General features: G+C 40.7%; 6 protein-coding genes and 1 long non-coding RNA gene across 8 annotated transcripts in view; 1 reads left to right on the forward strand and 6 right to left on the reverse strand.

The window, feature by feature from the left end:
• Nucleotides 1-2441: 2441 nt before the first annotated feature.
• Nucleotides 2442-6557, reverse strand: LOC111221940 (uncharacterized family 31 glucosidase KIAA1161-like). The gene is made up of 2 exons (XM_022745535.1): nt 6192-6557; nt 2442-6032 (listed from the first exon to the last, which is right to left on the reverse strand). The coding sequence occupies exons 1-2, from the start codon at nt 6452-6454 to the stop codon at nt 4241-4243; spliced, it is 2055 nt and encodes a 684-aa protein (XP_022601256.1). The 5' UTR covers nt 6455-6557; the 3' UTR covers nt 2442-4240.
• Nucleotides 6558-10239: 3682 nt separating this feature from the next.
• Nucleotides 10240-11485, reverse strand: LOC111221965. The gene is made up of 3 exons (XR_002665105.1): nt 11472-11485; nt 10336-10649; nt 10240-10257 (listed from the first exon to the last, which is right to left on the reverse strand). It is a non-coding gene; the product is annotated as an uncharacterized LOC111221965 (long non-coding RNA).
• A 1154-nt stretch (nt 11486-12639) lies between these two features.
• On the reverse strand, nt 12640-18689 carry LOC111221857 (nicalin-1-like). Its single transcript, XM_022745442.1, has 16 exons — nt 18516-18689; nt 17948-18125; nt 16880-17070; nt 16509-16653; nt 16183-16280; nt 16023-16100; nt 15772-15875; nt 15055-15143; nt 14798-14937; nt 14539-14717; nt 14366-14453; nt 14090-14128; nt 13400-13572; nt 13241-13294; nt 13079-13157; nt 12640-12957 (listed from the first exon to the last, which is right to left on the reverse strand). Exons 2-16 carry the CDS (start codon nt 18096-18098, stop codon nt 12901-12903), a joined length of 1665 nt encoding a protein of 554 aa, XP_022601163.1. The 5' UTR covers nt 18099-18125; nt 18516-18689; the 3' UTR covers nt 12640-12900.
• A 3143-nt stretch (nt 18690-21832) lies between these two features.
• Nucleotides 21833-29913, reverse strand: LOC111221952 (protein FAM219A-like). Of its 2 annotated transcripts, none has more exons than XM_022745555.1 (6): nt 29706-29913; nt 25410-25506; nt 24632-24725; nt 23795-23875; nt 22475-22529; nt 21833-22003 (listed from the first exon to the last, which is right to left on the reverse strand). In XM_022745555.1, the coding sequence occupies exons 1-6, from the start codon at nt 29763-29765 to the stop codon at nt 21845-21847; spliced, it is 546 nt and encodes a 181-aa protein (XP_022601276.1). In that variant the 5' UTR covers nt 29766-29913; the 3' UTR covers nt 21833-21844. The 2 variants fall into 2 exon arrangements, with proteins under 2 accessions (XP_022601276.1, XP_022601275.1); XM_022745554.1 differs by having other exon boundaries at nt 22454-22529.
• Nucleotides 29914-30411: 498 nt separating this feature from the next.
• On the forward strand, nt 30412-50183 carry dnai1 (dynein axonemal intermediate chain 1). The gene is made up of 20 exons (XM_022745522.1): nt 30412-30602; nt 30851-30910; nt 31070-31168; nt 31401-31481; nt 31767-31893; nt 32157-32212; nt 32376-32498; nt 32669-32728; nt 32852-32974; nt 33292-33376; nt 33499-33616; nt 33779-33822; nt 33979-34226; nt 34502-34591; nt 34838-34925; nt 35112-35191; nt 38782-38930; nt 41404-41503; nt 44519-44704; nt 48421-50183. The coding sequence occupies exons 1-20, from the start codon at nt 30561-30563 to the stop codon at nt 48520-48522; spliced, it is 2061 nt and encodes a 686-aa protein (XP_022601243.1). The 5' UTR covers nt 30412-30560; the 3' UTR covers nt 48523-50183.
• Nucleotides 50184-64917: 14734 nt separating this feature from the next.
• tmem233 (transmembrane protein 233) lies at nt 64918-66559 on the reverse strand. Its single transcript, XM_022745050.1, has 3 exons — nt 66374-66559; nt 65595-65729; nt 64918-65047 (listed from the first exon to the last, which is right to left on the reverse strand). The coding sequence occupies exons 1-3, from the start codon at nt 66557-66559 to the stop codon at nt 65036-65038; spliced, it is 333 nt and encodes a 110-aa protein (XP_022600771.1). The 3' UTR covers nt 64918-65035.
• A 3129-nt stretch (nt 66560-69688) lies between these two features.
• Nucleotides 69689-70307, reverse strand: part of LOC111221920 (RNA-binding protein Musashi homolog 1-like) — a 23275-nt gene continuing 22656 nt past the window's right edge. Inside the window, exon 14 of the mRNA XM_022745514.1 lies at nt 69689-70307. This exon is cut by the window's right edge and continues 151 nt beyond it. The gene's annotated coding sequence lies outside the window, so the exon portion shown is untranslated.

Consider the following 70307-nt stretch of genomic DNA (forward strand, 5'->3'; position numbering starts at 1 on the left):
GGTCAACGCACAATAAATGTTCATTCCACATTTAGCTCCAAAAGGCTGGAAAGCTTTTTAATAAAACTTATTCATCATTGTTTGTCTCCTGTTCAGTTTTGGCTCTTTTTGTGATCTAACAACAACTCTAATGATGTATACGGTAGCTTTAAGGTTCGTCTGCTATTATTTCACTGAACAAGTGATCGTACTTATGTATGTAAAAAAAAAAAAAATCACGACCATGAATTAGTCTCTTTGTGGCAGTTATTAAGCTGCAAAGTTATAAGTTAGAAAAATCATTTGTTCAATGTAATGTCAAATCTCTGGCATGATAACCCACTTGTTACAGGAACATATACTACAATTCTGTACTTAAATAATTCCTTTTTTCACTAACTTGTCTGATATTATCAAAAACAGAATATCAACCACTGGTCTGAATGGAAAATGAAGTAGGAAATTGCATTTGACGCATCTCTTTTTCATTTTGAACTCTTTTTGATTCAGCTGTCTTTTTATGGTTGTTCTTCATAGCGCCACTTCTCTCTCTGTATAATATATATGCCTTAGAGGGCTGGACAGACTGCAGCAGACAGACCCATGGAAGGAGGATATGGGAAGGTACTTGAGACACACTGGCTCCTAACCAGAACAACTGGTGTCTCTCCTCTGCAGATGGACACACAGGTGGGCTCACAGGTGGGGAAGGAAGGGGGGGTAGTGCTCTGCCAGTTTTGTGTCCTGCTTGGCGCGCGTGTGTGTGTGTGTGTGTGTGTGTGTACGTGCGTGTGTGTGTGCGCATAACATCTGGACCATGGTCCACTGACATGTCAGAGATAGAATTCATCAATGAAGCTACACTGCACCCTTCTGGATGTCTGCAGCACCACATGGCCCAAAACAACTATAGATTTCATAGGTCTCATTATTTAGTTTTCAATATCTGTGAAAATTTTAATGTCAGCTGTTTGACAGATAAACCTGCAAGTTTCCAATAATGACAACAGTAAAGCATGAGCCTCCGCACACTGAACTAGGCACAAATATAATTAATCAAGCCTCTACGGCCTTAATATGAAAGTCTTTTTCTAATTCTTTTCTCTTTTCAACCCTAGAAATCTCCCAGTTTCTCCCAAAGCTCCTACACAAATTATTTGTCCAGTCTATGAAAAGATGGGCAGGACCAAACAATATGATTGCAGAAAGCAAACCAACAAATAATATTGATCCCAGCAACACAGAGACAGCTAATCAATGAATGTATGTCCTCCCCGCACAGGCTGCAAGTCGAGATCAATTTTGAAGAAAGATGAGGCATTGGCAAATAAAGTGAAGTAGTTCTGAAGCATATCCCGCTGCTGTGAAATGGAATAAATTCCCCAAACATATGAAAGATCGACTAAAGCTGTGAGAAATGCTCCAGACAGGCTATTTGAACTCAGAAAGAACAATCATGTTTAATGCTATAATTCTAATAAATATTGTTGCCATTATCACCGACTGCAGTAAGTTTATCTTTCTTATTCTCGGTATCTAGTCATACACTTTTATATCAGTTGTTCTCTTGTCTCACATCATGAACCACCAGATGATTTATTGATCTGAACACAGCCTCCAAATAACCTGCACAATTGTTTCATCACCTTGTCATTATTGCCCATGATGAGCCAGGCGTCAAAAAGTTACAAAAGTCCCTCAGGGGTGCCTCTTTCAATATCGAACTGATGGCCACATTAGTTTTCATGTATTGCAGACTCATAAGAGGTTACAGGTTGCTATTGGCTAACTGATTGCACGGTCAACTTACTGACCTGAATTTCATGTCCTGATTTTTTCTTCTTGTATTTTATTTGTTGGTGTGCGTGTAAAATGTATAAGTTGGCCACATATTGATCACTGTTCTTAGAGGATTTAAAATCAGTAATCTGGTAATGGTCATGGTCTGTAGCAACCACATGCAACCATATGATGTTTAAAATGTGAAAAATTATCAGGACAAAATTCAAGACAAAACGTGAATAGTGAATCCTTTTAATACATTCATACAAAAGGACATCAAATGCGCACTCTTGCTGAAATTAATGCTGCCTTTTAGTCACATGCAAATGTTGCCAACCTTCAGTTACAATAACCTGAAGCAAACAGGACACACTGGGTCACAAGAGCCACAAGAAACGAAGCATTCAGTCCAGGAGACAGCCTCTCAGTCTTGTCATAAAGCAAGACCGGCTGAGACAGAAATAGCCTTAGAGATTGGCCTGGCCCAGATGCTGAGTGAAAACTGCTATAAATAGGTCATGCTGTTATGATGAAACTACGTCAAAAGACATAAACAAAGTGCAGCAAGGTCAACATGTAAGACACATGTCAATGCACGGGGGCAAGATAAGGGTAAAAGGCAGACAGCATTAAAACACAAAAACAAGCAAACACTGACAAATGGGAAAATTGCACCATAAGAAAGTGGACATTTCATTTCTTTTACTTCCCAAAAACACAATGAAAATTGCAGCTTAAAAACTCCTCAGAATCCATCTCATCAAATTAAAAAAAAAAAAGTACCTGGAACTACAGGAAGTCAGAAACAGAGATCATTAAATGCAATAATTTTCATTTTGGTCTGGGATTCAGAAAAAGTGAAAAAAAATCATTGAAGACATTGAAGATATAATTCTTGCTGTTTTACCCCGAGTTTGATTAGATCAACTAATTAATCATCAGTATGGACTCTAGATACCAAGTTAGATTTTACCAATGTACTTGTACTTTTTTTCTAGAACTATGAAAAAATGCCTTTTAGACATTTTCAGGTACATAGTGGAACTTTAAAGAAAAGGTTAAGAGGTAAGGTTCTGTGGTACACTGTTGACCATGCTACTGCCCATGAAGGGTTAACTCACCGATTATATTACATAATAAATGTGCAATATGTAACAATATGACAATAATCAAGGTAGAGCAAAACAACAAATCACATATTATGTGGCAGTAATTATTAACACATGGCACTGTGGTTACAAAATACTCACATTAACAAAACACAAGGTGTGATAACGCACTGTACCATTTAATTTGATAATTAAATGTTGCTAAATTCACAACATCTGTGAAATCCCATACTGCATACCAAGTAGGAATAAAGAGAACAAACCAGTATTATTTAGGTTATTGTGTTTCAGAATTCCAAAAATCAAAACACCTTATAAAAGAGATGCTCATTACCTCGGATGTGGTAGTCAATGTTATAGACATTATAGTAGCTGCATTCAGAGTAAACAAAGCACATTAAAGATAGTTAGCAGACACTTCAAACACACTACAGCCTGAGAAAACTGTTACCTGAGGAAGAGCATAAAATATTTAGTGTCTAATAAAAGGCATCTTCTTCTGGGCCAAGAGAAGTTACATGACACTGTGTTACACAAATGAGAGCACATGCAATTTGTAGTGATTAAACTTCAAGCAAAACTTCAAGCATTCATCCCGATAAGTGGAGCATAAAAGCGGACTTCCTGAGAAGTATCTCGGAGCAGAGGAGTAGAGGAGTCATTAGTGTCAAAGGAAAAGTGGGATATCTCAGTCAAACTGAGATTTCTTTATAGATGTAGAAGGTTTTATGTAGCCTGCTATCTGTCTTGTGACAATAATAACACCCCTTCTATAAATCTCCCATCATACAATTTGTTTGGCTTACATTAACCTAAAAGTACTGTGACACTCAACAACTTTATGTCCTACCATGGCAATTATGCACTAATCAATTCACAGTTTGAATATTCCCTTTTTGACAAATGTTTCATATACGTGACTTGTACAGCCTTTAAAATGAAACTATGTAACTTTTGAAAGATTATATAACACATTCTTCCTTGTACAAATGAAAAGCTGAATTCATAAGCATTAAACACACCCTTACTCACTTTAATACATGCTGGGGTTTTGCTGTTACAGCCATATTTGGTTTGGTATGACCAGCAGAAACCACAAAAACTAAACCACAAAACTAATGCTAAATGTCGCATTTATTAGCTAAAATGAAATGAACTTTAAAAACTAAGATGAGGTTTTCAGAATTTTTGAGTGGTCACATTTGTAATATGTTACTTAAATTTATATTCATTTAAGAAGTCTTCATATTTTGATCCAGGAAACCTTTTCATCCAATGTCTTAAGCATAAAAGCTCAATTAATGAAGCTTGTCTCACAAGCAAATCGAAGCATGGATTAATCAAATGTTCAGCTTTACCTTTCCTTTTTGCTACACCCAAACAAAGTAAGCAATTTCATCCAGGTCTACAGGGTAGTCTGTGAGGTGCAGTGGCTCCTTGATATCAAATCTCTCTCCCTTGTAGCTTCTCCAACGGCCAGCAGGGAGGTAAATGTCACGCTCTTGCTTTCCAGGCTCTAAAACTGGGGCTACCATGAGGTCATCCCCAATCAGGAACTGGGAGTCGATTTTATAGGCTGTCTCATCACCTGTGGCAATCCACCACAGGGGCCGTATGATTGGGTCCCCGGTATCCAGCACCTCGCCAGCCAGCTCCAGGACCCGTGGCGCAACAATACTCTCGTGGAGAGCTGTGTATTTCCGAGCAATTTCAACCACCTCATTGTCGTATTCCCATGGCGGAATAGAAAACTGCATGGAGGGCATGAAGGCTGACAGCTCCAGCCAGCGGATATAGAGTTCTCGATCAGGTAATGCATGATTTCCATCTGTGCGGTTCAGATAGGCATTCCCTCCGATCATGTCTGGTAGAATGAACTGATAGCCAAGAATGCTAATAGTGAGCACTGTGGGGATAAGGGATTTGAGACCCAACTCATAGCCCCACACAGAGTCTCTGTCAATTGGTCTGAAGAAGCAGGATATGTTCTGGGACTGGTAGCCACTTCGCAGCTCAGCTCGATCATTGTAGGGAATAGCCATTTCCGTGTAACGTCTTGTGAAAAAACTTGGGTCTCGAATGGGAGTTCTTGTGCTAAATTTCCATGGTAAATAGTTGGTCTCCCCTGCATCAAATTTAAAAGATGACACCCCATACCTGGAGCGCAGTGAACGTAGCTGGGAGGAAAACCAATCACGGGCTTCAGGATTTGTGAAATCCAAAATGCCACCAATGCCATTCCACCAGCGCACCAGTGCCGGTAGCCGTCCTGTAGGCTCCCTGACAAACAGGCCCCTCTCAACACAAGTATGGAAGTTTTCTGAGTCATAGTTAACAAAAGGGTGAATCCAGAGTGACACCAGAAATCCATCTGATTTCAGCTTTTGGAACATGGCCGAAGCATTGGGAAACTTTGTTTGGTCAAACTCAAATTCTCCATAGCGGCTGGTGTAGCGGTCATCTATTTCCAGGGGACTACAGTTGAAGTAATGCTTACGGATGTTGGCAGCATACGCCAAGAGTTTCTCTTGGTCAATGTCAGTCTTATGTAATGCCCAAGTCGACCAAATAGGATGCCGAAACATGACTTTAGCTGGCACTTTGTTTGGTTTGTTGAAGTATCTGCGGACCATGTACTTGTGTATGGATGTCACATCCAAGCCCACGCAGACTCTGTAGCTGAGTTCAGCACATGGAGCCTCCCCTGGGTTTGGCTTGAAGGGACTGTCATTGTATCGCGCCTGGAAGTACATGGTCTTCTCTGTGTCATTCCAGCCCAGGTGGAAGGGCACAGAATTATTGATCTTGATGGCCGTAGCATTAGATGAAAGCCAATAACTCTCCAAAATTCCACCAAATTCATTGCGGTTTGAGTAGATGTCACTAGTAACAAAGGGTTTGGGAGCCTGCTGGCCAGAAATAGAAATAGGCCAGTGCTGAATTGCTGACACTGCACCGCCATACCAATGTGCGAACTTGTATGTCATGGCATGCTCAACCGGAATGTCAGGAACCAGTTCCTCCCAACGCACTCGATAGCACTGCACTGTGTCCTTAGGTCGAACTGTCTCAATGAAGAAGTTGAGTTTCCTATCAGTGGTGCGTCCACAGCTCAGCATCTCCCCTTCTTTAGTGCAGGAATCCAAATCCAGAGTCCCTGACCTGTCAAGATTTAAAAAATAATTACATCCTCATGCAGTCTCTCGTTTGACATGTTTAAAATAAGTATTTGTACATTTACATTTTATTTTAATTTTCTGATGTGTCTGATATATGTATCTTGTACACAATAAATACATCACACAACTTAATTACACCAACCTGAAATCCATTCTGAAAACAATAGACCCTCCCTGGTTGCGGATAATGTAGCCATCTTTATTCAGATCCAGCAGCTGAGTCTTAAGCAGCTCAGCTTTGCGTAGAGAGGCTATGTAATAACACCACGCAGTCACTGCTGCAATTACCAGCACCAGGCCGATCACTCCAGCTCCAACTAAGGGTCGAGTGTCCTTGCTGTGTTTCTGCTTGGGGATAACATCTGTAATTGTGCCCCCTGCTCCTCCCGGCACCACTTGGTACATGGCTTGTGCTGATCAGTGGGTAAATTGAAGAGTTAACTACAGTTCATGGAAATGTTTCCCAGGGAACCTTTTTTGTTGAACTTTGTCCCCGCCTTTATGTCTGTTTGCCTGAGTGTCCATAGAGAGAGAGAAAAAAAGTCGGTGTCAAGGTTTTCATGCAATATTTGCTCTTCTTACATCATCATTGTTTTATTTTATGGAAAATGTGTTCAAAATAAAATGCTTTTCTATAAAATGTTTCCTGTTGCTGTAGCCTTTGTACAGTGCATTCACCTAATATTACTTACCAGATGTGAATAGTCAGAATATATTAACTTACCTATCAGAGACATGCAGGAAAACAGCCAGAACAACACACATTCAAAATGTCAACCTTTTTCTCAGTCTATTTTGTTTCCCTGTCAGTTCAAAGCCTCCATGACATCTCTAGCATTGTCTTACATGCCCTGCTTTGCTGCACAGCAAGTGATTTCACAGCAGTTAGAGGTATTACACTGTCAAGATGTAAACTTTAAAGATGTGTTTGGGATTTAACAAAACAAATCTACTGCCAGTTACCCATAAGAAGATAAAGTGGACGTCCCCAGCAGTAATTCTAACATATGAGTTCAACTGAAAGAAGACTCATTTGTATGTAAGGAAGTAGAGAAGCAGAAAAGGGGATTTTGGCCTTAAAGCTCTGCCAATGCCGGGGAGGAGAGGAAAGCATACTAAACTTTGTGCTCCATCAAACCAGACTAACCAAAACTGGAAGTTATCTGGTTCATTTTAGGCAAAAAAAAACATTTTGAAACAAGAACAGAAGAAATATGTCAATTTCCTTCACATGCAGGCCTTACTGTCCCTCCCATCAGAGATACAGGAGAAATTCTTAGAGGCAATTAACTGGTTGATGTTCGTTTTCCTGGCCTTAGCTAATCAGAATAGATTAAATTAGAATGCACAGCAGACCGAGGGGAGTTCAGTCCTCTCCAGCTTCCCTGTTTGCTGACTAGTCCTAACTGCAATTGACCCTCATGCTCTGGCCCGGCAGCAGGGGTCGATAATAAAAAATGCTTGCTATTAATTAGCAATCTAATTGACTAATTCTGTGTTCAACCACCTCTTGTATAGATTTCCCTCAACAACAGGAGTGATAACATAAGACCATCATTAATTAACAGAGAACTAACTGTTGTTTCCTTGAAGATCCACTGAGGCTACTGGTAAACTGACCAGGAGAGTCAGGAGAAGACTCGCTGCAAATCAGGCCCATTCTATAAAAACTGTCTGAAAGTGTTTCTATTCCTTTTAATGGAACAGTACAAGATGGACACCAGATGGAAAAAGTCACATGATTATTTATTTACATTGATGATTATTTTCTCAATTACTCATCTAATCTATAAATTGTCAGAAAGTTGTCCACCACTGTTTCCCAGAGTACAGGGTGACATCTGAAAGTTCATCAACAGCCAGAAACCTAAGAAATTCAATTTATTGTCATGGAGGATGAAGAAAACAAATATTCACAACTGGACTTGGAAACAAGCTGGGACCAGAAAATGCTTGCTTCAAATTAAGTTAAGGATTAAATCAATCGTCTATGTGTGTGTTTTTTTTCTTTTTTTGTACTTTTTTTTTTTTTTTTTTTTTTTTTTTTTTACAAAACACACACAAAAATCAAACAGTAATACAACAACTTAATAGACAATAAAAAAAACTTTGAAAAGTTACCAAAATTGTTGCCATGACTAATTTCATCTCTAATGATATTTCAAATATTATTTTTTTATAAAAAATAAAACATTGTTTTTGTCTGCTTTTCACTCATATGGCGAATTTTCTTTACAAAAAAACAACCTTGAACTACTGGTTTGACATGTTTGTTTCTCATTGAAAGAGGCTGAAAAGGCAGAAAACTTTCAGACTAGGACATTTGTTTGTTTATGGTGCGATCAGGTTGGTTTTTATATCTGCCTTTTCTGCTTTTTCTTATCTACTGTGGCATGGAGAAAAAACACAGAAGTGCTGATACAGTCACAGCAGAGTGTGAAAACGTCTCACTACCTCTAACAGTGTGCGTGTGCGTGTGCGTGCGTGTGTGTGTGTGTGTGTGTGTGTTGCAAAATGCTAATCATGCTTATGTCTTCTGTTAAAACACTTGAATAAATATGCACACATGAGAACTTTACAGAGCACAGTGACGGTCTTCACTCTGAATGTGTTGAGTTTCAGAGTTGAACTTTCTACAACTTCCATAGTGCAGTAGCCCACCCACAAGCCCGATATACAGAAAGCCGTTGTTGTGCGCCTTATTGGTGGGTAGTGCAAGAAAGTTAACGGAGGGAGAGTAACACTGAGTCCCTGACAGCAACGTGGCATATAAATATCGTTTCTGCTCATTCTGTTTTCTTTTCAGCTGTTATTAGTAGTTGTTTTTTTTTTCCTACCGGTCAGCAACAGCAGCCTCCACAGCGACTCCAGCCACAACTTGTTTTTCCACAGCTCACAGAAAAGGACAGAGAGAGGCATCGGTGCATGCTGTTGCGTATCCGCCTACTGTCTACGCCCTCTACAGCATGGGAAATGTAGTCCAGTAGATTTGAACAGGTCGCTTTATTTATTTATTCTTTCATTCTGCACAGATTCAACAGGTTGACATGATTTGAGCAAATATTACTGGATGGAAAATTTCAAACGTAGAGGAAAATATACCCAAAAAAAAGGTCTTCTCAAGAACTGGGGGAAAAAGCAATTAGCAAAGTTGGGGAGAAAAACTTATATTATTAGATATTTCTATGGGGATTTGAGGTCTGTCTGTGCAATGTTGCATAGTGTTTATAATGACCATATTTTATTTCCTGTACTATATGGTTTCACCAAAAAGTAACTATAATAATCATCATCATAATAAGTCTGGTACACCCCTGAGTAAAAGTTTATTGTTTGCAGTACTATTTCTGTTTAAACCCTCTAAACATGCAATGAAGAAAGTCTATACCATATGTACAAGAACGATCTCTCTAAAAGTAGAATAAAATTTTAATGTCATAAACAGATACACATTTGGGCTACAGTGCCTCATTCAGTGTGATCACCACAAGCCCCTTATGGGAAGATCTTTGTTGCTGATTTAGTGCGTAATTGTAAAAGTGTCCACATTGCATACAGGGAGATAATAGTGGTGAGAGTGCAACCTACATTACATTATTCATTCTTACACCTTGTCTCCCTGGGTTAATTAGTAAAGAATTAAACAATGGTGAAGTTAACAATCCCTCATTTTGCTGGGGGACACCCAGACACCCCCTCAAGGACCTCTCCAGGTCCCCCACTTTGTAAGCCGGTGGCTCTAATAGTCCTAACGAAGGCATTCAGACACAAACTCTGGGTGTATGATGTAGTGTCCAGCTTGGTAGGGCTTCACCACATGGAAGCAGCTGTAGCACCCGCTGTTCGAGAAAACATAGGAGCAGGAATTAGACCTAAGTGCTTACTATTTAAATGACGCTTTATATTATTACATGCAAGTGAATATGCACCTATAATCCAGAGTACTGTTAGAACGAGACTTGCGATATTGTGTCCGTTGAAAGTGGTGTTGAGCTGCAGGTGGGTTCCCAGTTTGGGGTCTTGTCCGAAGGTGAGCACCTGCATGTTGCCTGTGAGAAACAATGTTAGTTTAGGACTTGTAGAACCGCTCAGTCCTCACTCAGTCATGCTTTCAGAGTTCAAAGGCCTCGAGAAGAGGTCAGAGGTCATTTTCCTACCTGAGTTGCTGTGCTGAGAGTGGATGCACATTCCTCTGATAATCCATTCTCCTGTAAAGAAAATCAATCAGAATCAGTATTTTCTCTGGTGTTACCTTTGGCTCATACTATCAACTGATTAATCGCCACCATTGTGGGTTCTTCAAAGCTGTATGGAGCTGAATGCCAGTGCCAGCAGGAGGCTCAGTCAGCTGTAGTTTCTGCAGCCTGTCAGCAGAGGGCAGAGCTCGTTCTGCAACTGGCTTGACAGGAGGCATGTGTTGCTGTTTGCCTGCCTCTGCAGTTTTTAGATAGTTGTTAGGACAAGTCGTAACCGGACTGTGAAATGACAAATGTCTGACAGGAGGGAAGAGAGGACGGCCAATGTCCACAGGGGGCGAGGGGTGTGGTTGGGTGCGGGTTGACTTGTAGTTGGGCTGAAGGCTCCGGGGAAACAGAAAGTCCTGGAAAGGCAAAGAAAAAAAGGAATGTGGAATGTGGATGGAAATATAAGAAGGAGATGTAGAAAAGAACCTGGATATCACATCTCTTGCCCACTAGACTGAACATTCCTCTCTACATGTAACGACTGTATACTGAATTTCAACCGCCATATTAAGACAAGTGGTATTTGTACTTTATTAACAGACACCTCATTTCAATGCTTTCCTCATGAAATAAACCACAATTACTCCAAAATGATTCCTGATTTCTCTCTCAGTACAATTTAGTTATACGATAAGAATGTAAAAACTCAAAATGCCTGTGACTGTGCAAATATGAGACACCGTTGTGGCAAATGTAAGATTTCTATTTTGTTTTTTTGTTTTTTTTAATACATTATTGTCACCTCTCTTGTGCAGTCAATAGCTATTTTTTTCTTGACGGTAAAGTGCCTGCACACCCCTCTTAGCTCTGTTTACTCAATGTCTGGATAAATAAATAGACATGGAGGAAGTACTGAATAATAGATGGGATCCAGCTTTCACCAAGCTCAGGGAAGTGTAAACAACCAGCCACCAATTAGTGTAAGACACTTTAGTCAGGCCAAATGATGAACAATAGAGTGCCAGTAATAAGTGACACAATTAGTCTTGTCTCACCTTAAATCAATCTATGCATTTAATCTATGCATTTATTAAATTACATTGACTGAAGTCCAACAACGTCCATGAATTAACTGATCGTGGAGACATTTTCTCAAGAAATTCTACATCTCTTTGCGCAGTCATGAACAATCACTCTGTCCAGTCCATGTGTGTGGCACAGTGGGCTCAGCATCTTACCGGCCGAGGCTGGGGGTTGTTCCTGCGGTGGGCAGAGGTGGGTCGAAGCTGCTCTCTCTTCGCTCTGCCCGGAGAGGCGAACTGCTCTTTGTACACCGTGATGTAGAGCTGGGGAACCATCTTCACTTACTGTCTTACTTATTTTCCACTGCTTGTCTGCCAGCCTGCCTGAAATTCATGAACATCCTTCTCCTCCCATGTCACCTGGTGGCTCCTCCCTTTCCCTTATACCTGTGTACCTCTTGTTGTATTACTTACACCTTTTTTTTCTGCAAATTGGTCAAATATGTGAGGGTTTTTTCTACTTAAAATTCTTCCTGGGCTGTGCATGCCACCTATATTACTGTTATATTTGACTTTTTTTGTGTTTAATGAATCACAACATTGTGTTTCTCTTGTGCATGCATCAGTTGCTGTAAATCCTGCATGGATCCAAATCACCGACTCAAGAGATGGTGAAAACTTTTTGTTTAACCATGTAGCTACTGTGATGAATCTACTGTGTTGGAAGTAGAGACACGTTAAGAGCATCTTTGCTGAACCAGAACAACTCTTTGTGCTACCTGAGCACTCGGCCACTAATCCTCCTAAGCCCCAGGCCCCCTGCAGAGACACACATACCTGGGGTCAGTGTCCATGACCTACTTCCCTCCCAGGGACCCTCACAAACTAGCCAGCACTGATCTCAAACACGAAGGCTCAGCTTCTGGCTGTGTAACTGCCTTGTAGTTAAAACAGACTCAGTTTTATCAGATCTACAGAACCAGAACAAACCAAGGGAGCAATGGGATTTCTAAGAATCTCCACCACCATCCAGGGTCACCTCTATTCACTGTCAGCATGCCACATGAGCATCAATAATTCACCAAGTGCTGTAGGGTGCCTTTGTGTCTCCATCGCTCTCACTGAGTTATCTGTGACAGGAGCTGGCTGTTCATCTCACTGCAGTGGCTGGGCCTTGTTTGACAGCCATGTTAAGCCCAGTCAAATCCATGTCAACAGATGCAGAGCAGAGGACGCAGAGAATCATACTAATTATGTGGCAGGAACGTCTTTCACGGGGGCTCAAATCAGATCCAAGCTGTGGTATTTGTTCCCTACTTCAAGATATTTTGAGGCAAGAAAACTTCCCACCTTTGTCCTTTATTTATTTTGTTCAAGTCTCATTTCCTTCAAACACCAAAATTCAGTCTGTTCTTATAAGAAAGCATTCGCGTTACAGTGGATTTCTGTATAATGAAAGGTACAAACAAACATCTTCAAAACAATATTAGATTTCAAAGCAAATGCACACTGAAAGTTGTGCATGCATATGATCTTGTTGCATTGCTTTCATGTTCTGCACAGACAGTGAAGCAGAAGTTCAACATGTTCAGTGCAGACTTCAAAGCCGCTGTCATAGGCTCAGTATTCGTAGTCTTACAGGACTTTAATGGTGCTTGGATTTCACTGCTGCTTTCAGTTTTGTGTAGAGACAGCCAAAATTCTGTAATAGAGAACAGACACATGATGTAGGAAAACAACAAGCTAGGTGATATACGGTTTGCAAAGGAAGACATGCAACAATATAATATGAACGGGCATTGTAACAGAAAACATTGACGAACCTGGATTGCGTAGTAAACAATCCCCAAATAACCAGCAATGCAGCCACCAAGGAAGAGATCAAAAGCTGCAGGTTTCACTCTGGGAGAAAAAGTGTGTCATTATCATCCAAGTCATATTCAAAGTAATACATGCACCAAAAGAACTATAACACAGATATTTACCTGTACATCACTATTGGTTGGTCCATTTGATCAAAAAAGGTAATATCAGGGTCCCTGCATGAAGAGTATTGAATAGGCTATAGTTAACAAGGCAGGAAAGATGAGTGTCGGAAATATAATTTATACTGTATGTTTGCCACTTTTGCTATCATGTGATACCTCTTGTCCTGTCGAAAGTTGTGTCTATGGACTTGCTGTAGGTAGCGTTTAAATTCGTGCTCGAGTGAGTTGACCAACAGGATGTGACTGGGCTCCTTATCCAACAGCTGGGTTGCCCGGGGGACTGACGTCAGGAAGGACATCAGACTGGACATACGACCGTCGTGAAAGTCCTGCATCAAGGATTCAGACATGAATTCACACAGAAAAATTATAAAATACTAGTTACCATACGTCAAAGTGTTCTAATAGACTGTAATCTGGAACTTACATTATGTTGGTGATAACTACTGGAAATTATTCTCACATTATGCTGTGCCAAAAGTACAAAACGTTCTTCACTTTGGAGCATTTAAACCTCTTCATATATGGCAGTTGTTTCATTTGAAGTTCCCAATCTTCAACTGAATCAAATTAACAAGCTAAAGTCATTACATGAGCCTGGGCCTTTGATGATGCAAACACTGTGTAATGCCTAAAAAAACCACCAGAGGTCAGCAACTTCCTTTGCATAATGACTAAAATAACCAGAATCTTACCATTTGGCCTTTAAAAACTTGCACATCTTTTGGTGAACCCTGGTGAAAGATAACACACAGCAATCACACATTAACATGCTATAATGCCTAAAAAAACCACCAGAGGTCAGCAACTTCCTTTGCATAATGACTAAAATAACCAGAATCTTACCATTTGGCCTTTAAAAACTTGCACATCTTTTGGTGAACCCTGGTGAAAGATAACACACAGCAATCACACATTAACATGCTATAAAAAAAAAAGAAAAGCAGAACAAACTATGAAGACTCTGTTTCTATATTTGTTTGAGTGTACTCTGTTTTCATGAGTTTAATCACCTTGTCAGAGAGATTGTACATATAAAAAAAAAAAGAAAAGCAGAACAAACTATGAAGACTCTGTTTCTATATTTGTTTGAGTGTACTCTGTTTTCATGAGTTTAATCACCTTGTCAGAGAGATTGTACATATACTGGGCCAGAGCTTCTGCTATGATGATACCGTTACGCTTCAGTTTCCTGAAATCCACTTGCGACCTGTGAGAAGATATTCACATGTTCAGGAAACGGCCAATATGGTACGTGCTGCTCAAAATGATCATAAACATAATTTAGAGCCTACATTGTGTCAAGTATGGATCCACGGAGCTCAGATTTGGGGTCTTCCAGGTGAGACAGAGTGAAACCAGGGATCCTGCGCAGACTGTAGCGCTCATGCTCCCAGGCTACCGTGGACTCCACAAGATTGATCTTCTTATGGACCAAACCCACCTTCATCCAGGGAAATCTAGAGGAAACTACCTGAAGGAGATAACCAGAAACTTTAGAGCAAATGGTCATTGAGACCGATGAGACTTGCACCTAGCAGTAAAGTGTGTTACCTCCTCCAAGTGCTGAATGAAGGAGTGCATTGGAGTTCCAGGTTTAGGAGGGCGGGAAACATGCATGTGCAGTTCATCAGCGTTGGCCAGTGTATCCAAACACAGAACAAACGCCACATTGTCGTGGAGCAGGCTGGACTCTGTGGAGGGAACATGTTTGACTGAAATGAATCAAACTGGACAGTTCGTGTTTAAACTCATATGAGCACACGCAGTAGATATTCCACGTTTAACGGGTCACAAAGCCAGAAACTCACCTGCATGGTCCAGATTCTCTTCAATCCACCTCTTTGTGCCGAGGAAGTTGTACTTTCCTCCTCCAGTCAAGGAGAACATTAAATGATATCTAAAACAACGAAAGCAGTCAAACAAACAACCTTTTATCCATCACTGATGTAATGATAGAGTATTCTAACCCAATAACATGATATGCGCCACTCTGTCAGATCATTTCAAAAAATGAAATGTAATATGACTTGTAAATACATATATATTCACAATAGGTTTTCAGCCAGGGTGTTATTATCTGACCAGTGCTACTCATAATAAATACGTATGTTCTTGTAACATAAGCATAGCATTATTGGCATTTCTTTTTTGTTTAGATACAGAAGAAGAAGAAGAACTATTCAGATCCTTTATTTAATGTGAAATTAGTCCATTACAAGTAAAAGCCATGCATTCAAAACCTTACATAAGTGAAATTTACTATAGCTACATGTAGATAGATAGATAGATAGATAGATAGATAGATAGATAGATAGATAGATAGATAGATAGATAGATAGATAGATAGATAGATAGATAGATAGATAGATAGATAGATACTTTATTTATCCCCTAGGGGGAATTCAAGAGTTCATTAGCTCATTGTTGATAATAATAAAAACAGTATATAATGATACTAAAAGAATAAAAGTACTCATTATGTAGAAAAACTGTCCCTGCCAGTGTTTTGTAAAGCTGTAACTCACGGTGGTCTAGTGCGTGGACTACTATAAAGCTTCTGGAAGAGACGTGCCAATTCCAGCAGGATGGTGACCCCACTGCCATTAGAGTCTGCTCCATAAGACAACCACTGTGTTACACACAATCAGAAGCATATTCATGCATGAGAAGATTTTAAGTGCTTACATTTTAAGAGGGGAATGGATCAAACAATTTAACATGGTGGAGCTTTGGAAACACATCTCAACTGTGTTTTTATTATTTATATGTGACTCACCGGGGCCAGCCCGTATGAATCATAGTGGGCAGTGATGACAATAGTGGGTACATCTTCCCCTGCTCCTGGAAGCACTCCCTAAAATACACGTCACCAATTACACAGTGCAGAACAGAGAACAGAGCAATCACAAACCTAACCAATCAGGTTCGACACTCACCTCCAGTGTGACTATAGAGTTGTCAGTGATGGCCTTAATTGCGACGTTGTTGCTCACTAAGATCTGAAAGGCTGTAGCTGTGACCATACTTCGAAGGACTGCAAATATTAAAAACATACACATCGGAATATAATACAAATGCTCCCTTTTTCCCAGTCTGTCTGTATGCTATTTTATTATTATCTTGCTCCTTGTATCCATTCAGGAACTCTTTCTCTGTTCATACTGTCATGTTCACATGTAACCTATCTGTCTCTTTTATTGAAATAGCATTAGTCCATCCATCCAGTATACAATACATCCATATATCCTTTTGCTCCTCTTACCTCTGATTATTATAGATGAGGTTCGGGTGGCTGCGGCCTGTTTAACCTCCTCATACATGTAAAGCAGCTGTTCATCTTCAGGCACCACATACACCGGCATGAGGGTCTCCTTCAGCAAGGTCTCGCTCTCACTCACCATGAAGGACTGAGACAGCAAAGGGATTGTTAAAACAAATGGGTGAATAAGAACTACCTGATATCTTCCAGTCTGTCCTGTTCTCATTCCATTCCCATAGAAATTGTATGATGCTCCAAGATAATATTTCAGCAAGCTGTTACCTAATACCTTGGAGCACAGACATATTATCACGCTCAAAACCTGTATCCTAAACATTGTCTTGCATCACAGCCTATCCTGGGGCCCCTGTTACCTGGACAGTGTCATGGGGGACACTGGAGATATTTTTGGGCAGCAGGATCAGTATGGCAGCAGCATTTTGTTTCTGGGCTTCCTGGTATTTTTCTGTGGTGAAGTCCTGCACCTTCATGATGACACAGCGGCGGGTCAGCACCGGCTCATCAGCTGACCGTGCCTCTGCCACCACGATGGCTCCACGGCAACCTCGATGTAAAAGGCAAGGGCGAAAATTAACATAAATATCAACATGAAATTTCCATTTAGATTATACTTCTCTTCCACTAAAATTAAGAGGGAACTAACGCTATTTGACAGCTACTAGTTACTTTGCAGATTGAGATTGGCTCCGGTTCAGTCACCTCTGACAGGAGCCTTTCTGCATGATGCGTACTGCTACTTTCTATATTTTAAGTACATTTTAGTAGAACAGGGAGTTTTTTTGTAAGTGTACATTATCTTCCACCACTTCATCTGTTCTCCTCCCTATAAAATGCTAAAATGCTGCTAGTTAAAATCAGAAGCATTGTATCCACTAGTCAATAAACACAAATAAAGTCAAAACAATGTAATTTACTGTCACCTGTCAACTAAGACATTTTATGCACTTCTGTGCCCTGAAGATTACATTTCCATTACAGGATAATACAAATGTATTTAGCACATGGTGCTCATGTAGCACATGTTAATTCAATGAATTATGTTATTCATACTGACACATCAATGCAAAAGTGTAGCATTTTACTGTTGAAGCTGGTTGAGGTGGCACTATTTTATCTACTTTATATACACTTAGGTAGTTTCGTCCAGTGGCTCCCAACCCAAGGGGTCAAGCCCCATCCAAAAGGTCACAAGATATATGTCTGGGTTGAGTTGTGAGATGATTAGGAAGAAATAAAACAATGTTCTGTTCCACACATTTGCATACATCTTTTGACATATTTCTCCAATCTTTTTGGGGAAGTATGAGGTAGCAGTTATCTAGATTATACCATCAGCACAGAGGAATGCGAAAGTATGTGTACCCGCATTTTTGAGTTGCAGTTTGGTTTTTCTAATACTGGAGGTGACTCTCGGAACTCACCATGCTTCTGCTGTGCCAAGTTGTACTGCTGCATCCTGTAGGCAGTGAACTCATAGGAGGACACAGCAGGAAGAGCAGAGCCATGTAAGCACTGGACACAGAGCAGCAGCAGCAGCAGCGCAGCAGCTACACCCAGGTCTTTCAGCAACATGCTGTCACGTCCTGTTATGGTCTCAGTCTGTGAAGGAAGGTTGACATTAGGCTTTCAACAAGGCCAGACTACACACACTGAAGGGTAATTCCCTTTAATATTTAACATAGGTGAGTAAACCAGGATTGGCAGGACAGATAAGACGACACCAAGTTTACTCCAATCACTGTGCTATATGGTAAAGCAGCCAATAACATGAAGTCTCATTTTTGCAGCCCCCATTACAGATATCCTTGAGAATTTCATGAAGAATTGGTATCTGAAGAAGAATTCAACTTGGCTTGCACTAGATAGCAACATGGTCTCAGTCAACCTGACCCTGGATTAGGACATGCACGTTTTTTTTTTTTTTTACTTATAACCCTGAAATCAGCTATGTTCAACTTTCAGCATTTTGGGTATTGAATCGCTCCTCACCTGTCTCCCTGCTGTCCTGTCTCATGAGCCTTCTCACTACGTGTTCCTCACCTTCAGTGCTACTCCTTGCAAGCGTGGACTCACACTACTGTAGCTCCTGGGATTCAAGACGTCTAGGTAAGCCACCATTCACCATCTGCTCCCAAGGGATCAACTGGAAGCTAATCACAAACACCCAACCCCCTACCCCACACACTCACTACTCCTCTATCTGTGTACCCATCCCTCGTCTCCATCCTCCCTCTCCTGGCTGCAATGTTACTCTCATTCACTTCACTTCAGTGGGTAATAACACATCACCAGCAGAGACTCTGTGTGGGTGGCAGGCAAAGTGTTTCATACAGTAGCTATTTGTTTCATCTCCTGCAGGGACAACAGTTTGAAGCAGTCTGAAGACGTGTTGGACTGGAGCGCTTGAATCTGACTGAGGCTGCATGGAGGCTTCACTCTCTAATTATTCTGTCTTTCTACAAGTGGAACATGCAAGACACAATTTTAAAAAAAAGAAAGAAGAATTGGCTGTTTTATGGCATCAAGCAAAAAAAGGTGCAATTACAAAACATTACAGAAGCATGCGGCAACATCAAAATTCAGATATCTAATATTTATTTTTTTTTAATATGATGCACTATACACAGAACTTTAACACTGTTAAAATCTAAATGGAACCAGTTCACAATCATCATAATAAACATCTGACAAATAAAAAGCATTTGTTTGTATATGAATTATTTCCCATACATGAAAAATAAATTAAAACACACGCAATTGCAAATAAATAGCTTCTGTTACAAATGAATTACTTTAGATTCCAAACTCAGGAGGTTTAGTGAAGCTACGCCCCGAGAGAGACAACATTGGCCAGAAGTAGTGCACTCAATAGCAGAGGACTGCAACAACCTATGTGTGAGTCTATCAGGATAATGTTAATGATAAAAAAAAAATGAAGCACCATAGTCAGTCACACAGTCAGTCCTTTCAATGTTAATATTGTACTGTACTGTACACAGCTACTGGTCTAACACATTTCTCAGCTAGTAGATGCATCGGTGACATATTACCTGACCTACTGTACTTTTTGTGTCTTTTTTCTACTTAATACATTATCTACACACATGGTACCTTATTAGTTTTTTGTTTTTTTTTCTATGCTTGTTTACTTTTGTAAATCAAATGCTGTACCACTGAGGTTGTATCAGCGATTTCTCTCTTCACCACACATAATGCTTGCAGATCTGTCATTTTGGAGTCATACATTACACATTGTATCTCCACTCAATGTAATATTTCAACAAAAGCAGAACATCGGTTATGAAAGATGTGAGGTTCCCCGAAAACACCATCATATATCAAAAAATGATACTCAAAGTGAGATTGTTCTTTGTAGATGCACATTATTTAAAGTCCATTGCACACCAGTCAACAGAATATTCTGAACATTGCCATGAGAAAATAACTTAGACCACAGTGTAAAGTGCACACATACTTAGAACTGTAGTTATATTAACATCTATCTTTCCCATAAGCAGGATAAGAGCGTATCTAGGCTTAAGTTATTCTAAAGAGAGAATGTTTTTTTTCAGGTGTCATACTAGTTAAAATATGCATCGGGAAGTCATACATGTGTAAAAACTCTCATTGTTGAGGTGTTTTTGGGAAACCCTGCCTGATCTTCCACCGAGCAGATTCACATGCAACCCACTAGAAAATAGCTGATGTCTGCAGAGCTTTCGAAATGTCTTTAGACGGATGTAAACATGAAACAGAAACAGTATGCAATCAGTACTTCTATACAGCAAGGACTACTTCCTTTTCAACATCATGGAAAACATCCATTGGCATAAAGCATTGACCATACACAGCTGTGCCAGGTGCTACATATACAATCCTTGTCCTCAAATCGGACAAATTAGTTGTATTCAAACTGAAGGGAGAGTAAACGCAAATATACAACCATACAAAACAAATACACAAAACTAAAACAAAACTTTAAGAAAGGAAAGCATTTTATACTTCCCTTGATATGCAAAAAAAAAAGTGTTTTTTCTGCAAAAAAAAGAAGAAAAAAAAAAGAAGTCCCATTTAATTTCAATCCAGGCAATATGGAATCACTTTGTACACATTCTCAGGTAGGTTTCTATGTACCTGCACATATTCTAAGCCTTTTATCCATTCATCGAATCCCTCAAGTATGAATTATTTTGTAACCACATTCACTAGTGGTGACTGCCTCTGTTGATCATCTTAAACATCCACTCATGTGGGGGCTAGCATGAACAAACACAAAGGAAGGACACACTGACTCAAGAGCTGTTCTTGCCATTGTTTCTAAATCACTAGATCTGATATTACAGCAGGTGGATCTAAATATTACTAACTATGTTTTTAGAAACGCACCTCACGTAACGTGTCATCGGCACAAGGATGTGTTTCAGGGGTCAATAAGAAATTGATAAATTATCTGCACTGGCTGGTCATTAGACATTAGAGTGTTAACAGGCAACATGCAAAACTATTTGTTACCAGCTTCTTTTAACTGAATATGAAACAATTAAGCAGCACATCCTTTGTTTGACAGACAAACATTTAAATAAAAAATCTGAAGTTACTGTTTTAATGTTGTGAGTGTAAGCATTTATCAGAAACTTGGTGGTTTAGCACAACTTGCCTGGACATAATCAGACACACACACGTCATTTTTTATGTTTGACACATACTGTATATGCACAGGAAGACAAAACAGACTGGCTGAAAGAAATGATGAAAGAGAGAGAGAGAAACTAGAAAACGTCTAATCTCTTCTTGTCCATTGAATCTTACCATCAATGATACACAAGCAGAAAAAGTACTTTCCATGGGCGGTGGACTTGCCAATGATGACACCTCGTCGCCATTTGCACGCATTTGCTCAAGTTCCTGTCATCCCATTTTGTTGTTTCTGTTCTTCCACAACGTCGCACAATCGTTCACGGTCCTTGTAAACCAAAATATCCACAAGCATGAGATGGAGGTCAAACAAAGGAGAAGCAAAAGTGACATGTTTTCCTTGGAGGTAAAGTTTCTGCCATCAGTCTTGTCCCCACTGAACCAACAATGCAGAAGTAAGATGCACAGATCCTACCATAGGAGGAACGTACACAGATACTGTACATATCGACTCTTTTCTCAAGACTTGACCTATTTTCTTTTCTCATTTTTATCTTTTATAAACCCTTGTTTTCCCTTTGTGCCATTGCAAGCTGATAGTTTTTCCTCCTTGCTGCTACTCTGGTCAGTAGTTGGCCTCAGTGCAAATGCACAAAGGGGGGGGGGGGGGGGGCAAAATGGTGCTACTGGATTTGACAGGCCGTGGAGGGAGCAGCCTGGCAGCACATGCAGGTGGGGTTAACTGCTTTAGGGGGGATCAGATCCAGGTCCTCGTCATCCGGGATCTCATCGAGCCGGTACCCATCCTTTAGAAGCTGGATGTTCAGATCCTGGTTGATCTGCTGTAAAAGCCAAAGAAAGAGGATATCAGCAGAACTTCTGGACTTTTTTTTTCAGATTTTGAAGCTATGAATGACCTTTTTAGTCAAATTAGTCATTATGCTGATTGAAAAAATATTTTTTTATAGATGTTAAAACCAATGCTGATCCAAATTAATTACATTTTTGCAGAAACAGAAAGCAGCAACACAGAAAACAAACAGGTCTTAGGTGGTGATGGGAAAAGGCAAGAGGCAAAAAAACACGAACGAGAATCAACCTGTTTGGATGAGAAATGGTGATATATACTGTATCATCACAGACGACTGTTTAGTGAATGCTTGGCAGAGCCAGTACATATTTTTTTTCAATGGGTGCACATATACCTTGTGTGAGTATGGGACTGGGTGATCAGGCGGTGACACTGGTGGGGTGACACTGTATAAACTACAATATAACATGTGCATAGATACCTGGTCCCTCAGACATCTCACCTCGGCTGAGGAGTATCCTGATGAAGAGTATCTGGACATGTCGAAGTCATCATCACTGAAAGGCAGTTAGAAACAAAAGATGAGGGTCTGTATAACAGCAACGCAGGGTAAAATGATATCTGAATCTTTAAAAGGGGTAGTGCACCAAGTATAGCACTTTCATAACGATTTGCGAAAGTCCGATTTTTAAAAATTTTTAAAAATGAAGTAGTAGATCTTGACCTGACTTTTTAGTCCCAGTATGGATCAATCCTAAAAAATCCCTTTCCCTTGATGCTACTTAGTTTTTTAAACTCTATGACCCGTTTGTACTGAAGCCTTTCTGTCTCTGTCTCTATCAAATTCAAACTCTAAATAACCCTGATGACATCATCAGGGTTATTTTCTTAGACTTGAAAAACCTCCTCCAGAGCCACAACAGACATTATCCAACTGCTTTCATAGGCTGAATAGGACTCCTTGTGATGCGTAAACTAATCACTAATGTGTTAAAGCTGTAGAGTTCCCCTTTAAAAAACTGCTAATAGTAGAAAACAGTTGCAGCTTGTGTTTTTATTGGCAGATAGGGTGATTACAAAACAAAATGCTGACATCTCTCAAGTATTGATTTCACATAGAGACAATATGCTGCAGTCTCTCGATTTCTTTGGATATTACTGGCTCTCATAATGAAACTGAACGAACGGACATACTGCAGCCCACACAAGTTCAGGTCAACAGACAGACACCAACTGCCTTTTTTATATACAATTTCATCTGAGGAGCAGTAACATCGTGTTAACGCAGCTAACAGGCTTTTCTCCCCTGAGTAATCTGCCTTTCATACACTGTAAACAAACAGAACAGAGGGACATTGTGTGAAGGGTGTGCTGTGTTTCTGTGAGCCAGAAAGCTTGTCAGTGGGTCTATATGATGCAATACGTGATGTAAGCTTGGTTTGCTTCCAGAGCGCTCATTTCACATGAGAGAATTTCCCCTCATGTAGCTCCACACAGAGGGCACAAAGGGTGGGACTCATCTGTGTCAAATACAGACCTGCTGGTAAGGGGTGGAAGCGAGTGCTCCCTCTGAGCCGCTTTTCCCTGTCCAAATCCTCACCCCGCTATCCTCTAATCCTGAGCCCCTGGGAGAGGCTTTGCCCTTTTTTAGGTTCCCTTCTGTTAAGAACTCTCTCAAGTCGCTCTATGGATTAATGTGCCATCATGACAGAGTTAGACGTACAAAATAAGTTAGCCAATTTCTCATGTTCTCTCCTTTTAGGTCAGGCTGAAATGTTTGTTCTTTTACTGTTATAGAAATTCATCCGAAGAAATTACGTACCTGTCAGTGTCCAGTGCTACCAGGGGTTTCTCATCCGGGCTCTGGTCTAGAGAGGAGTAACCTTTGTTTGGCACCACCAACCTGAAGAAGAGCATCGACAACAAGACGGAACAAGACAAAACTCAAAAAACATGCAACATTCATCTTAAGTCGCATTTTTTCACAGAGATATACATCGTGTTACTCATGAAACACCCACGAAAAATATTTGCCGTGGAAGGGGTGCAATAGAGTAGTTGTTTTATCCAAACCAGTTCTATAGTGCTCTTCTTTCAGTCTGGAAAGACACAAAAATTGGGGCTAATCTGAAGCCTTCAGAATGCAGGCATTCCTAGATTATCTTTCTGCTTCAGAGACTCGGGGTTCAGACCAGTCTGTAGCCATTCTTATATTTGCACTAATCCATCAGGGAGTGGGATTAGACAGATGAGCCAGTTGTCGATACTGTGGGTTGTACTGGGTTTATGCTCAGTGCTTTGATTCTTTTTTCACGGCTCACACACACACACACACACACACACATGCACACACACACACACACACACACAAAAACATCAAATTCCCCTTCTCTAAAAAGCCTCGTTGTTTGCACTGTTTGTGTTTGGTCGTGTTGTGACATTAGGAAGTCTGATGGCGTTCGTAGACGGCTGGCAGCACACAAAGCTTTCCGTGGCGCGTCGCGCGGTCCACGTGTTTTGCATTTCAGTTAGTTGCAGTATTTTGCGGTGAATGGTGAACAGCAGATAGAAAAACATATTGCTTGAGATGCTAATTAATGCATTTGTGGCTGAGTTGGTCAACATAACAGAGAAACAAGCAGGAAGTGGAAGCTGTTACCTTGTCCTGGCGTTCTTCTTGGGTTGTTGATTGACAGGACTTCCCACGGTGCCATTCTTCACTGATCCCTTCCTGGCAAGGTCCCTCTGTTTCTCTGAGCAACCACAGGATGTGATGTCATCGGTAAATACGTCAATAAAACTAAGCTTAGTGACCATGAATGATTGATTTATATGATTTGGTGTCTTGTATATTAGTGTATGGTGTATGGATGTCACAGTCTCACATAGAAATCTTTCAGGATGTTTGAAACTTGAAAGTTGAAAAGCATTTGAGCATTTGAGATCACTATTTGAATATAAGTTATTCTTGAGATATTGAGTTTGAAAATAAACGTTTCTGAAGATAGAACAATTTTTAGCTTCTGAGATATTGACTGGTGAATTTGAGGAGGCAGTATTTTTCAGCAAGCTTTTTGGAACACAACCCTTAGGACTAAAAAGAGATGAATGCGACACAGGCGTTCAGTGCTGTGGTGGTACAGTAACAGAAGCAGCTAAAAAATGTTCTGACACTTCTGACAGTAGAAATAAATTGCAGAACTGGGGACTATAATTTCACTGACGTACAATAATCCTAATGAATATCATATGGTGCTGGATATAAACTGAGTGTTTGTGCTTATTTTGACCATGCGTTGATGCAGTAAAACAATATTGCAGTAGCCCGTGGCAAATTTGCTGTGCTAGATGCTTTCCACTCTTTGCTAATGCTCACTGGTTAAACCTTAGTGTGAAGTCACGTTCTGCGCTGATTTGCACTGTGTCTGTTGTGATACCTATTTGGACTTGTAGTGGTGAGGGCTTGTAGTTCATGGCCACAGTCTCTCCCTTGGTGTCAGTGTCTGCCTCTGAGGTGGAGGATGCTGCGGGGTCCTAGGAAGAGAGACACGCAGTGCAGAGCATGTTAGCATTGATTCAACCAAATAACAACACTAACAACAACACATGATATCTAACTTTACTACAATCTCAGGTCCTGCCTCTTCAGAGACTTTAATAATCCTAGCTGTCACAGCTGCAGTTTGCCAATTCAATATCTGACAGGGATTAAACTTTAACCCAAGATGTTTTGTAGTAACACACTTCCAATTAAGGGGTGCTATACTTCCTCTGGGCATGTGAAATTGAATGCAGTCCTGAGGGTACAATCAACTCAGTACTGAGAGCTGCCCCTCAATTTATCACCAGACTGCCACAGGCCCACATCACCGAGAAAATCTGTTCTTTTCTAGAACCCGCATGAGTCCAACACCCTGGCGAGATTTCCCAAGCATATGGGTTACTACTATAGCTGCCTGGTTTGCAGCATCAATAGGCTTGAGTGTTCTGCCTATGTCGCTGGCTCTGTCTCTTTTATGTGTGAGCAGTGATGGCATAGGGGGGAGGCGTGGGAGAACAGAGGGGGTTGCTGTTGGAGCCATGGTTTCCCCAGATTGAGAGGGGAGCTGGGCCGCTCTGGGCCTGTTCTGCTGACAGAGCTCCACATTATGTTGATCCTACAGGCCTCCCCTTGTTGCACTCTGAGGGACTCCACAGTCCACATGGGCGAAGGCTACCGGGCATTTGGCTTTCAATAACTCTGAATAACTGTATTCTCTCCATAGGAGTAGCTGCTATATTTACAGGATCCTTCCAGCAGGTTAAATGACTGCAGCTGAAACTTTTGTACAGTTAAATTTGAAAGTTCATGAAGGCTCAGAACACTTACTTACACTAACATACAGCATGTTATGTGTATAAATATATTTGAATAGTGTCAAATAAAATATAGAACCAAAGTGTCAGATGTTTATACATGACAGGCAAATGTGAGCTTCAGTTTCATGAAAACATTTCAAAAATGAATAAAAACCATTTGTGTCTTTGAAGATTGTGAGAAGGGATTACAAAATAAATAGTTCTAGACACAGACATGCCTGAATCTATTTCACTGAAACCTTTTTAATGTTATTATTGTGAAATATTACAGAATTCAGGCCAATTCCATGAGACCATCAGTTTATCCAATATCACAGGGCCTGATGAAAAATTCATGAGCATTTAGCATGTACAGTGAGAAGCTTATTTTGCATATCGATTTTCATGTAACTCGTTTAAAAACAAGCTGCAAACAACACAATCTGGTGACACAGCACAGCAAAGATGTTTAGATTCACGTAATGTCTGGTTAATGCATAGGCAAAATTCAAAACATAAAGTTACATGATTGTCATCTGAGCAAAAGGCTGATATCTTTTAAATGTTTTTCAACAGCCAATCATTGCAATCCATCCCCACCTCCTCTGATTTCTCCTCATTTCAACAAGAACAAGTGATCAATGACAGGACGTAAGGTTGTTTTTGTTTGTTTTTTATAATGCAGCCCAGCGTAGCCAAATATACCTTCACTGAATACAAGAGTCTCATCCTCATCTGGTGATGAAGCATTGTTCACTTGGCTGGAATAATTAATGAGAGCTGCAACAGTGAATACTCTTTCTGTTCTGCGACAGGCTCTTCCCTCGGATCATTAGGCTTACCCACAGTATTTTTTTTTTTTTTTTTATATTTACTCATGTTTTTCACACTTCCCTTCTACCACAGAAAGATACTGTAATGAGGTAGGGTCATATTGTCTGTCAAATAAATCCCTTTGATTTTTTTCAGCGGAGCTGGCAGTAAATAATGAAAGAGATTCAGTATTAAGCTGTTTGTGACAGAATTTCCTGCCACTTCTTGAACATTAAACAGCACAGGTAATAGTGGATAGCTCACAACAAACAAGTTAAAACTCCTCTTAAAATATAACAGCTTACATTATATCAGTCTAATGTTTGGTTGAAAGAAATGCTACCAAAGGTTGTTAAGTTACAAAGTAAGTGCTTACTGGCCTATGTTATATTATTACTATCTTCATTTTGTGTAAAATTATAGGTATTAGACAATGGCATCATAGAAAGTCAACTAGGTCACTTAAAACATACACAAGAGCCTACAGTACCCTGAAAGGTCATGTGACGACTGCTGACCGTCACTCACCTGAACTATGACATTTGAGGTGACACACTGATTTTTATGTATTAAGAATAAAACATGGCCTGTCACTCCGACCTTCAACATGCATACACACACACTTAAACTCATTCATGGTCTCACAAACACACACACACACAAAATGTGCGTACACATCCGTGTATCATTTTCAACAGCTTGTCCTCCTGTTAGGGACTCCTTTACTGCCTCTGATGATGAAGAGCCACAAGGTTGCTGACACAGCACAGGCACCAAGCTATTGGTAGGATTATACATCATGGCTTCCCACTGGCCAATCGCACTAAGACTGATACATCAGGTGACCGTTAAAACAGTTGCATGCTATCCTTATGAATTATAAAGGCAACTGGGCTATATTAGAATCTCTTGTGTTGCAAGGCAATCTGTCATGATGAGATTTTGCCTACACTAAACATTCAAAAAACAGATTTCAGTTAAGGAATAATTAAAAATAATTTGCACGTTTACATTTCACAATCTATTATAGCTTGAACGCCTTTCACTGATAATTGAAATTTATTCAAAATCACACAAAATTCTACATAAAGCTTTTTTATTTGTGTGAAATTCATTCTCAACAAAGAGCCAGGTGCCAAGTGCATTCATGCGATTTAGGAATCACAATGAAGTTATTAGCATTAAAATGCACCGCCATGTGTGCACGGCAACTGTGATCCTGACACAATCAGAAATGGTGTAAAAGTGTGGGACTGTTTCAGAGGTTGGAACTGCAACGGATAAGAGGTAACACTGAAGAGGCCCGTGGCATTGTATGACTTGCACAGACTATTATAGTTATGAGGTGAAATAGAATTAAGTATATGGTTTCAAGAGTTTTTGGGCAAAAAATGACCAAACTGCAACCACAATTCAAGTATCTGTGGTAATGGATTCAATTCCTCAAACATCTCACTGAATGAAACATGAGAGCAGGCTGATCAAATGTTCATAGGGAAAGAGCAATTGCTCCTGCTTAAAAAAAAAGAGAGAGACTCTCTGTACCAGAGCAAGTATGTTCTTCTGTGATTTCTGCTGGAGTTTAGCCTCAGGGGTAGTAGGGCTGCACATTAGAACTTGGAGCTCAGTTTTTGCCCAAACCCCTAAGGCAAACACTTAAAAAAGGGGGACAGCTGTTTGAGGCTGCTTTGTTTAATGTGTGGAGAATAAGGCTGGCATATCAGAATCATCTGTGGTCATAACAGAATGTATTGCTGAAATAAAACCTCAGCTCAATATTAAATGTAGGGAACAAGAACAGTTGATCAGTTAATCTTTGGCAGCCATATCAATTCAGATCGTGTGCAAGGTTGGGCCTATATTATAATGGCATTCAAACACAGAGAAAAATACCATTATGTTGTAAACAGTGCAGGGTTATATATCTATATCTATACTAATTTTACTGACAGGTCAGAAACTTCTCATATGATAAATCATGGAAGGATGGGACTACTCTCTTACCAAGGGCCTCCTCGCCCTAACCATCATCATCACCATCATCATCATCATCATCATCATCGGGGCTGCACTCTGCAGTATCGTCTGGACACAGAGCTCCTATTCACGCGATCATTTAGGCTCACAGCTCATCCCGATCCAGATCACACGTCACCAGATGACGAAATGTAAAAACAGTGGCCTCTGTCACATATTGATGTAAACAATAAGTACTGACGTGGATTAAAAATAAAACACGATTTTTAGAGTGTCAAGTTAGAGTCAAGTGCATGATATAATAAAGAAACGAATAATTCGTATTGTTATTACTATTAAATATAGACGTTATTTGAGTGTTGATTGTATAGGGGAAGATACAATCGCCAACCTTTCATCTATAGATAATCAATGTACACCCATCCCAAAGATCCAGTTTGTCCTACTCGCTAGCTCTCACACACACACACACACACACACACACACAGATTATGTGCCACAGCTGCTACGACGATAAGCCACAAAGACGAGATAAAACAACGTTTCAATTTGAATTCAACAGAGAATGGATTACTTAAAATGTGTTTTTGTCTTTCATCTCTTACCAAAGGCTGTGTCTCCCCGTTGACTGGGGGCACTTGGAACCTGTCGATTTCTTCCATCATTTTGGCAAAGCGTTACAGAAACGACGCAGCAGTTTAGGATAAATGGTGACTTGTGTCTAACTATCCCGGTTTATGATGCTCGCTTGTCGGGATCCCTCGTTTTTCAGCATGATAGCAGCTCGTTTTCCTCCATCCTGACAGAGGTGACTCGACAGCAAAACAGCAGTACCGCCCCACTTCCGGGTTTATAGAATATTCATGACGCGTCTGTCCAATCCAAACAGAGGAGACCATATTCCACTGCGTAGTGAAGCAAATTAATGTTTTTAAATTACTGTTTTGAATTTGAATTATTTCCGCCGTTAGCTTTCTTATATATATGCTTGTGTTTTCACGTGCTTTTCCGTCAATATAAAGCAACGTAACGTAATTATTAAAAGCTTAGCATAATACTTCCCTTACTCCAACACTTAGGAGGAGCAACACTCTAAGATATTAAATCTTGTTTCAAAAGTTAAAGCTAGAAAGTGGCATAGACCTTATTTAATGTATTATTGAGCTGATGTTACCGCTCACATATTTCAGAATCGGAAAAAAACGGACAATGAGCAGAGTGAACCGGGCGAGTGAACTATCTTGACTTTAAAAGGATCTTTGACCCCTCAGAGTGACCCACCAAGACGGCCGGTTGTCTTGGCAACCTATATACAACTGCAGGCAGCTGCTAGGGACCGAGTCTAACTATATTAATTTCTTTTTTTTTACTTCGTGTCGAAAAAAAGAGATTTAATCAGTGGAATAACCAAACTTGGTCGAGTCGAGTTGGTCAAGTCTTTAAACCGGACTCTTGTGGCAATGTCCGTGCCTAACAATAACGTTGCAGCATCCGCAGGAAAGGTAAATGTCAGTTTAGTTTGGCTAACTAACCAGAGCCCTTGAATATAGATTTTGTCCCTATTCAGGGGCTCTCACTGTAACTAGCTAGTAAAGCAATGAGTCATGTCCAAGTAACTAAATGGAAAAGTAAAAATGACTGTTACTGTTAACTAGGCCTATGTGTTTTTTTTCTCTCTCTTTTTTTTTATCTTTCATTATGCTAATATTACAGCTAATCACGTAGTTGGTCGTCGATTGTTTTCACACAGGCCTCAAATGTTCAGAAGACACCTGGCGCGAAGCCAACCAAAGCTGCAAGTAAGAAAAAGGTGAGTAAATTAAATTCCATAATTTGACAACAGGTCTTAATTTTGGCATCTAAATACAGCAAGGAGAACTATAAGAAACCCATGTGCCATTACAAAATGATGTAATTTTTCTATTTAACCAACATATACAATAAATCTCTTTTGTATGTAATGCTATAGGATGAGGAGGAGGGTGTGGACGCCGGTGAAGGACTGGATGAGAGGGCTCACGGGAAAGCACTTATTAAACCTGCAGATCAACTGGAGCTCACTGAAGCAGTAAGAGAAGGACAAGGATCCTTATTGTTGAAACTCAAGACAGCAACATTGGTTCTGTTAAGGGAAATGGTTCAGAATTTGCTGCTGTTTTGCCTTAACTCAATTTTCTAATTAGAAATGTTCATAACTATTTTTGATCATTGTTCTTGCAATCAATACCTTTATCAAATTAGTCAGGCATGTGTAACCTGTGCTGTTATACTCCCTGCTTTATGTGTAATGATATCACTAGGAGCTAAAAGAGGAAATCACAAGGATCCTGACTGCAAACAACCCACATGCACCCCAAAATATTGTCCGCTACAGCTTCAAGGTAAGGAAGTTACATTCAAGTTTATAACTTTAGATCAATGACAGTAGGTTCAAATGTCACTCATCACCAATGACGCCTTATATCATAGATTATTTAATTAGAAAGTCAGACCATCTTGCCTCCCTCCCAGCTATTTACCTATAAAAAATGACAGTAAACTATTTCTGAGCAATGTTCCTGTGCTTTTGTTATCGATGCAAGTAGTCAATTGACATTAAATTTCCTCTCTTACAACTATAACCAAACAAACCTATTTCTCTCATCCTTGCTTCTTGTGTTTCTCAGGAACGTTCCTACAAGCCTACCCTTGTTGTGGATCAGATGGCTGTTCACTTTGTGCTGGAGGGCAGTCTAGTGCATCAAGACTCTGATGAGGGTCGAAGACTGAGGGCCAAGGAGGGTGTCCCTGAAGGTAGTTACTGAAACATGTTACATCATTTTCTGTGTCTGTGTAGCACAGTAACGCTTTTGTTAGATATTCAAGGACAGTGTTCAAAAGTGTGTCTTTGTAGCATGTAGTTTTCTAAATATTTATTCTGAGGTGTAGTCCATACTTGGTGCCACAAGGTGTCACTTTCAGTATGTGCTAGAAAATTGAAGAAATGTTCCGTGTTTACATGTGAAAATTAATGTGTTCATTTTCTACACAGTCAAGTTATGATTTAATATTTTCAGAGACTACAACAGTTGACACAGGGGTAGGATCTGATGAGGAGGAACCAGAAACTCTGGTAAAAACATGTTTCGCCAAACTAAAATCATACTGGTTTGTGTTGGCAGTATTTCATATTCCATTTTAAACAATGCATGACCAAGGCCTATTGATCAACCTCACAAGGTCATGATGTCAAGAGTGTGACTTGAGCTACAAATCTCCCGCTTGGTTTCCCACAGTCTTCACCTGTAGAGGACAGACCAGATAGCGTTGCCTCCAAAACCGACAAGAAGGAGCAGAAACTTACTAACCAAATCAACTTCAGTGAGAGGGCCTCCCAGACCCTCAATAATCCAATGAGGGTAGGATGGTGCAGTATAGCCAGTCATCTGCTTAATGGTTAAGATATCTAACATTTTAAAAGGGAATGTTTTAATATAAGAGGGTATGAAAAAAATCATATTGATGTGTATATAATCAAATTTTCATAACCTAGTGGACTTTCAGTGGAGTTATTTCTATTTTCTTGCAGGAAAGAAGCTGCCAGACTGAACCTCCTCCACGCAGCAACTTTTCTGCCACTGCTAATCAAGTACTTGATCCCTGATTTGTTTAAAAGTGATATGTTAGACTAGAGTTGTTTTCACACTGCTAGGCATTAGTAAATATATGTGCTCACATGGGCAGACTGTAATAACCAGTATTCTCTTTGCAGTGGGAGATCTATGACGCATATGTGGAGGAGCTGCAGAAACAAGAAAAAGATAAAGAGAAGCAGAAAGCCCTACCATCAAAGAAAGATAATGACAAAAGCAGGATTATGCTGACAGAGACTCAGGTAAATGGACTATAAAACCAGACTGCCTAAACTTTAAATGTATTTCATATTTATATCTCATAATAACATTGCCACCATTTTTACCATGCACTGATACCATAAAATATTTTATTAATGACTGTCAAAGCATAATTTTATATCTTCAAAGCTAACAATACGAATATCCAGGGCTTGTGATAATGCTCCACCATTTTACTCATGTTCTTATGTTGGTCTGTGATAATTTATGAGGAGTGAAAATTAATCCAAAATAAGGCAGAATTAATGTATGTTTTTGCAGTGTTTCCTTTAAAGATTTTGTCATGTTTCTGTTACAGAGCAATGACTTCACCAAAGTGGCAAAAGCAACCCAGATCTTAGAACGAATGGTCAATCAGAATACATTTGATAGCATAGCACAAGGTATCCTCTATTAAACATAACACGTGATACAGTACTAAACTACAGCCCCATTTGATGCTCAAGTCATTACAACCTCTCCTCTCCTCTCCTCTCCTCTCTGCCCTCATTTCACGCCCTCTCAGATTTCAAATACTTTGAGGATGCTTCTGATGAGTTCAGGGACCAGGAGGGCACCCTTCTGCCTTTGTGGAAGTTCCAATATGACAAAGCCAAAGGACTGTCTGTCACTGCCCTCTGCTGGTAGGTTTGCCCACTATCTCTGCTAACATTCCCCCAGAATTCATTATTATTCTGGGGAAAGGGGTTGTGATTTTGTACCTCAACTATTGGTATTTCATTTATTTTATATCACCACTTTTCCAAGAGCGGAGGATGACTGATTAATGCACCTGTCCTTAATAGGAATAAAAAATACCTGGATCTGTTTGCTGTGGGAATGGGATCGTGTAAGTACACAAAATAGTGAGCTGTTACTGTAAACGTATCATAGACAATTTTAATCTTATGTAATCTAATCAGATTTGTATTTGTTTTGTTTTAATTTATTTAGTGATTTATTTTTGCATCCTCCATTCATTCTCTTTTGTCCCTCTTCTGACCAGATGACTTCAGTAAACAGGGGCATGGCATGCTTGTCTTCTACACATTGAAGAACCCCTCGTTTCCAGAGTACATCTACCCCACCAATTCTGGTGTGCTGTGCCTCGACATCCATGACCAGCGTTCCTACCTGGTGGCGGTGGGCTTCTATGATGGATGTGTGGCTGTCTACAACTTGAAACAGAAGGGACTGGATCCTGTGTACAAGAGTACAGCTAAGAGTGGCAAGCACACTGACCCTGTCTGGCAGGTGAGAGTAGAGCAGACATGACGGGACTTCACATGTAAGTTTAATAGAAGCCATTTTTGTAGCTAACCCAAACCCGAGCAAGCAGTAATATTGAGTTATTATTTCTCCCCAATCAAAAGCAGAATTTCATGAAGTGGAGAATAAAGGAAATGCCATATAAATGTAACTTCCTCCTCCCATTATCTTGATCAAGCACATAAAACTTTTTCACACAGACTATCCATTTTCTTTTGTTTTCAATGCCTTTATTCATTGCTCTGTTGTATTTCATTCAGATACGCTGGCAGAATGATGACATGGACAACAATCACAATTTCTACTCTGTGTCATCTGATGGTCGAGTTGTGTCTTGGACACTTGTTAAGGTTAGCCAAGAAAATATACTGTATGTATTTACAGATATTCTCTGTGTGGCTTGTATTCTCATAGGCTAGCCTTTTATCTCAGCAGAATACAAATATAATGCAACTTTCTAGATGCTTGCTAATCAAATACTTTGTGAGTGAACTCTGAATTATGTGCTCAACTTTGCAGTTGTCTATGTTGTTTCTTTAATTTCATGTCTATATGTGTACAACTGCATCACTGTTGTATTCATTACATTTTTGCAGAATGAGCTGGTCTTTACTGACATTATCAGACTGTCACTGAATGGTGTTGTATCTGAAGGGGCAGATGGTTCACAGCAGCCCAGCATTGGTAAGGCTTCACTCACTTAGCATGTTATGTTGTGCATGTATGTAAGAATGTACCCACAGCTTTCTTTTACATTCACTACTAATACAAAGTACTATACTTTATATATTACCTGATATCAGACCAGATATTCTTTGGTTCGGTCGGCTGGAGTCTGTAATTTAAGTTCTTGATGCCTCTTGCCCACAGCTTGCGGTACAGCGTTTGACTTCCACAAACAGATCGACTATCTCTTCCTAGTTGGCACAGAGGAGGGGAAAATACACAAGGTATGTATTAAGGATTCCAATATGCTGGTTTTGGCTGAATGACCCAGGTCACATCTAAAATTACATAGAGACTAAAAAATCACTCTGTAAGTGCAGTCTATTTACATTTTTTTTTTAGATGGTATATTGACTATAATTTGATGTTTTAGTTTGTTCTGGTGGACAGTGCATGTAAATTGGTTTAAAATAGAGTCAGTATCAAATAAACAGCAATCTGTGATGCCAGTGTATCAATTATGTATCATGACAGTGATGCATATGATTGGTCACTGACAAGTTTGCTATATAAAGGAGGAAAGGAAGATGAAATAAATCAGTATAATTGAAACCTACTGTAGCATACAGCCAAAATCACACCATTCTTCACACCAGTTTTAATCGTAAGGTATTGTACCTATAGAACCAAAACAAAGCTTCTATTAATTTTGTTAAGATGACTTTTGAAAATGCATGCAAAAATTTTGCTGATGGTGTTCAGAAAAACCTTACCCCTAAAATGTGTTTTCTTTCTGTACTTAAATGACATTAGGATCATCTTTGGGCTTTATGCTGTCTCCCAGTATCTGCTATGAAAAATGGAAGCTCATTCTGTTTGTGTTGCACGTACAGACATCCTGCTGGGCTTGCACTCCAGAGGGTACACAAGCTATAGTTCCCATTAATAGTGTATGTGTGATTGTCCAAATGTGCACTAGTGTGTGTCCATGTGGCCCGTTGGGAGCCTCTCAGGCTTGACATTAAGCGTTTAATGAGTCTCCTTAAGCAGAGGCTCTGTCTGACCACATCAGACAGCTGGTAGTTTTTGGCTGACCTCCCACCTTCTCTGTGCTCATCTTCCTCATGTGCTTGTTACTATAGGCATAAAGACACATAAAAGTCTCATTCATTTGCAGTTACCGTGCCCCTATTCTATATTGATTTAATAACATAAAAGTGTTTAAACAGCTCACTGACTAATGCACACATCACTGAAATCGGCTGATCTCTCTCAAATTAAGCTTGTGCTTGAGGGAAGTCTATCGCACATGGCCATAAAGAGAATTTCATTTATTTGTTATTATGTGAATTTAGCTTAACTCCTGGCTGCAGAAATCTAAGACATGCAAGAACACACACAGATTCACCAATTTAAGCAAACGCATCAACAGGCAATGATATTGTAAAGATAAAGGATGTGGATTAATTGTTTTATCCTTCATTATTAATGTTTGACCCTGAAGACCCATCCCTGATAAAAAAGAAAAGAAAAACCAAAACCAATATTTGATTTAATTTTGCCAGCAAATACTGTCTCTGTCACTTCAGCTCAAAATAGCCTGAGCTCCAGTAAAGAACTTCCCTTTCATCCCAAAACAATTAAAATCATATAAAACACCTATACCATTGCATTGAGTATGGGTAACATTTTACTTAATTTGAAAAGCTAAAAAAGATAAAATAACCATGTTTAATATGGTGCACCATGGCACATAAATAGCATTTAAGACCAGAAACAGGATTTTTCACTGAAATTTTAAAATGTACCTTTTTGGAAATCCCTAACTGTCTTACACTGTCTTACTCATTGTACCTAACTGACACTTTTTTATTGCATTTTGGGCTTTTTTTGGGGCAATGTATATGATCAAGGAAAGGTCACAAGTAGCAGACTCACACCTTTGCTGCACTCCTGTGCAATCACCTTACTTACCCAGCTCTCTTTGCAGACATGTTGCCAGACACACACCCAGTATGTGTGATCAAATATATTCTGTCTGTCACCTCAAGGATCAGTGGCACAGAAACCCCAGGAGAGGACAGATTAAGAATCTTTCACCTAGCTGCAGGTCAACAATCAAACTGTCAGTGCTTGGAAATGCAACAGCTGTCCCCACAAGCCATGAAGCTGTTTTATCCTGGATTGGCAAGTTAATTTATCCCTGCAATCTAACTATGTTGCTCTTTAAGTAAAGTACTTTTCTGTCAATGGCAAACAAACTATGGAAATTTAAAGGGTACTTTGAACAACATTGAACTACAGAGAATTGCATTACTCTCTTTGGGTTAAATCTGTCGAGCACTTCTAGCCTCACTCCAATCAGCAGTGTATAGCAGGGCTTTTCCATCAGCTGTCAGTGGAAAATTTGATAGCCCCAGGTACAGAAAGCATTCTCAAGAAAATGTTTTATGTCAAGTTTCCCTTCCTTAGAAAGAAAATGTATATTTTTTATCAGAAAGTTACAATTTGAGTCCATCATAGGGAAGCATTATGGGAAGTCTATCCATATGTTTAGAGCTTGATACATACAATTGACTAAAAGTCAGGCAATGCTTTCTGTCTAGAGAAAGTCCCTCAAAATTATAGAAGTGCAACACCAAATCACTGTAATACTGTAATATTAAAGTTGTTCAGTGCACAAATATTCTTCCTAACAAAATAAGGGATAACGCTTATGATAACTTATCTCGATTGAAATAGAAAGATAAATCTTTTTATTGACAAACAGAATTAAAAGGTGCCAAGAAGGGTGCTGTGAGTCAGAAAAAACACCCAAGAATAATTTTACATTTTCTCTTGCCACATTTGTAGCTTCAAACAAGACATGAGTAGTCCAGTTTGGCCTGGCCTGGATTTCTACAAATTTCTACTTAACCATTTAAACCGAGAAAAATAACAGTTTGGCAATGAAAGTTTGATTAAGCTGAGCAGATATTACCATGGAAACATTTTTTGGGCATTTTTGCCTTTTTTGGAAAGTTGATCTCGAGAGAGGGGTATGACATGCAACAATGGTTCCCCAGCTGGAACTGAACCATGGACATTGGGGTTATATGGTATGAGTTATAACCAGTGGTTATTGGGGCACCTTACCATGGAAACTTTCATGTGTACCTGCTGGACTGTGAGAAATCACTTAGTAGAATCTTGTTTGATATGTTTTTAAAGCCCACAAGTTTTCTGTTTGAGGAAGCTTTTAGGTACTAAAAAAGCTTAGATTTGTGCAAATAATTTCTGTATGCCTCTATTGCCCTCTAATGGTTTGGTAAAAGGACATATAAACAGTGGACAAATTAAAGGACAAACCAACATAGTCTCAAGTGTCCCGGTGAGGACCTGCCACCAGAACGGCTTCACTGTACCGGCAGTGGCGTTGGCATTGACTCTTCTGGAGGGATGAACACCATTCTTGCAAAAGATATTCCATCATTTGGTGTGTTGATGATGGTGGTGGAGAGCACTGTCTATGAAGAATCTCCCATTGGGTTGAGCTATAGTGACTGCAAAGGGCATAGCATATGAGTCACATCATTTTCATACTCATCAAACCATTCGTTGACCCCTTGGGGCATTGTCATCCTGTTTCTGCACTCACTTATTCAGGGATTTCTCATCTGTAGTTCCACTCCTAATACAATAAATTGTTGACAGTTCTTGACAGTTCCTAGACATTTCATAAATCCTCCAATACAAAAGTTAACTGCAGGTGCCATGAGCAGGTAATAAATGCACACAGTTACTGAACACTGTATTAAATAGCAAATTTTTAACAGAAACTTGTGTTTATACCATCTACTTTGGTCCAACTCAAGACTTTGCCTTTATTCCCCAGTGCTCCAAGACTTACTCAAGCCAGTTCCTTGAGACCTATGATGCCCACAGCATGGCAGTGGATGCTGTGAAATGGAACCATTATCACCCAAAGGTTTTCATCTCCTGCAGTTCAGACTGGACTGTCAAGATCTGGGACCATACTATCAAGTAAGATAACTGATAGAGTGGATACTTGCAGCTACTGTAGATATGACATTTTTTGATCGTTCTGGACACTACATATTGTATCACAGATATAATAGTATTATTCTATTTTGTTTAAATTTTATGTTGGTTTTAGTAGTAGATCCTTGTCATCTACAGTATTAAATTTTGTTTTCTTTCATCATCAGCAGCGATTAGAGTTCCATCTCCGACACTGCTGGCTTAACTGGGTGTCGCGTTGCATTGCCAGTGTCGGCTGGTGGGAAGCTTTTGAGGGATCATGTACTTGGCGGAGGCACAATTTCAGATGAGGGAGTAATCTCCAATGTTGGGTTAAAAGGAGGATCTTATGACTCCATATGTGTTGGACTTGACAGTTATGCAATTATGCACATAGTCAAGGACTTCAGTGCATTTCAAATTTGGAGTAAAAGGGTAAAAGATGTGTAAAAATAGGGGATCTGAGTGAAATAGCTAGTTGCTTCCTCTAATGGGACATGTATGCTGTGGTTAGTTGCAGAATAGCGACTGCAGTTTTGTGTTGTTTTTAAATTTTCATGCTTAGCGACATTTCTAATGCTCTGTGTAGCTCAGTGAAGAAGGAACAACATACTCATTATTCCTGTAATCTTTCAATGATATTACAGTATATTAGACTTTATTACCTTCTTACACTCACTGTGGACCAGGCTTAATGCGCCTGCCTTATTTGACTAACCCACAGTGCCTCCCACTTCTTGATTGAATAATGATAGTAATCATCCGCCCATTATGAGAGACAGGGTTTTCAAGAATGATCCATAGCACCCCATAGATAGAAGCCTTATTGTTTCCAGGAAAGGGTCTGACTGGATCAGGCAACTTTTCACAAACTCTTTACCACATTGTTAAGAAATGTGAAAGCCTGACTCTGAAAACTGCTCCTTTTGTTTGACAGATGAGGCTCATATATCCTGTAAAACTGCCAGATGACGTCAGCCAGTCCTGAATGAACTGAAGGGCTTGTATTAATAGAAGAGAGTTGCATTCAAGTCTATATATCACACCAAACGTTAGCTTGATAAATTTGCACCTCAGCCGAGTGATAAACTTGGACACAATTTATGAATCCTAATAGCTCTGAGTCTGGATTTACAGTATGTGCAGTGTCATTCTGCTATAAAAAAACCCTCTCTTGAAAGACTCTGGGCCAGATTTATAACCCTTTTGCATTTAATTTCAGACATATTCTACACCTACCAGAGTGCATGTTATTTATCAAACAGGCACACCAGCAGAAGTACAGTTTGTCTGTCATCTGAGGAACATCTTGCACACAATCATTAAGGGAGGCTGGTGCAAATAACAAGAAGAGTTATTTTAAGTGTGGTTAATTGCACATTCTCATTTCTTTACTATGGTTCACGAAATTGTGAGGCTCTGTTTTGCACAGAAATATTCTACCTCTGGTCCATTTTTTTTTATTTCTGAGTATTCTTTGTTTCAGGAAGGCTGTAGATGATAAGGGAACATTTAAATAACCAGTATTCTTTAGAAATCTAAATAATGACACTTCAGGGTAGAAGTACACCACAAAAAAGCATGCAATGTACCAAAACAGTTCCAAAGCAATCAATAATAAATACATGAATGTAATAAATGATCACAATACATGTCCAGTCCTAACAGAGAGGGAGTAGAGTTTTGAGGCTGTTTGTGTTTGTGTGAGTGTATTTGCCATTCACTTAGCCACTAAAGCACTATGGTGAATGTATTCTTGATAAAAGATTTCAACATTACTACAGTTGGTTGCACAATTAGTTCCTGTGTTAATAAGTCATAGCACCAAATTCGCACAGATATTGTTTTCATGTATGTTTCTAAGTCTACTCCTCTCTCAACCTTTTGAAAGAGAGGGTTTTCCTTTCTCTATCTGCCATGCTCACACATACACACACACACACACACACACACACAGTCCCTCCTTAATATCTGAAGACATGTATGTGCCTGGTTCCAGCTCTTAGAAGTATTTCATTTCTTCATCTCGCTTCCAGTGGTGTTACACAAGTTAATAACATGAAGAAACCGTGTGCAGGGGCCTTCTGTTTGATCTCCACACGTTTTCTCTGCCAGGTCCTGATGAGGCATTGGTCTCTGTACATTTTGTAACTGACTACCATAGATGACAGTCAAAATTCACTTTGCTACCATTGGAAACAAGGAGGAAGATATCACAACGTAATAATGCCTAGATCATAGAAATAAAGTGTACTGTTTTATATCCAGAAACAGATAAAAGATTAAGATAGATTGTACAAACAGTCCCAGTTATACTGAGGATTTTTCTCTGTAGACTCTGATGAGTAACAGTTCTTGTTCATTCAGCATGACACTGAATTTCACAGGAATGCAGCATCTAGCATTTCATGCACTATACTTTAATAAAAAGGAACAAATTTCCTGTCTGACCTTGTATGTCTGTGGGTTTTTCCAGCACTCCAATGTTCACCTTTGACCTGAAGGCAGCTGTTGGAGATGTCTCCTGGGCGCCATACTCTTCCACTGTATTTGGTGCTGTCACAACAGATGGAATAGTACGTGTCCTTTTAAACTTCTTTTAAACATTTTGAAACCCACAATATGACTTGGAAGATTATCGGTTCATTACTTTTTTTGTTGCTTGTTAAAGCCTTCAGAATACTGGTTCATGCTGCAGTGCATTATTTATGCTTAGATTTGTCAAAAATCTCACATTGATTGTATATTGAATTTATAGTTGAAGGAAGCAGATAGATTGTGCACTGTCCACATGTGATTCCCCACACAGAGCTTTAAAATATCAACACTGACATCATTAGAAGAAAGAACACATTACTAATGGTATTTTCATGGCTCCAGGTGGCATAGGTTGACTATACAACCAGTCTCAGACCTGTATGAGGGTCTATAGGATGCTTTGTCTGAAGGCTGTGATTATCACCACCACACATCTGCTGTGTAGACAACATGAGCTTGACACACCTGACAGAACATGTGCAATCCCAACAGCTACACCATCTACCACCTGTCACGCACTTCATTATTATCCATATAATATAGTGATAGTCTCAGCTGACTAATCCCTTACTATATTCATAAGGGAAAGCCTAAGATTAGCCTCAGGCAGTTGAGTTTGTTCACACACGGTTTCATGTTACAAAGGCAGCTTCCTGCCCTGCCAGTGGTTATTGATTGCAGCCAAAAGTAATTTCAGTGGATGCCGTGTTGCTTATCTCCACATATTTTCTTAGTATGGCTGCAAGCTGTCCCCATCTGTTTGTCTTCGCACCAGTCTGCGCCACGCTATAAAAGTCCAGAGTGTTGTGTCTGACACATTTCCTGTCCAGTGTGCCAAGTGAAGGCGAGGGAGAGTGACAGAGAGGAAATGAGAGCTGAGCAATTTGAGAGACACCTTATGTGATACACACTGTGTATGTGTGTGTGTGTGTGTGTGTGTGTGTGTTTTTCTGGTCCTCTCCAAGGCCAGGATCCAGACAACACAGGCACAATGCATACTGTAGTAATGTACCATTATATAAAAAGTATAAAATATTACACAACCAAACTTCAGTCTTGATAAGACATGGAAGTGAAGAAAGATCAGATTTCACAACAAATTCACAACTGAAATTAAATGTCCCTTGTAAACATCTTTCACCAAAGAATAAATAAATAAATAAAAATGAAACATCTTTGCTAGAAAGCATATGAAGTCCCATGTGTATTGTAATTTATTCTCTAAAACTGGATCAAAAGCAGTTTTCAGCAGCTATTAAAAAACTCATTAAAAGCTCATCAGTTGGCATACACTTTACAAGCAAATTATATCCTCTCCTTTCTAAGCAGCAGGAAGGACAAGAATATTAAATTGGAATCGATCAAGGTCAGTGTGCCTAGACCATTTTTTTCTCAGTATGCTTAACTCAAAACTGAAACAAGTCTGATTTTAAGGATGTGTGGGTGAAAACAGCTTAGATTTTAGTGACAGACGCTAGTGATTATATACAAGTATATTTGTATTTACTCTAATGCCACATTTTGAGATCACCTGTAAATCTGACAGGGATGTACAGAATTAACTGGATCCACTAAATAACTCCTTTTCCAGTCAGAGGCAAGGCCTTGACATATGGTCACTGTCAGATTTAGAAGAATGACAGAATATTGTCAGAATTCCCACGTTTACTGGTGTGGTCACAGTGCGTGATGTTAATCGGCATAATCTTCCCCAGAACAGCAGCTTCTCTGCAGTACATTTGTCATTTCTGTGACAAGTGATAGAACTCAAGTGACTCAGCATGAGCTGTGCGCTCCTTAACGTGTATTTACTGATACTGTTGATGACAACCTGGCCTGCTACTGCTGCTGGCACATTGTAAAATGTCAGGGACACAACAGTGTACGCGTGTGTGTGTGTGTGTGTGTGTGTGTGTGTGTGTGTGTGTGTGTGTGTGTGTGTGTGTGTTTGTGTGTGTGTGTGTGGGTGTGTGTGTTCATAAGGATAATGAAACAAATATCCCTTCATTCTTTCTGCCTCTCCATCTGAGCTAACTGTTGAGGAGATACAGTGTCAGGATGAAATAATTAGTGGGGGATATGCTTGGAGACTGCTACATACTTAAGTTGGTATACCTGCTCGATTTTTAGATCTTTTTAGATCTGATACTGAAAAAACATCTAAAGCCAATAAAAAACAGCCTAAATCATTCAACTAATTTAATATATTAAATTTAGATTTAATTAAAACACAATATGTAATACAATACAGATTTGACAAATCATAGGCAATCCCTTAAGCATCAAGTCCTTGTGTGAATTACAGATGCAGTGTACTGCAATCAGTCATGACTAATGTTACACTAGTGCTTATGTATAAGCAACAAAAACACTGTAGATAATGGCTGTAGTGATGGAGGTTGCAGAAAGTCATACGCTGGCAGAATATGATGATTGGTTGCAAGTGATGACTGTGATGCTTTGTGTGGTGCTGGTACACACAGACAGTGTGAACCCTAGCGGCCTTGGCACAGTCATCTTTCTGGTAAAAGGAGTGGGCTGTGCTTAGCAGTGGGCTCATTTTTTGTTAGCAGATTGTGTACATGCACTTAGCCTGAAAGAGGGATATCTGTGATCTGGTTCCTTCTGGATAAGGATGCCTATGATTTTATATTGGGGCTGCCAGCACACACACACACACTTACAGCAATAAGTGCACACTCATTGAATTACTGGTAACACCCTTTATTCCACCAGATGGTCAGCCTTGTATCCCCGCAGAGGCTTGTGCTCCACCATTCTCCTTCTCACATAGAAGACAACACACACACACACACACACACACACCAGGCAATTTTTAACAATAAGTTTAGCCTTTACTTACGTACTCTGGAGACATGATGTGAATACTTATATCCCATAGTCTAAATATGGTAATCAATAAAAAAGAGTCAGGTATTTTTTGGACACCCTCAGCCAGTGCTGTTGTGATGGTGTCATACTCCGGAAATGTCAATTCAATCAGAGGGTATATTATAAACACATTAACTGGTGTGATCACTAATCTTTTCCAGGTTCATGTTTTTGACCTCAACATCAACAAATATCAGGCCATCTGCCAGCAGTCAGTGGTGGCCAAAAAGAAGACCAAGCTGACTCACTTCGAGTTTAATCCCATCCATCCTATCGTCGTAGTGGGTGATGACCGAGGTTACGTCACCAGCTTAAAACTCTCCCCTAACCTTCGCAAGAAACCAAAGGTAAGAGTCTTACAGAGCTCCCCAAGACAATTACATTACAATCATTTGAGCTAATTTACTCTAAAGCTACAACCATTTTAAACCTGTCTATAAATTGTAAGAAGATAAACCTGCCTTTCCAAATGCTGCTCCTTTACCATTCCATGTTTCTTCTCTTGCTGCTTTGTCTTTATAATTAGGCTTTATCGGCACATTCAAATGGAACTTGTCCATGTTACAAATTAGGTACCGAACTTTCCACCACTTTCAGCACTATGGAGAAGTGTGTGCTAACTTATTGTGTTCTGTCACCATATACCATCTTATCTGTATACAGTATTGATGCATGCTTGCCCTTTTGCATTATTCATGACTGCCACTTCCTCCACATCAGTGAAAGCAGATCAGATGATTCATTCTTTTCAGAGTCCTGACCTAGAGCTAATTTCACTAAATAACAAAGGAAGGAAGGCCCATTTTAGCCAGTTAACAATTAGCCACAGAGGAGTCAAGTGTTCTTTGTAATTGATTAAGCTTGTTAGAAAAGATGACTAGATGTAAGAGCAGAACAAAATTGTTACGTATTAGAACTATTACTGAAAATCAGTGTGAAAATAAGATAAAAGAGAATCTTCTGGTGGTCCAATGGTTTAAGATGACTGCTATATATGGTGGTTAATGGTTAATGAGCTGTGGAGTAATCACAGTGGCCCTACTAAACACAGGAGGAAACCAAATGGCGCTCTGAGTCACAACACTTTAATCAGGACCCATTTAGAGTTGGCTCTGCAGCCTCTCTCCAGTCTTCCTTTGAGTTGTTCATGTTGGTGCATGTTAACTAGAAGAAATGGCTAATATGTGTTTATTTTTACAACACATTTTTGCATTATGCGTTGCATTGCCACGCCTGGGTGCAGGCGCATAAACAGTTCTCTGTCAGCCACTCTCATAAACACAGTTTATGTGGGCTCAGGCTAACAACACATACACACACACACAGTACTAGCTCATTAGCGACCTCAGACTGTAGCCCTTAAGCATACAATTGGGAAATAACTGCACAGTTCAGGACCACTGACATTGGTGTGGAGCATTTTGGAAACCAGTGTGGCAAATAAGCATCAGACACAAACACACCCAGAGGAAATATTACCAATAATATATGTCTATGAAATTTACACAGCAGCCGACTAAAACTAGGACAGTGGGAGTGGTAGCACATTAACATACCCAAAACACTGGCACAGTGGCCTAGCAGTCCAAACTTTAACAGTACAAGTGTTATACTCACCTATTTGAAAGGCATTTGGCTGATAAGGCAGTCCGTGTTCTTGGCTCTCTTACTCTCACTAAACCAGTCTACTTGACCTCTCTTGTCTTTTAGTTCATTGTTTTTATCCTTCAAAATGAGAGGTCAGATGTTATAACTCTGATCTAAATTATCAGAAAACAGAAACTTACTACAGGATGTACACTGCCAAAGTATGTTCTAAAATGTTCTGAGTACTGTCCGTTCTGCTGAATTGAGCAGTTATTTCCCAGTTGTAAGCATGAGGGCTATAGTCACTAATGAGGTAATGTTAGGTGTGCGTGCTGTTATGTTGTGCATGTATAATTGTGTAGACCTGTAGGTATGTTATCGAGGAGGATCTGAGTGTGGGCCCAAGTGCCAAAGTCCCCTGTTGCTCACCAGTTCTCTATTTTAGATGTTTGAAACTCTCAGGTTTTGAGAAACAAGAGTCTTCTGAGATAGATCATATTTATGCAGTGGCCACTTTCTTGTTGGATCTTAAAATGTCACAAGTCATATAATGCGTATTAAGTACCTGAATGGGCACATAATAGTGTACTTTAGGCAAACACTGCAAATGTTTATTATATTTGGATGAAGCAACAAACCCTTGTCTGTGTCAACACAACACACTGCTCTGTTCAGCTGTGTACAACATTAATGTGTTTATCCGATCTGTTCTCTGCTCAGTGTCCCCTCTCTTTGTTACCCCCAAATCATAAGTGAGAATCATAAGTGTTGCATCATAAAAGCAGCATTATGCAATGTTTTTGATGGTCCATTTGTTGGCTCCCAGAGTATAACTTCTACCACTATATATATATAAATATATATATATATGTATTAAGTAGAGTTTCTGAAAATGAGATGAACAAACTTCTGGGTTTATTATAGCACAGGTGGGAAATTGGGTGCATTACTTTTATAAACAGGAAGGGATGTTAATGATGTGGTAAGCAAACCAGCAAGGAAAAACAGGAAATTAGAAAATAAAAATTAGGACACAGGTTGACGTCTTGAGAAATAATATAGTTTTTATTATTATTTGATTCATTTTGAAGTTGAAGTTGAGGTTTGTGCTCAGCCAGGCTTTATCTCCACTGTGGAGGAAGCTTTTTTATTGAGCCATCCATCATTGCGGAGCTCTTATTATGTTGCATCTAGATTGGATGCTCATTCGTTTAGGGATTGCTGCTGTCTAGAGAAGCCACATCACTGTGTCAATTTCAAACTTCAAAATAGCTACACCAAAATATAAATATACATTTTCCAAGCTTCAAAGCAAGGGTTAGCAAGTCACCCCCAATCGCTCAACTGTGAATATTAAACAGCCACTCCCTCCCCCTTCCTTGCTAATATTATAAAAAGTCCATTATATATAATAATATACTTTTACTACTAATTTTATTGATGCTATATTCTTGTCAGGGGACACTCATTTAATGTGCTTTGACACATGAATGCACTATAAGTGATAAAATTGATAACGGCTGTAGTTCATTCAGAATGTCTGACATGACTTACTGGGACACTTCAATGTAACAAGCCATTATCAATGTTATTAGCTACACACACTGTTTTTCCTGCTTTAACTAGTCAAACGTTCTGTCTCCTAGGACACAGGGAGCTTCACGGATCTGTATTTTAAAAAACCTCACACTAATTTTGAACTCCCCCCCTTTCAATTCCTGATCCTGATTTTCATGCAGTTTTGAAAGGATTTAGGCTTTTGAACCTTATGCCAAGTTGTTATGAATGACCTCTTTGTTCCTGAAAATGAAAGTCCATCATATGTGTGTAGAATATCCAGCATGTTGTAATATCATTATATAAGTGTCAACAGTTGAATTAATTCAGTGTTGTACAAGCTGATGCTGCCTATCAAAGTCCCAGCAGTCAAATATGTCATTTCCTGATTAAGATAATTGAAATCAAGTGAAGCTGTGCTGAACTGCAAGGCTTCTTTAATTAAAGTACAGTTCAGTATAAGAAAAGCCTGTAACAAAAGTAAAGGAGCCGTGATAAGGAGATCCCTATTAAATATTCATTCACAGATGTGGAAGAAACTGCTGCATTAATATAGGACAAATGGTGGGCCATATTATATAGCTCTTAAGTGGTTGTGCTTATCTACAAACTGGAGTTTTTAATGTACCAATAAAAATAACATGCTCACACCACAAACCTTTGAAGATCACTTTGAATTTACCCTCTGCATCAGTGCCCTTTAGGCAGTAGCCCATGTCTTCAAAGCACATTTTACAATATAGTGGACAAAAATTATACTAACTATAACCACTTTGCTACTATTGACCTGATTGTGCTTTTTTTTTCCTCCTGCTGACTGACTGCTGGGCTTGTTAAGGATAAGGTCAAGTTATTTATGATTTCTTTGTGTGAATGTGTGTGTGTGTGTGTGTGTGTGTGTGTGTGTGTGTGTGTTCAGGCTAAGAAGGGTCAGGAGTTGCCTAAGGATCCAGAAGTTCAAGTAGCCAAGATGGAGAAGCTCCTCAGTCTGTTGAGGGATTCAGAGCAAAGCACAGTTTAACGTGGCCGCCGTGGATTCTCTCCCCAACACAGAAACAGAAACATGGAACAATCTTTCACTCCATTTCCTTTGCTGAGCGTGTGCAACAGTAAACAACATTGACATAACAAGGAGACAATTTGTATATGTTTATTAAAAAATGTTTCCCTCTGATCTTTCTTAAGCTGTTAATAAATTATTCATACTCAATTAATAATTCATTTATTTATACTGCAGTACTTTATATATATTAAACAGGCAACACTAGAATTCCATTGACATGGCTGACCTCTTCTGCAGGGATTTATTAAACCGTATCCTGTTGTACAAGTTGATTAAGCTAAAAAAGTGAGGGGGAGAGTTACTGCAAGTGAAGGTGGAGATAAATTACTGTAATAGATTGAGCATTTGTGGACCATATCCAGACAACTTGTCTTGGCTTGCACACGCCGTCCTGGGCACTTGTCCAGGGATAAGTGAGGAGCCTTTTAATATCCCATCTACGGGAAGAACTTTGCTTAGAGTCATGGTGGTGTCTCTTTCTATTTTGCCTCTTTTTCTCCATTCCTCTCTGTCCTAATGATCTTGTCCTTCAGTAAAGTACCACCCAGTGCTCTGATGCTCAACTGGAATCAAACACTGTCACAATGTCCCAAGCTCTCTTTGTGTCTGTCTCTTCTACATGGAGCTTCTTTGACCTTCAAACAGCACTATCTTTCCTTAAGAGTGATTCATCACTGGATCTCCACAGGTTTAGTTAGAGAGGACCGCTGAATAACCTCATTTCACAGACAATGCATTACAAATGATTGTGGCCAGTGGAAGGTATTGTAAGGTTTAAAACGCACATCCTAAAATCTTTCAACACCATCACATTCCTTGTTGAGTCTGATGTTGCAGTGCCAGCGATACAGGTTAAATGCTTTAGTATTGATCATTTGTTCTGGGACACGGGGCAACATGGGCAGTGTCTGTTTGCAATCTGTAGGATCCATATGTACGTCTGTACATTTGCGCCCTGTGATTCAGTTCAGAGTAAGTTCGCCATGATGGACAGCCATAAGCAGATGTAAGTTTAAGGTCCGTATTGAAGAGGACACAAATCTCAACTAAGCCTCTCTAGTCCTTATGTAACACCCTCAGCAAGGCGCTATGCCTCACAGATCGCTGGTATTTATGAGTGACAATGACACACACACTTCACACAAGCTCCAGTCCCTGTTCTCAGCAATAGATTGGTTTACTCTTTTTTTTTTTTTTTCAGGAGAGAGTATGAAATAAGAGGATATATTTAGAAACCTCCAACAACAGCCCAGCCGCTTTTTGTGTACTGATCATTCCCTTCTCTCAGTCTCTGTTTAACCTGCATTCATCCCTGTGGTCATGTCCTTTTTCTCCAAGCTGTCTGTGTATACATTCACACTGGCATTCCTCCATGCACTTTGTCAAACCAAGGGCAAAATCTGACAAGTGATGGCTGCTTAAAAATAGTTTCCTCTCTCAGTTTATCCTTGCTATCTTTGTGAGGCACAGTCATTTCTGCCGTCAGTTTGGCAGCTGACTCTAAAAACTGTGAAGGACAAGCCCGATTATTGCTTGCAGTCAGTCTCGGTGCTCAGTCCCCTCTCCTGTGGAGGAGTGCACTGAGGCCATCTCTCGTTGCTACATTTGACTCATCCTACTGCAGTCAGGAGGTCAACAGGTACTTGTGCTCATTCATCTTCTGGGTGGCTCCTTCACTGAGAGCCAGCACCGGCAGCATCTCGGGGCTAGAGGGGACCCTGCAGGCTCGGTAGAGGATTAGACAGAGGAGAAGGAGGAGGACGGCAACAAATGCGTTGCAGGCTATGGCCACCAAAGCAGCTGTGGACAGGCCCGTCGCGCTTTCTTCAGATTCCATAATGAAAACTGGACTGCAGTGTCCAGTGTTGGTCAAGTTGGTTCCATGCTGTCCTTAGTTCATTCTTAGGGATTGAGTGAGACTGAGCTTCACGTATGTCTTGATTTAAGAGTAGAAATTGAATTCATAGGATTATGATTACACATGTCCCCAGACTGACTTCATAGACTATTTCCACTGTTGTTAAACGCTGTGCCTTATGAGATATCAACATGTATTGTCTATGACAGGGAGAGTGTTCCTTGGCATGGGGCACATTTAGTTTTGCTGAATATTTAGATCAAACAACTGCAGCAAAGTCTGCCCGTGCCTCTCACTGCAGTGATGAATGTTTACTCCTCAAGGCTCGGTTTTTCTTTTTAGTTTCTTTAAGGTGACACACCACCACTCTGCCATACAGATGAGCCTCGCAGCACTTTCTGGCAATGCTGATTTCACAGTAGTCTACACTATCAAAACACCGCTTACGATTCCAGTAAATTCCTGCCAGTGTCTGTAAGAGAGGAACAAATAGGACAATTAGGAATAATTGAACACAAGCAGAGTTTAAAATGGGACATAGGAAGAAGCTGTGTGTCAGTCAGTTAACATCTCAGTCTTTATAAACATTACATATCAACATTAATCAGGTGCATATCAAGAGAGCCGCATCGCTTGTCTTGTCACATGGTTTCCTCTGAGCTGGTGTGCTCTGGTGATAAGAAACTTCGAAGACAAACTAATCAAAGAAACCTTTCTGTGCTTATTTTAGGTGTTCGAGTGTCAAAAGAAATTGGTGATCAAAATGAAAAACAGATCAGGTCATGCTTGCAATTCATCAACCATCAGACACATATTAATGCATAGAAAAAAATACATTTTTATTAAATAACAACAGCAGAGCAGAGTATAGATCACATGTGACAGCCATGTGTCAACAAGCTGCAGGTTTTCATTCCAACCGATGACCACAGCAGGTGGCTTTACTAATGAGTTCTCCCCCTCTACTTGAAGTACTCATCAGTGACTGGAGTTTTTGGTTGGAATGAAAACCTGCAGTCATCTGGCACTTGGTTGGCAAAGGGAGTAACTGCCCAATGGCCCCAGAACCCAAGGGGACCAAAAGTTTTGCTAATTTGATGAATTGTAAAATTGAAAGTAAATTTGTACCACTAAAATACTAAAGCAGATCTTACATTATCAGCTAATTCTGTGGCCATTTTGTGTCACAAACTAGGTTTAGAAGCTTCATTATTTGTGTTTATCTCATGCTCATGTGGTGCAAATAAATTCATTCAGCCATGATGGTTGGCCACCCCTGACAAAGATGATAAGCTCATTCTTAGCAAGCATCTGTTGTAGTCTGTATGAAGGCTTTTTCTTTCCAGCAGAGTGCAGCCACCTGAAGGCAGACAATATATGCGCCATGTGCCGTTTGTAATTGGAGTAATGTGCATTTTCAAAGCATAATTATGCACAACAGATCCACCGTGGATAGCCACAGTTGCAAAATAACTACACAGGCTGCTGTATTTTCACACATACAACTCTGCATGTCACACACAAGAATATGCCTTCCTCTTAAAAGATGCTGATCCGGACTCTCAACTCCACAACTGGTCTGCACTGCTTCTGAAGCGACAGTATCAATGTCTATGATAGTTAATAGCCCCAAACAAATTCCTAAAACACCCACGGATAATGTATGATAGTTGTTTTTTTCCTAAACCCATCCTGTTTCTACGTGCACAACTAATGCGCATACATGCTTTTAACTACACACCAAAAGGGTAACTGCGCCTTGCACTGTTTACTTTGATTCACCAAAATAAGCCCCAATCCAGTAACAAATCAGATGCTACATGAGTTTTCTTTCACATGCACCATCCCACTCTTCCACATATACCCCTGCATGCTTGACGTGCTCATCTTTCTTCATAATCCTGCAAATTAACATCTTCAGCACAGATGGGCCATATGCTAATGCAGAGCACAATATCGAGAACTAGATTGAAAATTCACTCCCATTATTTTCCCATTTGGTAAATTAGCATATCCATAAATTTACATTGGAATAGCACTTGTAGTGTGAACAACTTATACTACAGTGAGTGAATAGTGTTTACGTGGAGAGTGATTATCAAGTCTAATGATTTTGAATTTACTAAAACATCCAACAACAACCTGCCAAAAAAAACAGAAAAAAGTAGTTGCTGTGTTTGGGACCAGTTGGATTTGGAAGATAGAAATGAAAAAGATAGAGAAATTATCAGTTATCCTGAGAATGGATCAAAGATAATCTCAGGTTAGAGTGTCTGGATGATTTGAGATTTTATTGCGATGTGCATTCTGGTCCTTTGCTGAGACTGATTTATTGAAAGCAAATGACCATTTGCCTCTGGAATTTGAAGTTGTTTTTAGCAATAAAGACCTTTCATTTCATTTTGTTTACTATCACAATTCATTCCAATGCAATTAATTAACAATGTAACTCGGAATGATTGGTTATGTTAGTTAAGGCAGCAGTTTGCACAGACTTTTTAATGTGCAGTTGTGAAAACAGTTCAGATAAGGCAAAGCAGCAGCAGAGCAGAGAGTAGCAGCTTTTGGTTTTGCAGTGATGGAAAACCTGGCTGCCCACAGAGTGTGACAGGTGGATTTGATAAAGTCACCGAGCATTTTGATCTGGCTTTTGTGCAGCCTTCAGGACTTGGCGGATAGACGCCTCTGTTCTTTCATTCTGAAGAGATTGAGGATGATTGTTATTCATGACAAAACTTCCCCCGAGAGTCTGAGGATGCAACAATCACAAGTAGAGATGTCTCTTGTGTGTCATTCATTAACTCAAGGCGTGATTATGTCATATTTTAGGAGGCTCAGGTTGCCTCTGGTCCTGTACATAAACATCTTTCACATTGTCTGGATGTTAACTTCATCTCACCAACACGCTAAGACTTTTGAATTTTATGTGTTTTCACATGCCAAAGCAAAGTCTTAGATTTAATGCTAGCTGCACACTTACCCCACAGACTCAGCCAACAGTTTGTCTTCTTAATAAAAATCCCATCTTCTTTTCTCCATCTTTGTTCCCATGCATAACACTTCAGCTGTTTACCATGCTCTGTCCCGTTCTCTCATCCGTCTGTCTCCGCCTCGTCCTCTCCTTCTCCATCTGCTCTGCTGCACTACACGCACAACTGAAGACCAGGCAGAACTGCACACTTGTTTGTGAGAGAGCTCTCCAATAGCAGAGACACAGAGAGAGAGAGAGAGAGAGACAGAGAGAGAGAGAGACAGAGGAGGGGCTGTGCAAGTGGATGTCAGCAGTGATATCAGGCGTAGGGGAGAGGGAAACGGCTTGGATGTAATTATACAGGGCTCCTGCTGCAGACAGGAGGGGTGGGGTGGGGTGGGGGGTGTAGGTGGGTGGTGGTGGTTGGAGGTTGTTACGGAGAACAACAAAGCCGCCTGTCAGATAAAACAATGACTTCCGCCTCGCATTGCGGTGCACAGTATGGCCACACAAATTATTTTAGCTGTTCAACACACGACTGGGAACAGAGGAGGGCAGACTGAGCTATTATGAGAGGAACCCACATTAAGGATTAACCGAGGGATTTGTAGTTCCCAGAAACGGTACACCCAGTACAAAACAAGTTCATGCATTTTCCAAAACTGGAACTTTTCCTTGTCTGTCCAAGTCCAGGTTTACATTTTGTTTTTATATCCTGATGCTCCTCCTGTTTTCTCCAGTCCCACCCCACCTCCTTTGGCCATGCTAATGATGTAACCTTTGGGGTTTAATAGTACGCAGTTTGTAAATAGCCCTGAAACCCAGTGGCTGTAATTTGCAGACAGCATCTTTATCATGTTATGAGAGATTTGAGATGATGACTTGGCGTTCTTGCAAGCTCATAACTTGGAAAAAACAAATTAAGCTGTATTTCCAAAGTATTTTAAGTCAGGACACAGGCCCACATTAGCTTCTCACATCAATTCTCTTAATATAAGTGATCTACAGTAAGTGATCTGCACATTCACCACAGTGGCAGGGTTCCCGGTGTGTTACATTATCATATTAACTGCTTATGAAGTGATTTCAGCACAGAGATGTCTTGAAGACTGAAAAGCAGCTGTAAAAAGCAGAGTGAAAAAGTTAGTACTGCAGCATTTGGGGAATGTACATTTTGTTCCACTAGGAGATAATGTTCTGTTGCAAATGAAAACTCTGAATTGTTTTCATATGAGGCCTCTGTGTTGGATTCATGATGCCTCTCAATAGGATTTTTTGTTGTTCAAGTTATTTAGGGAATGAAATGACAGATGTTCAGAGTCTGCATCCAGCTGGTGTGCAAGAAGTAGAAAGCCAAAGAAAAATATGTTTTGAATGTCAATGAAAAGTTACTGTCACAGCCAGTGTTTTTCCACTCACCGTGCGTCTGTCTCACTCTCCACTCTGCCACACCTCCTCATCAGCCTCACTGTCCTCACCTGTTGCCCCCAGCTGTTGCCCCCAGCTGCACTCCATCTCAAATCAAGCCAGTATATAGCCTATGCATTCCCGGTTCACTCGCGCTTTGCCAGATTGTTCTTAGTATCATGCAAGACTTTCCAACGTGCATCTCCGGACTGACTTCCCTGTATCGACTCTGCTCGTCCCTGACCATCCTGCCTCGTCTCTGCCCCGGTAAACGCCTCAGCCTCCTGTCCCCGACCACGAGTTCTGCCTGTGCGCTTCCTGGTCCCCGTCTGCCTGTCCCTGTGGCTGTTTGGTCTTCTCCACCTCCGACGTCGCAACGTGAGTGCTTCCCTGCTGGTTTCCCGATCCTTCGTTTGACTCCGATTACCTGCCTGCCTGCTCCTTCCTGGTTCGTCTGCCCCGCTGACTGCTCACCTGGCTCCGATCCTTCTGCATCCTCGACTACGTCTCCAGCCTGCTCCCTAACGGTACCGTTGCCTTCCCACCAACGTGTGTGTGTGTGTGTGTGTGTGTGTGTGTGTGTGTGTAATATCTCTGCTGGTTCATTAATGCAAGTCATTACCAACTATTCACCTTGGTGCCTTCCCACCAACTCGTCCCTGTGTGTGTGAGTCTCCCCAACCCGCTCCACTCACCTGCTCCGCAACACTGCATCTCCAGCCCCGGCCCCGGCCCCCTTCCTCTATCCCCAATAACCACCTGTGTGCAATATCTCTGCCTCGGAAGCTAGACATGCGGCTGAGCCTGATGGACAGGCGCTAGCAGCGTTAGTAGAGCAAATGCAGCAACTAACGATTCAGCCTGCTGCTCCCCTGCCCCTCGCCAGCTCAAACGGCACCAGAACCAGCTCCAGCTTCCCCAAGCCCAGAGATGCCCCCGAGCCCCGGGTGGGACCCCCAGAGCGCTATGATGGAGACCGAGACTTTTGGCCATTTCCTAACAAACTGTTCCTTGCTGTTCTCCCTTCAGCCCCGCACCTTCGCCACTGAGGAGGCGAGGGTGGCTTTCACTATCAATCACCTGACGGGCAGGGCTCGTCTGTGGGGCACTGCTGAGTGGGAGAGATAGTCTCCAGCCTGCGCTTCTTTCCAGTTGTTCGCCGGAGAGCTGTGCAAAGTGTTCGGCCTGTGGGCTTTCAGCTCAGAGACTGCACGGGGGCTTATGGGTATACAGCAAGTAGACTGGATGGTGGCCGACTTGTCTATCGACTTTCGTACCAAGACCAGCCAGAGCAAGTGGAATTCTGCAGCCCTCTGTGACGCCTTTCTCTTCGGTCTGGCTGACTACATTAAGGGCGGGCTGGTTTCCCCGGCCTTCCTTTCAGGGGCGGACAGGGAGTACAGACCACCTTTTGGTGGTGATATGCCAGGCAGGAGCTCGACCTTCGCAACGCCTACCATCTTGTCCGCATCAGAGAGGGGGATGAGTGGAAGACAGGGTTCAACACCCCCAAGGGGCATTACGAATATCTCATAATGCCTTTCGGACTCACCAACGCCCCTGCCGTCTTCCAAGCCCTGGTGAATGATGTGCTTAGCGACATGCTCAACCGCTTCGTCTTCGTCTACCTTGATGACATACTAATCTTTTCCAAGACCCGGGAGAAACATGGTCATCATGTCCAATCACTGCTCCAATGTCTCCTCGAGAACTCCCTGTTCGTCAAAGGCGAGAAGTGTGGGTTCCATGCTTCATCCGTCTCCTTCCTGGGGTACCTCGTGGCAAAAGGTCTCCGCCGTCACCTCCTGGCCTATTCCTGACTCCCGCAAACAACTGCAGCGTTTCCTGGGGTTCGCCAATTTCTACCGCCGCTTCATCCGCGACTACAGCTCTGGGGCTGCCCCTCTCACCGCCCTCATATCCTCCAAAGTGCCCTTCCAGTGGACTTCTGCTGTCGATGAGGCCTTCCAGACCCTCAAGTCCAGGTTCACCTCGGCGCCCATCCCCCAGATGCCTGATTCCGAGCACCAGTTCGTGGTGGAGGCGGACGCCTCCGGTATAGGTGTGGGAGCCGGTCCCAGAGATCTGTCACCGACCAGAAGCTCCGCCCCTGCGCCGCCTTCTCTCGGCGCCTGTCACCGGCCGAGAGAAACTACGACATCTGGAACAGAGAATTGTTGGCGGTGAAGATGGCTCTGGAGGAGTGGCGCCATTGGCTGGAGGGCGCCAAGGAACCCTTCCTGGTTTGGACCGACCATAAGAACTTAGAATACGTCCAAACAGCCAAGAGATTGAACTCCCGCCAGGCCCGCTGGTCCCTATTCTTCACTCGGTTCAACTTCACCCTCTCCTATCATCTAGGGTCCTGCAACGTCAAGCCTGACGCCCTGCCCCGACAGTTCGAGAAGGGGGAGGATTCTGCTGAGGGGTCTGCCACCATCCTTCCTTCTCCCTGTGTCATCGCCAGCCTGACCTGAGATATAGATGAGAGAGTGAGACTCGCCACTGAGGGGTCAACCTGGTCCCAGCGCCTGCCCGCCTAATCGCCTGTACGCCCGCAAGCCCTGAGGTCGGAGGTGCTGCAATGGGCCCACACCTCCAAACTCCCCCGCCCACCCTGAAGGAGGACACCCGCGATTTTGTCAAGGCCTGCTCTGTCTGCAACCAGCATAAACCCTCCCATCAGGCTCCGGCGGGACTCCTTCAGCCTCTCCCAGTCCCACATTGTCCACGGTCACACGTCTCCTTGGACTTTGTCACCGGTCTCCCTCCTTCCAAACACGGTCGTCCTCACTGTGGTCGACCGTTTCAGCAAAATGGCCCATTTTGTGCCCCTGCCCAAGCTGCCATCGGCCAAAGAGACTGCCCAGCTGGTCCTGCTCCACGTCTTCCGCCTGCATGGTCTCCCTGCCGATGTGGTGTCCGACCAGGGGCCCCAGTTCTCCTCGGGGGCCCTCTCTTCCGGGTTCCACCCCCAGTCTAACGGGCAGACGGAGCGGAAGAACGAGGAGATAGAGACGGCCATTCGCTGTATGTTCTCTCGGAATCCTCCTGGTCGCTGCAGCTCCTATTGGTGGAATACGCCCACAACTCCCTCACCAGCTCCGCTACGGGCCTCTCGCTCTTCCAGGGTGCCTACGGCTGCCACCCCCCGCTCTTCCCGGCCTCGGAGAAGGAGGTTTCCTGTCCAAGCCTTCGTCCGCCGCTGTCGCCGAACCTGGGTCCAGGCACACACTGCCCTCCAGCGCTCCGTGAGTCGCTACACTGCCTCAGCCAACTGGCGACGATCTCCTGCTCCAGTCTACCAGGTCGGCCAGAAGGTGTGACCTACCCCGCCGGGTGGAATCCAAAAGACTGGCTCCCAGGTTCATCGGCCCATTCCCCATCCAGAGGGTCATCAGTCCGACGGCGGTGAGACTGAGGCTTCCGCGCGCCATACGTGTCCATCCCACCTTCCGCGTGTCCAAAGTGAAGCCGGTCCACGAAAGCCCTCTGTCGCCGGCGGCCCCGCCTCCTTGCCTCATCGATGGGGGACCAGTTTTTTCGGTTCTGCGCCTGGTCAGTTCCCGTCGTCGTGGAAGGGGGCGCCAGTACCTGGTCGTTTGAGAGGGCTACGGTCCGGAGGAGAGGTCCTGGATTCCTGCTCGCCACATCGTCGACCCTGACCGCATCACCGATTTCCACCTTGATCACCCGGACCAGCCCTCCAACACCACCGCACCACCTAGGGGTCCCCGTCCGACGGTCCACGCCTCCTCCCTGCCTGTTCCCACTGACGTGGATCTCCCTGCTGGAGGGGCGGTCTGATGAGGGTTCCCTCGACTCTGACCCCTCCGCCCGCCCAGCTGAGGAGATGGACTGGTCTGACTCCCAGGAGTTTTATGCCTGTCCCTGTGGCTGTTTGGCCTTCTCCAGCTCCGACGTCGCAACGTGAGTGCTTCCCTGCTGGTTTCCCGATCCTTCGTCTGACTCTGATTACCCGCCTGCCTGCTCCTTAAGGTTCGTCTGCCCCGCTGACTGCTCACCTGGTTCTGATCCTCCTGCATCCTCGATTACGTCTCCACCCTGCTCCCTAACGGTACCTTTGCCTTCCCACCAACGTGTGTGTGTGTGTGTGTGTGTGTGTGTGTGTGTGTGTGTGTGTAATATCTCTGCTGGTTCATTAATGCAAGATGCAAGTCATTACCAACTATTCACCTGCTGTAGTTGGGTCCTACCACCCCCGGTTACAGTTACTTAATAACTTTCCAAAAAGAAATAAGTATTAGTTTGGTATAATCCAAATGTGAAAATTTTAATCTAAATTCAAACCAAAACGCCCTCCTCTCAGAGAATAATAGGATTAGTGGTGTTACAGCTGCAGGTGAAATAGGCAGAAACCTAATTTTACTGTTTACTCTGGGTGACTGGTATTTTACAGAACAAGGTGGCTCTGTTAATGTCTAGATGAGAAAGAGACAAAAAAAGTATTAAGCTGTAACCAGCAAAACATGTTGGTTTTTACAAGTTAACTGAACCTGACAGAAATATTAATTAAACTCTCCAATTGAATATGGTTGGTTTAAGCAATCAGACACTTGCCACAGAAAGCTATTTTATCATTTTCTCCTATGTCTTCAGTATGTACAGTACAGTTACTTACCGTCAAGGCTGGCAGTGACAAACACATGTCTTTTGGCATTTTTTTCAATTGCAAAGTCTTAAAATATGTTTTACCACCATGTTACCTTAACATACCTGAAATACGTGTTAATACAACCTGGGAGAATTAATATAAGATTTTGTGTCCAAGCAACCTGCTTATGTTATTTCTTTGGACTGAGAGAAATAGCTTCTTGTGTTCTACACAAACATAGCTGTTGTATTTGTGGGTTTGATTTGTCCTAACTTGTGCTCTGCTTTTGTACTGACAACATTGAAAACCAAGACAATCTGCTTATTTTTACCCAAATCTCTTTACTCTTTAACTTAATGGAAGGCAGGAGCTACTAGGGATACCCTGGACCATTTTGCTTGAGGCCCCTCTACAGGCCACAAATATTATTGCTGGCAGTGCAGACCAGTTTCAGGGTGAAACTTCGACTTTGGAAATCATCTCTATTGTAGAACAGGCTTCACAGGAAAGACCAAGAGGGAGTACAGCAAACACAGACACGTACTAGTACTGTTAGACCTTTTTTCATTATGAGTATTTCAAGCCATCAGTTTAATCAAAGACTAACCACAGAAACTGATTTCTAACACAAAATGATGGCATGTTAAAATGAGCAGGAATTAGACTATATGTGAAACTAGCTGTACACACCTCTATCCGCAGCAACATTTTCATCTGTCATCTGGTTGCCATAAATCTAAATCCACGCACCAGTGAAATTATTGTTTAAATCACTGAAAATGTGTGGGAGGGAAACCTTTCTTCAAACTTATTTTATTCCCAGATTCAGACAGCTGCTGAAGATTGAGTTTGATGTGCACCAACTGCTTTTTATGTTGGACAGTTTGACAAGTTTTGTTCAAGATAAAAGTTTCCATCAAGGTCTTCACTGTACATTCAAAGAATCTTTTGCTTTCACAGAAAGACAGATCACCTGAAATCCTATTGTCCTTGCATGACATAATTTTAGACTTTAGTTGTGCAGAGGGGTGTTCCACTTAAAGTTCAAGAACTACCAATGAAATATTGAAATATATTTCAAGATTCACTGCTGTATTATATCTGTAGCCCTCTAACTGTTCCTAAAAGCTCAATAACTGAACAACTAATATTTACTTCAAATTAAGATGGTTATTAAACCATAATGAGGAACTTAGCTTGATGTGCTGTGATTGCTCAGTCATGTGTATACACATAGTATATACAGTGTGCTGTATATGCAGCTATTTTTTTTTTAAACACGGTTAGATTTATGATTCTCATCTCATTTTTCCAATTATTTATTAAATTCACACATGATTTTTATTTTATTATTTTATCTCTAAATACAAAAACAGAGTCTCTTGATTTTTTTTCTGTCAATATTAGAAGCTAGTTGCCGTATTCATACTGCTGCTTTCAGCCGTAGCTTCATATGTAATTTCATTGTGGAAAAAAAAGATCTTGCAAATTCAGGGATTTTAGAACCAGGCAACTCATAGACACTGACTCTGCATATCAAACCAAACCTAAAATGAACCATCATTAAGGTCTGATCTGTTTTCCACTGCCTGAGCAAATGTACACATGAACCTTTTTAATAAGCACATTCCACCAAATATTTTTTAAGAACAATAACATTAACATACGTTTAGTTTCTCATTCTCACTTACATCCCACACAGGAGCCTGGTTGTCTTTACACGGCAGTGTTATAATCTCCCCTGGTGGCTCGGCACCACTCCTCCAGCTGAAACACAGCCACACACGTAGTGTGTGTTAATAGTTAATAAGTAGAACTTATCAGAATGGAGCTAAAGACATGTAATTCACAATCGAACAGTTTAGTAGATGCTGTTTTTAATTTAGCACAGTCTTGGTAGACCCTACACTCTGACTGATGTCATTACTACATACAATAAATTAGTAACAGTGTCATTACATTATAATTAAGAGATGTAACTTTTGGTAGTTCCTTTTTTGGACATTAGATTTAATTGGTGGTGTGCATCCAGTGGAAAGGTGCAGTTTTCACACACAGATGCCTGTGGTTTTGCTCATATTTATATATGTATAGCCATTATTTGTGTGATGACAATATGCACTACAAGATGGATCATCCATATTGTTCTAATGTGCATGGCCCACAGTCGTGACCCAGTTTGTGGCAATGATTTTTCTACCACATGTTTTCAAAGGTCATTCCTGTCATGCAGAGAACAAATTGCAGCAGGCCAGAGATGCACTTCTTACAGGTTACTCTCCCTGATGCAGTGAATTCCAAAAACAATATATTACAAAACAACAAAAGCAATACACTGAATAGTTATGCAAATTAAAATCTACCTAACATTTTATAGCATCACTTCATAAAGATAACACATTAAGACTAATGAAATTCTTTTACATAACAAAACACAATAACCAGGTCTGCCTTGACAACCAACCAGTTAAAATGTTATTAGAGTCTGTTACAATCAGTAGTGAGCAGCACTTCGAGAGGGCAGTGATCTGAGTCGACGTGAGTAATATCTGTGTAGATGTGCATGTCAAAATACTGTGTCAACACTTTAAGTACAGAGGGAAAAGCACCGCAGCAACTGACAGCTACAAATACATGATGACAGTTTTCTCAAATGACCAACAAATGTATTCACTGACCCACTGCATCAACAGTAACAAACATCAGCGGTGCAGAATTATCCTGTTGGTCCCCATTGGTAAATGTCAGAATACTGTAACTGTAAGGATCACGTCGTAGCTAACACAACATTCTGTGGATAAAGGAGTTGTTGAGGTTTGCGAATTCGGTCACTTGCGGGATGAACCCACAGAGAACTGTCCCCAAACTTTACACTTAGCCTCAGCTCCACGGAGCGTTTTAGCGTCTTTCAGCTTATTGTTTTGGTTTTCAGGCAATAGCAACTGTACTGTTTTGGTTCACTCCCACAGCTCTCGTTAGCACTGTTTCCAGACGCAGCCAACAAAAAAAGTTCTAAATGCCCATTGTACAGCACACTAATAACACAAAAACAAAAGTTGAAAACACAGTGAAGCATCTAGCAGCTACAGAACCAGATACTTTTCTCAGGAGTTGGTGAGAACCAAAAACAGAGATTTAATGAGAGTGAATCTGGGACTTGCATTCACCAGTGAGACAGAAACACAACTCCAAATGATAATGTTGCTCCATATCTGTTGGATGTGTAAACAGACAGCTGTTTGCTAATACAGTTTCCCTTAGGAATTCTCTAAGGTGGTAATATGTCTATCCTGTCTCTCCAGCTTGTTCTTACAAGGTCAATCAATGCAGCTGTAGTGAAACCAGTGACAAAAATCAGTATTTAAAAAATAAAGTATAACATTAAAAGAAATATTTTGTCAGTATAGAAAAGTGAATCCTTGAGGATATTCTGTTTTATGGTCTCAGGTAAATGCATGTTTATGTTTCCCTGCCTGCTCTGCATCGTTCCCACAGTTATCCCCTTTCATTTATGCAAACTGGATCAAACTGCTGCTCCCTGGGAGGAATGTGTCATGGGATATGTTCACATGAAGGCTCTATCTGGTGCTAATGGAAGCAGCTGGTTTGAGTGGCCTAGTTATGAGCACTTCATTTGAGTTATGGAGGTGCAGCTCTCAACACAACAGAATAGCTTCAGGTGAGCTGATGCTGTGAATGTGAGCGGGAAAAGAAAATAACTCACTATTGTCGTACCAAAGAATAAAAGTATTCGTCTCACCGAGCTGGAAATCAGAAACCTGCCTTTAATTCAGCATGGAAAATTGAATGTAAACTAGTTAATACATTTTGTTTGTGTGAAAATTTCAAAACGAAGGAGCTTCATTATTTTGTGAGGTTATCACGTTCCTGTCACAAAGTCTACCTTTATCCCTTGATAATCTTACGAAGTGCTTTCAAGTCGCCTAAACCCTGCACTCATTTCATTTTTCATCTCCTTCTCTCAAGTTTCACTTTGGTGTGACATCAAAGAGGTGGCACTACAAACACACTGCATTTCTCTTTCAAGTAATGGGATATAATAGTACAAGATTACTGCCAAAACTAATTTGTCCAAGTGCATTAGAATAACTGCTGAAACTTGGCAGCAGGCGTTTTACATCACAGGCCCTGCTTTGAATTGCACCTGCGTGCTGAAAATGGGTTTGACGGGAAAGGCTCATACTGCAAATAAAATATGAAGACCCAAACAGTACATTTTGTTTCATGTAGAGCATGTATGTGTAATTTATGTCCTCGGGGTGCATGGAGCACATTGTTACAGCATGGAGAGCTGTGAAATGAATGAAAATAAAAAAAAAATAGTGTTGTTGTCCAGGAGCAACAATAAAAAAAAAAAAAAAAAGAGTTATGAGATGAGATGAAATACACACACGAGATCAGGACCCTCCTGTTTGAACCCGTCTGAATCATCACTTTATTTACTCCCACCTTTTTATGACACTTTTCATATGTTTCAGTTACCTCGCAACAGGGTCAGTTTTTCTTGACCATGTGGCAGGCTGGACAACCTGCAATGTGGAGGTGGAAATCTGCTATATTTAGTTAGGGATATACTATGACATATCAAACTACAAGAAAATTACCCAGCAAAGCAGGTTGTAGTTCAAGCTTTAAGCAGGGTTCTCAGTGAGCGAGGGAGAAAAGCGAAACATTTGTAACAAACAACAAAAAATTACTCATCAAAAAGAGGTGTGGGTGTGAAGGTATGATACACAACAGGTGTAAAGAGTCTCAAAGACAAGTTATATGATCTTTAGTTTGTGTTTACTTTTATATAATGGCTTTGATGCCAAATTTGGCCCAGTCTGGAGCCAGGCCATGGCTTGTCAACACAGTGTGGCTCTAGTCTAATCTAGGAAAAATAAACATGATGAAACGTGTCTAAACTACTAATCTAATGTAATGCAAAACATGTAGGTTGCAACCCTATTAAAACAGGAATCAGATAACAGCAACCGTAGGTAGGTTTGGATCTAATTCTGAAAAGTAAGCTTCAGGTTTCTAGAGATGTTTATGATAAATACAGAGTGAGAAAAATCCCAAGTTATTTTATTTTTGTTACCACAAACACACAGTACACAATATCATAATAATTAATAAAAATGCTATCTATCATTGCAATTACTAAATATTTCTAACAAAGGGTAAGAATTTTAGACCAGTAAATTTTAAATTGTTGAACATTAAATAAAAAAAAGTTATTATTATTAATTATTTATTTTTTATTAATATCATTCTAGTTCTAGCAATATTTTAGTGAATAGTGAAAATACATTTTGAAACACAACCTGCTGTGAACTGTGGATTCCCCTCACACTTGAAAGCTGCCTTTTTAATTTAAAGCATCATTAAAATGAATTACTGAAAGGTTGAATACATTCATCACATTTTATACTACTTGGTTGGTTGTCGTGTAAAGAACAGGAAACATGAGGTGATGCAAAGATTGAAGTCCTTTCATCAGCAGATGGTATGAACCAACCACCTGACTCCTTTCAGAGATCAACAGAGGTTCAACATGTCTTCTTAGAGTTTTCTGTGTCTCAGTTCATTTCTCCATCTCTCCACTTCCACAGTGCTAAAAATCCATCTGAAACATGAAGAGAAATATTTTAAACCAAGGACTTTCACATTAAGGGCAGCCTTATGTTTGATGATGTGTTGTAAAGTGTTTAATTTAGAAACATCAAATGTTTGGTCTTATATAATTAACCCTAACCCTTTGATACAGATTTCATACATGATATTACCCCTCTCTTTCACACTCCCTTCCACCTCTGTACTGCATCAATTTCAAATTACTTTAGTTCACCAGAGTAAAGTAATTTCAAACTACTTTAGTCCAGAATGTCTTTCCAGAGAGTCCTGGGTACATAAATTAGAGATTGTTTGTCTTGACTGCTCTCAAAATTAGGATTATGGGTGAATAAGAACCTTTGTCCTCTTTAGAAAATGACCTTAGAAAAAATTGGACCAAAGAGGCACAAATCTGTTCACAAAAACAAGCAATGCACTCCTAATTCCTAAGAGACATACTAGCTTTGGGGTGAGAGACGGTTATAGAAAGATCAGACTGTGATTGCAGTGAGGCACAGTGGCTGTGTGAGTGGGAGCAGAGCAGAAAAGGGAGGCCTTACTGTGGTAAAATGAACAATGCAGGTGATGGCAATGATGAGAAGGCCAATGATGATGGAGGCGATAGCAACATAGAGAGCGTTCCTGCCCAGCCGCCTGGACCCATCATAGTCACCCTGATAATAACTCTTTCTAGACTGAGAATAAGAAATCACTGTTAAAATATAAAACAGAAGATTTTACTTTAAAAACTGCTGCAATAACAAATCCACTGAGTATTTAATCAGCGACAGAAAAATTAAAAACTCCAAGATTTGTTTGAACTGACAAAATTATGTAAACTATAACGTGTCATGTAAAGCTTTCTTTACTCAGCTTTCTTTCTTAGCCACAAGCTCTAATGGTTAAATTGTATTCTCTAAAATGTTGGTAAAGCAAGAGTTAGCAGGCCAGCAGACAGATTACCAAATCGGAGAACAGAATACAGTGTCGACAGTCTCGTTTGTGGTTTGGCCACTAACTGAATGTTTAAATCATCGCGCTGCAGCATGGAAATTTTGTTTCATTTTCCAAAATGGAAGCTCAAGTAGGTTTGTTTGATGGGCAGAGCAGGTGTGTGTGACTGGGTTACATCTTAGTGTCCAACATATTCACTCACAACACAACATGTTAGAACACTGTGTAACTGAAGCACATGTAACACACTGAAGAAAACACATTTCTGTTCACACTGACACGTTATTTCCTTAATGATACATAGCAGTTCCTCTGCATACCATAAGATGATATATATTCAGGAGATGCCATCAGCTTAGCCAAGTTATACATAGTCAATGCTTACCATGATAGTGAAGACCAGGGCCACAATGTTGACAGGGTATGCAGGACAAAAGCAGGTGAAAATAGTCAAACAAAGGTAGCTACGGAGTGGAGGTGGAGGTTCCTGCTCCTCTATAGAACCATGGTCAAAAAATGCACTCCCATTCAAGGAACTTTTCACTTGTGTATTTAGGACGCCAAGAGCCATTGTACCTGCAATGAAACACAGTCAGGGGGTGAAAAACACCCAACTTAATAAGGGTGAAAAATAAGCTGCAAAAAAGCAGAACTTAAAAGAACAGAAATCCAATTTGAGGAGTTGAAGTCCAACTTTTGACAAGAAAGTTTGAAAGTCTTGTTGATAAATCTGTTGTGTTGTGTGCTAGTCCTCTTTCAAAGCTGCAGTTTGTGGGGGGAGAGGGGAGCAGGAGTGAGGTGGCAGAGGGGACAGGATCACTAACCCTGCTGGCCTCAGTCCAGGACGCTGCCCTGAGCAGAAGTGTGAGGGATCAGACTGTTTACCACTGCTGGCACCGCATAGAAACACACAACATGCTGATACATTGAAATGATCCCCCTCAACAGTTCAGTGCCGTGTAACGTGTATGAATGTTGTTAATCCAGTTCACCACATCCAGTGTACGATGATCAGGGATTCTGCTGCACCATGCATTTACCCCTATATCATTGATCGTCTGGAAGTATCACAGTAAAAAAAAAAAAAAAAAAACACAGTTGAAGGAATCAGGCTGCCCATGGTAAACAGGTCCTCCTTTTCCATTAACTGTATCTTTTTCACCATTTAAACTTGGAGTGTCATTAGTTTTGCACAGTTGCCTGATGATGGCGCTAAATCACATTGCAATTCACTATGTAGAGAAGGTGAGTGTCTGTACAAATTTATATATATATAATAGCTGTTGAGATCACAGCGGTGGACCAGCTGCTTGATCGATATTGCCATCCCTACAAAACAAAACAAAACAAAATAATGGTCAACGGGCACCTCCTTGATGTTAGAGGTAGAGGTATGTAGGCCATGAGAAAGAAAGGCTAGTGCACATGGCACCAGGGTCACAAAGGGTCAGGGCAGAGGCCTGTTGTACACGCAACAATGGTGACAGGCATAGAATATAACTGTAACAAGTCTTTAAAGTCACCATGTTAAGATATTTTATGATTATGACACCTTTCTAAAATTATTTTTGGCAAGTTTATAATTGTAGAAAAAACAATCTCAATCGTCTGTTGGTGGTTTCAAGCCGAATAAGTAAGAGTGAATAGTTTGCCTGGGTTAGTGTGCAGAATGACAAACGGTACAAATGGTTTGCTTGAATTCTGCAGGCTACATCAGAATGTAAACAAACAAAATGTACATTTTCTAACCAGGTATCCTTACTGATAATTGAGACTTTAATTTCCACCTCTCATCAATGGCAGAATCCCATTGGATGCTCATTTGGGGTCAAAGTTCAATTTAGCAGAACTTTTGCCAGAAAGCCATGCACATTATCTCCAGGTCAAAGCCCCCTGGGGAGGGGTGTCATTTTTTTATACATCCACCAGGAGACGCCAAATTCAGAAATTCCTACAAAGGGGAGATTTAGGTCAAATTCATTTATAGAAATAAAAAAAGCCATTTGGAAATTCCAAAGCCGCATTTTTGAACCTAAGATTGTGATGTCATCACTGGTCAACATGTATGACATCAGTATGCCTGTATATACAGTCAAATGTATAGTAAAACAAAACAATCACAGTCAAATGCTTTAGAATAATTTATTAGGATTTTAAAATTGAAATTGTCAGAAAAAAACAAGGAAAAAAAATAAAAGCATTGCTGTAAAGCTTGGCAGAGGACAGCCCAAAACTTAAACTTTAACTGAGCTCATGTAGAGCTACAAGCTCCATTCAAAGCATTGGCCCTTTTCCTTACATCAACACAACAAAAAGACATCATTAAAATCAATATACAAGGGGAACAAGATCTCAAAACAGAAAAATATAGTTCTTTTTTTTTCTGAAAATAAGTCTTAATGCCGCAGAATTATCCACACGTCGTCTGCTATTACCAATAATAGTACTATTTTCATTTGTAAGGTAAAAAATAACTTATTGCTTTATTGTAAGTTAAAAAGTTACAGTGTTGGTGTCCAGCAGTAGTTTTATGTCGTGTCCCAGGCGGTCTGACAGAGGAACGACTGGCTGGATCAGGAAGTTTTCTGCTGTGCTGAACATCAAACAGGCTGCAGCAAGAAGGCTGAACAAACAGCCTGCTTGTTTTTTTTTTAAATGTTGAATTTGTTCCAGCTTTCTGACTTTTCCTGCCAGCCAGTGTTGTCTGTACTGAGGTCCTGTATCAGAGCCCACTGGGAGCGAGACCCTGTTCCATTTCTGGTTACCTGCCCAAACCCCCTCTGTTCACCACTACACGGAGCAGCAACTGTATATTAATAATAATATGTCAGTTCCAGAGGAGCACAAATTTATTAAAACTAAATATGAAATGGGAGGGAGGCAGGGGAGAGGAGCAGATGAGCCAAAATGGAACAGGGCAATCTTTTTTTTTTTTTTTCAGTACCAAAAAAAGGCAATCGAAATGCTCCTTCGTTGCCAAAAGTAGTTCCATATTACACCTTGATGTATGCGCACAACACTCACTCACACACACTCAGACGCAATCACATGCACCTTCAATAGTGATAAGAGGACAGAACATGACCGTGATGTTTTCTACAATTGCTTCTCTGAGAATGTCCTTCATTTGTTTTCACGGTGGAGAACACCGCATAAAAGAATTTAAAAAAAAAAAAAAAAAAGAAAGAAAATAAACAAAAAAACATTAAGAAGTGAATCGCACAAAAAAATATATATAATATTTTCAAAAAAGAAGAAGTCAAGTCAGCCCCCAACCCCGTGAACCCCTGATTTCTCCTGTTTGAAGGTGTTATTCTTCTGTAGTCCATCATCTTAATCTGGAGTAGTTTTCATGAAGATACAAGAAATCTGGTTCATCATGGTGTTAAAACTATGAAGTCAAGGTTGCTTTTTCGAGAAGCAAAGAAAACAAAGCCGTGACTTTGTAAAGTTTTTGAACTGAACAAATATGCCAGAAAAACTCCCCGGAAGCTCTTGACAGTTATCGTCACTGAGGCGACGCTGGAGCGGACTGGCCAACAACGTACACATATACCATATGCATACTGATAAAAGAAGTGAGATGACCACACAAAGTAGTAGATGACATCCTGCTGTTAACCCTTTCCAAACCAACCAATGGCATGCCAGCCGGTTCAGTAACCCCTCCACCCCCCACCCCTCCACCCCAACGTCTATGTACAATATCTTACAGGAAGACATAAAAACATTGCTTTAAAACCAATTACAGAATAAAATACCTTACAGATTATCATTATTATGTCAATATTAATAACAATATTACAAAGGTTTTGTTTTTAAAGACTACCAAAATATACATTTTAGTTTTTTTCCGTGTTTCCGTGAAGCTTGAGTTTTAAAAAAAAGGACTTTGTTGGATTTGTTCTTCCTTTGTTAAAAATGGTTTTCAGACAATGACCCATCTTGCACGGCTTTTTCTCTCTCTGGTCACATTAGTAACAGCTTTGAAGGATCATGATGAAACGACTTATCACATTGAAATAAAATAATAATAATACAAAAAAAACTCAATAGTCCTCTGTGTCTTTGTCGAAGATGACAAATGTTTCCTCTGAGATTTTTTTTCTTTTTTTCTTTTTTTTTTTTGCAGTTTTTCTTTTCTCAGCTTCAAAAGAAAGGATAACAGTGGGTGGAATCTAGTTATTAGACTACATGAGGACAAAAGAGGAGAGAAGGGGACGTTATGTTGAAGTGAGATTAGTACATCAAAACAAGAGTTCAGGATTTAAAAAGATATTCAGTCGGTGGGTGGAGCCACAGGGACCCAGGAGGGCCCG

The sequence above is a fragment of the Seriola dumerili genome, unplaced genomic scaffold, assembly GCF_002260705.1.
Source record: "Seriola dumerili isolate Sdu_G_001 unplaced genomic scaffold, Sdu_1.0 BDQW01000088.1, whole genome shotgun sequence".
Taxonomy (NCBI): domain Eukaryota; kingdom Metazoa; phylum Chordata; class Actinopteri; order Carangiformes; family Carangidae; genus Seriola; species Seriola dumerili.

What these genes read in the sequence shown, in the direction of transcription:
- LOC111221857 (XM_022745442.1), bottom strand. Translation starts at nt 18,098, where the DNA reads ATGTTGCTGAAAGACCTGGGTGTAGCTGCTGCGCTGCTGCTGCTGCTG. An exon ending in AGTCCACGCACTAGACCACC is followed by an intron (nt 15,144 to 15,771) that starts GTGAGTTACAGC and finishes TCGTTGTTTTAG; the next exon opens with ATATCATTTAATGTTCTCCT. An exon ending in TGTACAATCTCTCTGACAAG is followed by an intron (nt 14,129 to 14,365) that starts GTGATTAAACTC and finishes ATCTTTCACCAG; the next exon opens with GGTTCACCAAAAGATGTGCA.
- tmem233 (XM_022745050.1), bottom strand. Translation starts at nt 66,559, where the DNA reads ATGGCTCTTGGCGTCCTAAATACACAAGTGAAAAGTTCCTTGAATGGG. An exon ending in CCCTGGTCTTCACTATCATG is followed by an intron (nt 65,730 to 66,373) that starts GTAAGCATTGAC and finishes TCTTATTCTCAG; the next exon opens with TCTAGAAAGAGTTATTATCA.
- dnai1 (XM_022745522.1), top strand. Translation starts at nt 30,561, where the DNA reads ATGTCCGTGCCTAACAATAACGTTGCAGCATCCGCAGGAAAG. An exon ending in ACACTGACCCTGTCTGGCAG is followed by an intron (nt 34,227 to 34,501) that starts GTGAGAGTAGAG and finishes TATTTCATTCAG; the next exon opens with ATACGCTGGCAGAATGATGA. An exon ending in TGTCTTGGACACTTGTTAAG is followed by an intron (nt 34,592 to 34,837) that starts GTTAGCCAAGAA and finishes ACATTTTTGCAG; the next exon opens with AATGAGCTGGTCTTTACTGA.
- LOC111221940 (XM_022745535.1), bottom strand. Translation starts at nt 6,454, where the DNA reads ATGTACCAAGTGGTGCCGGGAGGAGCAGGGGGCACAATTACAGATGTT. An exon ending in GTTTTCAGAATGGATTTCAG is followed by an intron (nt 6,033 to 6,191) that starts GTTGGTGTAATT and finishes AAATCTTGACAG; the next exon opens with GTCAGGGACTCTGGATTTGG.
- LOC111221952 (XM_022745554.1), bottom strand. Translation starts at nt 29,765, where the DNA reads ATGATGGAAGAAATCGACAGGTTCCAAGTGCCCCCAGTCAACGGGGAG. An exon ending in ACGGGGAGACACAGCCTTTG is followed by an intron (nt 25,507 to 29,705) that starts GTAAGAGATGAA and finishes CTCTCTTCCTAG; the next exon opens with GACCCCGCAGCATCCTCCAC. An exon ending in ACCACTACAAGTCCAAATAG is followed by an intron (nt 24,726 to 25,409) that starts GTATCACAACAG and finishes GTGGTTGCTCAG; the next exon opens with AGAAACAGAGGGACCTTGCC.